Below are 72,089 nucleotides of genomic sequence, written 5' to 3'. Positions count from 1 at the left end.
CCCTTTGTAATTTAAGCATATGCCAGTGATGTGGCAGTCGGAGCTGTGTTACTACAAAAGAATAAGAGTGGAGTCCTACAACCTTGTGCCTACACCTCTAAGAAATTCACGGAAGCTGAAAGGAGATGGACAGTCTCGGAGAAGGGGGCCTTTGCAATTAGGTGGAGGCTATTATACTGGCGACACTATTTAGAAGGGAGCAAGGTGCCTTTTGAAGTATGGACAGATCACAAAAATTTAGAGGCACTAAAAACTCCCTGCAAATTGTCCACAAGGCAAGTGCGATGGGCACAGTACTGTTTTAACTTTACTTTAAAGTACATACCGGGAAGAAAAAACTTCCTAGCTGATGTGCTATCCCTACTGCCACAGTACAAAAGTGAATACAAAGAGGTCTACGAGGCAATTATCCCCAGTTCACAAACTGCAGCACAACTCACACCTCACAGAACCCCTAATCCTGATGACCCTGGAGTGAAGAAGATAAAACAAGAGCTCCTTAGCGATCAATGGTTCAAAGATAATCAAACCTCCCTAACATGCAGGGATGGTTTGGCATACATGGGGAAAAATTGTATCTACCTGAAACCCTCCATCTGAATGCTCTCAGACACAGCCATGATGTAAAACAGGCTGGACAGTTTGGATATTTAAAAACTCTACACCTCATCTGCTGGCAATTTTGGTGCCCAGGGCTAAAATGAGATGTGGAAAACTATGTCAAGAGTTGTACCGTATGTGCCACCCTAAAAAGAATACCAGGGAAAACCTCTGGGCTACTGCAGTCGGTAGCCGACCCTTCCATAGAAATAGCTATGGACTTTATTGTAGACTTACCCAACAGTAGAGGACATACTGTCATCTAGACTGTGATATATCTGTTTTCGAAGCAGGCTCACTTTATCGGTACCGAAATTCTTGGGGCCTTTCCCCATTGTGAGAATCATCAACCCAGTCACAGTAAAATTGAAACTCCCCAGACTTTTGGGAACAATTCATCTGGTATTCCATTGTAGCTTACTGAAAACTGTTCCAGCCCTGTACTTTAAGACCTCCCCCTGAGAAAGCACCTGGATCCCTCATAATAGTGGGTCAGACTTATGAAGTGAAATATATTCTTGACTCTAGAATCTTTAAGGGAAAGTTGCAGTACCTAGTACAATGGAAGGGATACTCGTTGTCTGAAGCCACTTGGGTGAAATCTAGCAAAGTGAAAGCTGACAGACTTATCAAAAAGTTTTATGAGAAACACTCCAACAAACCAAAAGTCAGCTCCTAAGTTGTGTTTGTTTATGTTAAGGAATTTGTTGTGCAGAGGTCTCCTTGTGCTACCAAAGAGTTGCACAGACAAGGAAGGGTACTGAGAGCAGTAAGAGTCACACAAGAGTACACTGAGTTGTAAAAGCAAAAAGTAGTTTACTTTTGAGGTGGTGTAAGAACAAAAATGAACAGTCAAAAATAAACAGTCCAGGTCATACACAATAGCAACAGTCCAAGGAGTAATCCAAAATACAAAGTCTTACCAGTCCAGAGGTCAATACACAGTTCAGGTAACAGAGCAAAAACAGTAACAGTAGAGAGCAGTGAATTCAGGGAGAGAAAGAAGCTACGTTCCTAGCTTTCTCTTCTGGCCATGAGAACACTTACACACCCATTGGCCAATTAACATCTTAAAGACATAACATCTTGGTTAATATATTTTCAACCCAACATTGTAGGCTAACATCATATGCCTAACAGTTTACATCACAGGATCTGTTCTTTTGTAAGGGAGGGCCGCATGTCAATGCTGCATAAATTGACATGTTTTTGCACTGACAATATAAGAGACAGCCTGTTACTTTAATTGCTTCACTTTGGGGGAAAAAGTCAGCCAGATGTTTTGAGAAGATAAAAAAGCCCGCATTCAGAATGGGAAGTGAAACTTCATATGTAAAACTAATTGGATAATGTGATTTATGATGTGTAGATAAGGGCAGAGATTGTATGTGTGTTACAATGGGTTTAGGGGGAGGAGATTTCAGATTCTGGCATCCCTCCATGACTGCCGATGTTTCGTTTCATTATTAAGACTTTTTAGATAAACAATGCCTGCATTTTTTTTTGAACTGTCTCATTTATGGGAACCATGACACCTTTATTAATTTCCAACAATCAAATTGGATGTACCTACTCCCTTTCACAGAAGTTGTTTACAATAATGCAGTCCACTCCAGCACAGGCTACACTCCTTTTCAAATAGTCACTGGTCAAAGTTTCAACCCTATGCCAGAACTAATCCCAACCGAACCGGAAATCCCATTGCTGAAAGAATGGATGGCACAATTGCAAATCACCTGGCCAATCATTAGGAAAGCTTTAAACAAAGCTAGGCAAACATACAAAGCACAGGCAGACAAGAAGAGAGTTGAACCTACACCATTCAGGTTACAGGAGATGGTATATCTATCCACAAAATACCACAAAATACCTTGGATTATGCCATTTCCAAGGAGAGGGAATAAACATGGGGGTTTATTGCTTTCACTTCCTTTTCTTAGATGTAACTTTTTGTTTATTCCACCCGCCTGCTATCCATCACAATAAGATCAATGAGAGGCATTTTCCCTCTCATTCTATGGGTAACTCCATTTATATCTCATTCCTAAATCCCTATCTGTATATTCCCAAATCTCACACCCCTCTTTCTGGATTCTGCCATTCCCAAGGAGGAAAAGAGAAAATGTTAATTGGATATCCCTATCTATTAGGTGCAAGGTTGTTTATTCAGCCTGCCTGGAGGCCGTCATCAACAACCAGGGGAAGAGCCTTTGAACTGAGAAGAACAAAGAAAGAGGGGGAAAGAGATTCTGGTTTGTATCTCCAATTAGAATCTGAAAGGAAGAAAGTAAATACTGCTAAGCTTGTAAGCCGCCCTGAGTCTTCGGAGAAGGGCGGGATATAAATGTAATAAAAAATAAAAAAAATGTCATAAAGGCATGGAAGATCCCTCTTCCCATGGAAGGTTTTGACACCTGAACCTTAATTGATCTGGGACTGACCAAATGGACTGAGGGGAGGGGTTTTTACTCCAGGACACTTTAAAAGTATCAATCTGCAACACAGTTTCCAGATGCTGTCTAGATTTTCCACTGACAATCATGTTTTAGTAAAAGTTCCTGCTTGGACAATCCTGTCTCCAAGAGTTCTTCTTTCCTAAGATGTGTATTGGGGTGGGTCCTGACATTAGACAGGATCTGCATTAAGAGTCAACCTGGAAGGGAAAACCTTACCAGGGGACTTTGCAAAAAATACATTGTCTAACAATGAAACAAGATGTCAAATGCTCGTCCTGAAATGAGTGGAACAACAGTTCTTGCAGCAGGGACGAGAGACGACCGAGCCGGCTGGATGAATCCCCTCTTAAGGTTTTTGTCTATATACCGCCGGAGCTCCTGCATCTCCCGCAGTGCCATGGCATACATACAGGGTTTTGGCAGTTTCACTCCTGGCTCCAGCACAGTCCATGGGCCGATGGGGTGGTAGCACGTCGCACTCCCGTTCGTTGAATACGTCTGTTAGGTCGGCATACTCCCGAGGTATCCAGATCTCCAGTCTGGCTTCAACCCCACAATCCTTCTCTGGCTCCCCTGTCCTCCCCGGTCCTATATAAGAGTGCTCTGAGGGGGGCTGGGGTCCTGTCCCCAAGTGGAGGTGACGGCATTCCCCTCCCACCAGATTGTGGGACCCCACTTATCCAGCCACGTGAGGCCCAAGATGACCGCGTCCGTCATGGATGGTACTACCACAAACCGGAGGGTCTCCCAATGTGTACCCAGTTCCAGCCTGACTGGTACTGTTAAATGCATAATTGGTGCCCCGCCCAGAAGAGACCCATCCACCTGTTGAAATCTGAGGGAGGCGGCTAACCGTTTAAGTGCAACCCCAACCTCCGATGCCACTGCCTGGCTGATAAGTTAACGTGTGCTCCCTGAATCGATTAGCGCCTTATACTCCCTCCTTTCCCCCGTCTGTGGGTTTACCAGGGACACCGGCAGAACAAAGAGGCACACCGGAGGACTTACCATCGGGTCCTCATCTTGGTCTTGTTCCTTGGAACTGTCATTGGATTCAGGCTCCCCGTCTGCAGGCAACTCCGGGCGCAAAGGGGCTGAAACCCTGGGTGCCTCGGTAGCCACTTGATGTGCTGCGCTGGAGCGCTCTGCAGTCCTCCTGAGAGTCGGGACCCACGTTGCCTGAGAGGCAGGTGCTGCCCGGGATGGTGGTAACGAGCACTCCACCGCCCGGTGTCCTGGCTGATCACACTGGAAGCACCGGAATGACGTCCATGGTGCCTGCACGGGGGTCCTCGGTGCCGCTGTCATGGGTCTCCGCTCCTCCGCTCTCATCCCCTCGGTAATCCTCCGACCTCCAGAACCCGCCTCCGGCCTCCCCGTACGTCTTGTAACCCGATGTCCAGTTCCACGGCCACCCGGAACCAGTCCTGTAACTGAGCAGGTATACCACGCACCACACAGGCTCCACGGAGAGCCCCGTCAAGCCTGGCCTTAAAATGGTGCACCAAGAGACGCTCCGGCCATGAACGTAACTTGCCAGCTATCATGCAGAAGTTGCTTACGTACTCCACCGCTGGCCTACCCCACTGACGGACGTTGAGGACCTCGGCTTTGGCACGATGCACCCACGAAACATCCTCGAACCAGACCCGTAGGGCATCCAGGAAAAGCCCGACATCACCCAGCTCGCGGGCATGCTCACTATAAAGGTCCGCAGCCCAGGTCGCAGTCTCCCCTGTAGGCAAGCGGTTACCGCCACCACCATTGCCCACTGGGACGTGTAGGCTTGGGCGTACCCAACCAGGTGATTGATAACTTGTCCAAGGAACATGGCCAGGTGGTCGGGGTGGACATCGTATGTCACTGCCTGGGGTGGTGGGCCCCACACCACGCCCGAGCCCCAGTAGCCGACCTGTGGGCCGGGACCTCGGGTACCCCCAGGTGGCCTTGGTGCTTGCCGCCTAGGACCCCTATCCGGCGTTGGCCATGGCTCCAGACCACTCGGCACCGATGTCGTTGAGGGTTGTGCTGCAAAAACCCCTGGGTGGGATGTGCTCATTCCGGATGGCCCCTTGAACCTCGGGCTGGCCAGCCTAAAGCGGGACATTCCTGTCTGCAAGGAGGGGGTGCCTGTGAGAGACCACCATCCCGTGTCGGGCTCAGGGCCTGTGGCTACCCAAGAGCCAGGTTCCTGGCCGCCAACGTCTCCAAATCTGTCCCGTAAGATGTCCAAGGTCTGACTGCCAGGGGCGGTGGAGTAGCTCCATTTCTCACCGTCATCTTCCATTAACCGACGCTCTCTCCATCCTGTCAGAGCCCCGCTGGGCCAGCCCGTCTGTCCCTGGTCATGGCCCATGAGCCCCAGGGCGGGCCTCAGCCACCACTCTCCTCCATGGGCCTGGTTGCTGGTTCCCTGGGACTCTGCCACAGAGGCCACTGGTGGCAACTCCCGCACCTTGGGCCTTACCGCTGGCTGGGCCTTCTCCACCTCCACCTCTTCAAGGGGCTTCGTCGCAGCCCCAGCACCAGCACCCTCCTCCACCGCAGCCTCTAAAGCAGCCCCTTGCGTTCCTTCTACCATGTCCCTTGCACGAATGAGGCACACAGCAGGAAGGCCAAACGGCTGGAGTTGTTACTTTGTGAATGCTGACTTACTGTCAAATGCTCATCCTGAAGTGACTGGAACAACAGTTCTTGCAGCAGGAACGAGAGACGACCCACAAAGGAAATGTGATTTATTTTCTCAATACAGCAATCCAAAGCAAGAAAAAAGTCAGCGTTGGCTGCCCGGTGCATCCAACACTGCTTATATACACAACACTTATCACCACGCCTTTCAATTATCACCCCTCCCTTCAAACCAGCATCCGCCCACCTCCCTATAAGTATCCTGTTCCCTCCTGCGCATTCCTTCCTTTGATTCAGCTGCTTGGCGTCTCACAGCCTGTCCTTCTGTGCCAGGTACCTCCCCCCTCAACCCATTTCCTACCCAGGAAGCCCCCCCTCTCCCCAGCCATGCCCCTATGGCCCTGGTCCCATCACAGTCCGTCATTGTCCTTTCACTCCAGCTCAGCCAGAAGGCCCCAGCAGTCCACCACGCACATGCCTGGTGTGTGTGCGCCTTCCCCCCTCTGTCCGTCCAGCGGCAGTCCCCCTCCCTCTGCCCAGGACATCTGTCCGTTGGCAAGGAGGGGGCTCCCGGGCCATCGCCTGTATGTCAGGAGAGAAGCACGGCACCGGCTGTGCCAGCAGAGCCATTCTGTGCAGTCGCGGCAATGGCGGCAGGCTGTGCGTCCTGCTGGGCTTGGGAGCATCAGCGCGGCAGAAGCACGGCACCGGCTGTGCCGGCAGGGCCATTCCGCGCAGGTGCGGCAACAGCGGCGAGCTCAGCGTCCTGCTGGGCTTGTCGGTGTGGCCTCCAGAGCATTGGCGCAGCCCCCAGGGGTGAGCGTGAAGGCCGTTCACTTTGGCGGGGCTGGGAGCCGGTGGGTTGCTTGTGGGCACCAGCAACCACCGGGCCACCTCCCCAACTGCCAGAGCCACTGGTCAGCTGGGTGAGAGGAGCATGATGGCAGGAGGGGTGTGGTGTACTGCCCCTCGTGGATTGTCGAGCCTGCGGGGCTTGACACAAGGCAAGAGGAAAGCTCCATGAAAAGGGAATTTTGCCCCCACCAACGGTCAGAAGCTGAAATCATATTCCTCCAGGGAAGAGGTGGTGGAGACGCATGACCGCAAACTGCAGTGGTTGATGGGCATTGGAAGGAAAAGCGAGTGGGAAAAGGCATCGAGGGAAGTGACCCTGAGGCGGGGCGGCCACCAACCTGAATGGAGGCAAGAGATGGAGAGCTACCTGCACATCAGTGAAGAGGAGTGGATCCTAGAGAGAGCTATTGACCTGATGAAGAAAACCCTTAGCTCACTAAGAGAGAAGAAAGCTGAGTACCGCAGCCGCATCAGCCCCTGTGGCCGCAACTGGAGAGACAGTGGGGGGATCCAGTACCTGCAACACCGGGGCCATTCGCTGGAACAGGAGTTGCTGCCTCAGTAGTACCCACCCCAGAACCACAGACAGGGATCAGGATGAGGGGCAATACCACCTGCTGCACAGACAACGATCCACTCAAAGACTTCCACCCCTGGAAGAAAAATTAAGGGGGGAGCCACCACTCTTGGGGGTTTTCCTAACCCAAGTCCTCAACTATATGGAAGAATACAGATGGGACATCCCCAGTGACAAAGCCCACATCTGTATTGTACAATCCACCCTGGACGGACCGGCTGCGGACTGGGTGGTGAACCTGCATGACTCCAATGCCCCAGAACTCAATGACCTCAACTGATTCATGTCATCCTTGAGGAGGCGGTTTGAGGTTCCTTTGGCTGATTGTAAGGCCCGGGAGAGAATCAAAATGGTGAGGCAGGGCAGACGACCAGTGGCTGAATATACCCAAGAATTCCGAGCCATTGCCAGCAAGCTGAACTGGCCAGAAGATATCCTCCTTAGCCATTTCAAAGACGGGCTAAACTACAACCAGTATGACACTTGCCTGCCTCGAGGAGGCCCACACCATCTCAATGACTGGTATGTCCTGGCAGAGGAGGCGGAGATAGACTTACTGAAGAGGCACCACCGGGTGAAACCATGGGTCCACCCGCCACCCGAGCAAACACGTGAGGGGGAAAAGCCACTGTCCACAGCTAAAAAATCAACAGGCCGTTTCAAATGTGGGAGAGATGGTTACCGCACCACAGAATACCGTTCAAAAGCCCCCCAGCGTAAATCAGAAGCATCACCCTCCAAGAAACTAGGGAAGCCCCAAGGCAACCCAAAAGAATCTTCCATGAAGGGGACAGAGGCTGTAGAGTCCACAACCCCTGCCAAGAACTGGGATTGGATTCTGACCTACACCACAGGGGTGGTGGACACCTCGGAAGACAGCTCAGAGGGAGAACCATTGGTAAGTGGATCCATTCCACCCATCCTTAAGACAGTGACTATATTAGCTTCGTCTATGCCTGAAGCTGTCAAAGTAAAAGCCCTAATAGACTCTCGTTTTACCTGCTGCCTTATCAGCCCGATGCTGGTGGGGAGATTGAGAATCCCAGTGAGGAGACTAAAAAACCCAATCTCTTTTAGCCAATTAGATGGGTCAATAGCAGGGGGGGGCAGCTACCCTAGCCACCTTACCAATTCAACTGTCCCTGGGGACTCATGAGGAAGACATAATGTTTGTAGTGGCCCCAGGCATGGAATGCCCAATGATTTTAGGACTGGAATGGCTAAAGAAATGGAACCCCGGGATAAATTGGAGGACAGCAGAACTCAACTTCCCAGAGGGGGAGCATAGGAGCTTAAAACCCCAAAGTATCCCCCCAACCGAAAGAGAGGAGTCAGCATCGGTGGGGGAAGAGATGGAGTTACCAGAAATACCAGAGGAATACATGGACCTTGCTGAACTTTTCAGTGAGGAACGGGGAGATGAGCTTCCCCCCCACTGCCCCACAGACTGCGCTATATAGTTCAAAACCAGGCAAAACTCCCAAAGCCGAGGATGTATGCCATGAGCCCAAAGGAGACAGCGAAGATCGAAAGATTCATAAAGAAAAACTTAGAAAGAGGATTTATTGAGCCTGCCAAACCGAAAGTGGTCGCCCCAGTTCTGTTCAGAGAAAAGAAGGATGGTTCTTTTCATTTGGTTGTGGATTACTGAGCTCTGTCTGTATCCCCTACCCCTAATGAAGCATATGCTATCCCACCTATCAAAAGGAAGGATTTTTACCAAACTAGAGAAGCATATTACCACATTAGGATTAAGCAAGGAGATGAATGTAAGACTGCATTCAACTGCCCAATGGGTTGCTATCAGTTCAAAGTACTGCCATTTGGACTGCAAGGGGCCCCCACAGTCTTTATGCAATTAATTAATGAAGTGCTAAGAAAGCACCTATATAAGGGGGTCCTGGTTTACCTAGATGAAATCCTTACCTTCATTGAGACCAAAGGGGAACATATCAAACTAGTCAGAGCAGTCCTGAAAAAGTTGCGGGCTGCCCACCTATATGCTAAACTATCAAAATGTGAATTCCACCAGGAAAGAATAGACTATCTGGGGTATCGCAAATCCATAGAGGGCATCAAAATGGACCCTGAGAAAATCAGGGCAGTATTAGAATGGGCACACACACACCCCGCACACAGAAGCAATTGCAAAGTTTCCTGGGGTTTGCAAATTTCTACCGCCAATTCATCCCTTCATTTGCCCAAATAGCCCTGCCCCTCACATACTTGTTGAAAATGAATTGGGCATCCCCAGTGAAACCCAGCCATCCTCTGAAGTGGACAATGGAATGTCAAGCAGCATTTGAGAGACTAAAGAGACTTTTTTCTGCTGAACCTGTCCTGAGACACCCAGATTCCGATAAACCTTTTGTAATACAGGCAGATGCTAGCGATGTAGTGGTGGGAGCCGTATTATTACAGGAAAATGATGAGGGGGCTTTGCAACCATGTGCATATACAGTACATCCAGGAAACTTACGGAGACAGAACAACATTGGCCCGTGTGGGAAAAGTAGGCTTATTCTGTGAGATGGTCATTACTTACATGGTGCCAGTTCCTGGAAGGAAATAAAATCCCCTTCCAGGCCTGGACAGACCACAAAAATTTGGAAGCACTAAAAACACCCAGGAAACTCACTCCTAAGCAAGCCCGCTGGTCCCAACATTTTCACCAATTCATTTTCACTCTCAAACACTTACTGAGGGGGAATAATTTCCTGGCGAATACATTATCTTGCATGCCCCAATATAACAGCACACGGGCCACTGACTCTAAACAACTTGTGCCTGAACAACAACTGGAACACCAGTCACCACCAGGGCCCAAGTTAAAATGAAGCCAAAGGTGGATAGCCTAACTGGAATAGAATTCTGAAAATCTTTGGAAAGTGATGAATGGTTCCAGAAAAATAGACATGTGTGCACAATCAAAGATGGGCTACCCTGGGTGGGTGAGAACTTATACATACCTGCCACCTAGAGGATCAATTTCATGATACCAAATCAGCAGGACATTTTGGGTTTGTAGAAACCCTACATTTGACTAGAAGGCAATTTTGGTGACCATCCATGAAAAAGGACATAGAAAGCTACGTGGCCAGCTGCCAAACTTGCGCGATGGCTAAGAGGCTTCAAGGGAATTCACCAGGACTGCTACAATCAGTGGCGAACCCCTCAGCCCCATGGAAAGATATAGTCATGGATTTTATCGTGGAATTACCAGAAAGCAACAGGAACAATGTAATCTGGGTGGTCACAGAGTTGTTTTCCAAACAGGTGCACTTCATCTCTTGCAAAAAGATACCCACTGCATATTTACAAATTGCATGGGGCACCACAATGCATCATATCTGATAGGGGGGGTGCAATTTACATCGGCATTTTGGAAAGTATTTTATCCCTTTTAGGAACCACTCAAGGACTGTCATCTAGTCATCACCCTCAAACGGACGGATCTGCTGAATGTTCAAACTCATTACTTGAGCAATATTTAAGATGCTTTGTTAATTTCCAGCAAACAAATTGAATGGACCTACTACCTTTCACAGAAGTGGCATATAATAATGCAGTCCACTCCAGCACAAGTTACACTCCTATTCAAATAGCTACTGGTCAAAGTCTCAACCCCATGCCAGAACTAACTCCAAACGAACTGGTAATCCCATCACTGAAGGAATGGATTGCACAATTACAAAACATCTCACCAATCATTAGGAAAGCTTTAGAGAAAGCTAGACAAGCATACAAAGCACAAGCAGACAAAAAAAGAGTCGATCCCAAACCATTCAGAGTGGGAGAGATGGTATATTTATCCACAAAATACCTTAAATCCCTACAACCCTGTAAAAAGCTCAGACTAAAATATATTGGACCTTTTCCAATTAAAAAAAATCATAAAACCAGTAACAGTAGAATTAGAACTACCCCAAAATCTTAGTCAGATACACCCAGGTTTTCACTGCAGTTTACTAAAAAGAGAACAACAGCCACCCCTATGAACAACCCCCCCCACCTCCTATCATGGTGGAAGGAGAACAGCACTTTGAGGTAAAATAAATCCTGGATTCTAGGAAACACCATGAAGCAATTCAATACTTAGTAGATTGGAAACACCTTCCCTCCTCAGAAAATGAGTGGATCAATAAATATCACATCAGAGCACCCAAGTTGCTTAAGAAGTTTCATACAGAATATGCTAACAAACTGGGCTAACATTTATGTTTTGTTTCCTCTACAGGTGGACCTCTCTTTTTTTTAAAGGAGGGCAGCATGTCAGAATTTATTTTTATTTCATTTCTATCACCCTCTCTGTGTAAAACCCAAATCTCACCCCCTTACTGAATTCTGCCATTCCCAAGGAGGGAAAGAGAAGACAGCATTGTTAATTGTCCATCTCTATCCCTTAGATGCAATGTTTGTTTATTCAGCCTGCCTGGAGGCCATCACAAAAGACCAGGGAAGAAACCCTCTGAACTATGAAGAACAAAGAAAGGGTGGTGGGATTTTGGGTTGTATCTCCGAAAGGAATGTGAATGGGAGGAAGTAGTAATGTTGCAAATGTACTGGTGTTTCCCTTTTCCCACAAGGGGTTTTGACACCTGAAACTTGACTGATCCGGGACTGACCAAATGGACTGAGGGGAGGGTTTTTTTTACTCAGGGACACTTTAAAAGTATTGTGTCAAGTCCGTCCACGCTGGAAACAAGACGACGACAATGTGGCAACCCCTTGAGTCCCCTCGGCCATGTCGGCTGCTACGAAGTCCAGAGCAGAACACAACAACGAGGAAATGCTTTGGGGAACACTGACTTACTGTCAAGTCCGTCCGCACTGGAAACAAAATGACGACAACGTGGCACGGTTGACGGCTAGGATCTCTTTACTTCAGAAATTCCAAGCAGTTACAAAGTCAGCGTTGGGAGCCAGTCGTCCCAATGCGCTTTTTAACACTGAGGGTTATCGGCCCCACCCTCCCCCAGCAGACCAGTATCCGGCTGAGCCTGCTTAAAACCCGCCCCTTCCCATCTCCTCGTGCAATGTCCCGCCCTCTGCTCCCGAGCCCCCATATGGCTTGCAGGTAAGTGTGTACCCTAAATCCCCCTGCCGTGCTCCCTTGGGCCCCTATTGTGCTCCCCTCCACCATCCAGTGTCTCAGTGTTGCAACCCCCCACAGCGCCTTGCCAGCCGGGCTTGGTTCTGGCCCGCTTGGTGCCGCCACCGAGGAGCAGGTAGCTGGGAAGCCCCAGAGCGAGTTGTAGCTGTCTTTCTGATTGCCTGCGGGTGTTTTCGGCAGCTCCGTCAGCGCAGATGCACAACAAGGTCCCAGAGCAGCTGCCCTTCGGGGATGTGACTGTGGGCTCTGTGTGGCTACCCATGGTGGCTGGCAGCCATTCTGCTGCTGGTTGTGCTGCTTCTGGGTGGCTTTCGCCGTGAGGCTTGGGCGGGCGGTGTAAGCGGCATTCCCCCAGCTCCCCTCATGATGTCGAGCCCTCGGGGCTTGACAGGCGGCCCCTCCTACCAGAGCTCCACCAGGAAGGCAAGAAGGAGATGTTACATAGGCACCAGTGTGTGCAACGGGTTCTACTCTAACCCCCCCCCCGGGTTTACCTGGGTGTCTACGGTGGAAGGCCCTGACTAGCCGTGGTGCTTGAACGTCCCGCTCCACCACCCACAATGCCTCGGTTGCCAGATACCCCCTCCATAATAACAGGTACTGTACTCTTCCCCTCCGCACTCTGGAGTTCAAAATGTCCTGTATTTTGTAGTGTCCATTACGAACAGGACCGGGGGGCCCTTTCCCCAACCCTACAGGAACGGATGCTGGTTTCAACAGGCTTCCATGAAATACAGGGTGTACCCTGACAAGGAACTTGGGTAATCTGAGCCATACTGTTACCGGGTTGATGACTTGGGTGACCTGGAATGGTCCTATGAACTTGGGGCCAAATTTCCTGCTTGGTATCTGCAGATGTAAATATTTGGTAGAAAGATATACCCAGTCCCCGACCCCTGGGGTGTGAAAGGGTTGGCGCTTCCTGTCTGCTTGTTCCTTAGAAACGCCAGCCATTTTCTTTAGCGCCTCTCTAGTTGCTTTCCACACCCCCTCCATTTGCACCATCCACTCCCTGGGTTGACAGGGGGAAGCCGTCCCCTGGCCACACTCCGGGATGGGGGAGAAATCATAGCCCGACACCACCATGAAAGGCGGAAAGCTACTGTGTACTGCGTTATTGTGGGCGACCTCCACGAATGCCAGCAGGTCCGCCCAGTCTGTCTGTTGATATGAGACGTAACTGCGCAGATACCGCTCCACTGCGGCATTGGCCCGCTCAGCTGCTCCGTTTGTGCAAGGATGATACCCAGAACTCAACCCCTGGGTTGATCCAATGAACTGGAGGAACTCCCGCCAAAACCTAGCGGTAAATTGCACCCCCCGGTCCAAGATAATATGCCTGGGTACGCCATGTAGGCGATAAACGTGCGTTATGAACAACCACGCCAGCCGCCGAGCTATTGGCAGCCCTTTACATGGTATAAAGTGAGCCTGCTTGGAGAACAGGTCTATCACAGTCCATATCACGGTGTACCCTCGGCTCTCTGGTAGGTCCACGATGAAGTCCATGGCTATATCCTGCCATGGTCGACAGGGGTCTGCCACTGCTTGTAAGAGCCCCGCCGGTTTACCGGGCCGAGGTTTACCAGTAGCACACATATGACACATCGTCGATATGTCGCCTCATACCCAGCCACCAGAATTGTCGCTGAGCAAGGTGCAGAGTCTTAACAAACCCAAAGTGGCCGGCCTGTTTGGCGTCATGACACCTGTACAAGACATCCGCTCGAAGGGCTTGCGGTATGTACATCCTGTCCCCGTACCAAGCCAGACCCTCCCGACGAGTCAGGAGGCGCGGATGCTGTTGCAACCAGGTATTCTCTTTGAGAGCATCCTTTAAACGTTGTAACAGGTCATCGGCGGTCTTGAACGTTACGGCATGTATTACGTCTGAACCACAGGGGGGAATAATGGCCTGCACCACCTCCTCCCGCCGGCTGTCGTATTGTGGAAGGCGCAAGAGTACATCCGCTAGAAAATTCCTCCCCCCTGGGACATATTTCAGGGTGAACTTGAACCGCCTGAAGTACAGGGCCCACCAAACATGCTTTGGGGCCAGCTTCCTGGGTGACTGCAAGGCCTCCAGGTTTTTGTGGTCCATCCATACCTCAAAGGGCTTCTCCGCCCCCTCCAAGTGATGACGCCACATTTCCAACGCCCACCGAATGGCATAGGCCTCTTTTTCCCAGATGGCCCAGGCCCATTCGATGGCTGACAGCTTCTTCGATGCATAGGCACAAGGCTGTAGCACCCCTTTGCTGTTTCGCTGTAATAGAATGGCCCCAACCGCCACGTTGCTGGCGTCCGCATAACGACAAATGGTGATGTAGGGTCAGGGTGCAAAAGAACGGGTTCCTAGGTGAACAACTCCTTCAGTGTCTCAAATGCCCGTTGGCAGTCGGTAGTCCATGCCACCTGTAATCCTGGACGCGGTTTCACCTTCAGTCGCTTGGTTTGCAATAAATCCGTTAAGGGCAGTGCGACCGTGGTGAACAATGGTATGAACTGCCGGTACAAGTTAGCAAACCCCAGGAAACTCTGTAGCTGCCGTCGAGTCCCTGGGGCTTGCCACTGCTGTATCGCCTCCACCTTCTTCGGGTCCATCGCGATTCCGGCCGCAGAGATCCGGTAGCCCAGATAGTCCAAACGGGAAGTATGAAACTCACACTTCGTAAGTTTTACGTAGAGCCGTGCTTCTAGGAGTTTCTGCAACACCTGTCACACGAGAGTAACGTGTTGATCCATAGTTTCTGTGTAGATCAATATGTCATCGAGATACACGAGGACCCCCCTGTAGAGGTGCTCATGCAGAACCTGATTTATCAGCTGCATGAACACCGCGGGAGTCCCCTGGAGCCCAAATGGCATCACTCAAAACTGAAAGCTGCCGAGAGGGCAATTGAACGCTGTTTTCCATTCATCGCCTTTCTTTATGCGCACCCGATAGTAGGCTTCTCGGAGATCCAAACGGGTGAACACCCGCCCCTTGGCAAGGTGGGACAACATGTCCTTCATCAGGGGCAGTGGATACAGGTGCTCAACGCACACAGCGTTGACCCCACGATAATCCACGCACAGCCGTAGGCCACTGTCCTTATTCTCCCTGAAGAGAATGGGTCCTGCCATTCGTGAGCGCGCAGGCTGGATAAACCCCCATGCCAGATTCTTGTCTATGTAATGCCGGAGCTCCAGCATCTCTCACGGTGCCATAGCGTACATTCGTGGCTTAGGCAGCTTGACCCTCGGCTCCAGCTCGATCACACAGTCTGTGACCCGATGGGGTGACAGAAGATCACATTCCTGTTCGATGAAGACCTCCAGGAAATCGGCGTATTCTGGCTGGACCTGCATCTCCGATCCAGCCCTACAACCTTCCTTTGCCCTCCCCGCCGGTCTGTTTGTCCTCATGTGTTCATGGTCAGGTGGTTGGGGTCTGACCCCAAGTAGAAGGTGTCGGCAACCCCCCTCCCACTAGATAGTTGGGCCCCACTTGTCCAGCCACGCCAGACCCAGGATCACCTCCTCAGTCATGGAGGGTAGGACAATGAACCGCAACCGTTCCCAGTGCTGCCCCATGTCCAGACGTATGGGTTTTGTTACATGTGTGATGGGTGCTCCTCCCAAGAGGGACCCATCCACCTGCTGGAAGCATATCAGAGTTTCCAGCCGCACCACCTCAACACCCAGCTTGGCCACCACCTGTCGACTGATGAGACACCGCGTGCTACCCGAGTCGATCAAGGCCCTGAACCCCAGTGCCTCACCCGTGCTGGGGTTCGTTAGTGTTACTGGGACCGTGAACGGGCTGATTGGTGCGCTTACCATAGGGTCTTCCTCCGGCCCATCGCCACTCCCGTAGACCTCTACGTCCACTTCCATTGGTCTCTCAGCCTCCGCTTGGATGTTCCTCCTCGGCGTTGTGTCCGAGGCCTGACATGAGGCCTGAGAGTGCTCCACAATGCGCCCGGGGGTTGAACCCCATACCAGGGTTGCTGCCGCCACCGCCCGGGGCACTGCTATGGGGCAGTCAGCTACGCGGTGCCCCGGTTGTTCACACCGGAAACACCGAAGAGTGGGCCGGGGTGTTGGTACAGAGGGCTTCGGCATCGGTGACACCGGGTTTTGCCCCTCCCCTTGCCGCCACTGCGGGACTTGTCGGGGGTCTGCCGAAGGTCTTGCACACCGCCGGCAGGCGTGTAAGCCGACGTCCAGCTCAACCGCAACCCGAAGCCACTCCTGGAGTCTGGGAGGGATTCCTCAGACGATACAGGCCCTCTGGAGGTGTTCGTCCAGCCCGGCCCGGAAGTGGTGGATCAGCATCCACTCCGGCCATGAACTGAGCTTGCCTGCCACATCCCTGAACTCCTGGACAAACGCCGTTGCTGGACGGCCATTTTGCCGAAGCCCGACTATCTCGGCTTCACCCCGCTGTACGTGGGTAACATCCTCAAAGCGAACACGCAATGCCTCGAGGAACAGCCTGATGTCCCCCAGCTCTTTGGCGCGGTCACCGTATAGGTTAGCAACCCATGCTGCGGCCTCCCCTTGCAGTGCCATTGTGACGGCCATCACCATCGCCCACTGGGATGCGTACACGGGGCCGTACTTATCCAGGTGATGGATCACATGACTAAGGAAGAGGGCCAAGCGGTCAGGATGGCCATCGAAGGTCATGGGCAACGGCAGTGGTCCCCACGCTGCTGGTACCCCCCAGAGCCCCGCTGGAGCACCCAGACCCTGCGCCACAGGCCCTGGTTGCTGCCACCCCAGTGTGCCTGCTGGCGGTCCTGGGTGTAACACAGTGCCACCGGGCCCTGGGACACCCGCCCCCACAGACCCCTGACCCGGAGCAGCTGCTGGGGCCGGTAGCGAAGGGGCAGGCCCCTGCTGGGTGCCAGAGCCATGCGGAGCCTGAAAGCAGGGGCTGGCCAGGCAGAAGCGGGTCTGGCTCTTTTGCTCAGGGCCGGGCCTGTCCTGAGACCAATGGCCAGTCTCCAGTTCAGGATCGATGGGGGTCCACGGCCGAGGCTCCCCAAACTGGCCCCTCAGGACATCCATGGTGTAGCTTCCAGGGGCCATGGAGTAGCTCCATTCCTCCCCTCCTTCATCAGTAACATGACGCTCTCTCCACTCCAGCAACGACCCCCTCTGCCTAGGTGGCCACTCCTGGCCAGCCTCCGTCTTTCCCAGTACCGAATTGAGCCACCATTCTCCGGGTTTCTCCTGAGCAGCCGTCCCCTAGGTCCCAGCACCTTCAACCACTGGGCACGAGTCCCGGACCTTGGGCCGGACTACAGGTGGAGCCTCTCCTAACTCCCCCACATCCAGAGGTGCTGTAGCCCCAGCTGGCTCCTCTCCCACCGCTGCAGGCACAACCCCTTGAGTCCCCTCGGCCATGTCGGCTGCTACGAAGTCCAGAGCAGAACACAACAACGAGGAAATGCTTTGGGGAACACTGACTTACTGTCAAGTCCGTCCGCACTGGAAACAAAATGACGACAACGTGGCACGGTTGACGGCTAGGATCTCTTTACTTCAGAAATTCCAAGCAGTTACAAAGTCAGCGTTGGGAGCCAGTCGTCCCAATGCGCTTTTTAACACTGAGGGTTATCGGCCCCACCCTCCCCCAGCAGACCAGTATCCGGCTGAGCCTGCTTAAAACCCGCCCCTTCCCATCTCCTCGTGCAATGTCCCGCCCTCTGCTCCCGAGCCCCCATATGGCTTGCAGGTAAGTGTGTACCCTAAATCCCCCTGCCGTGCTCCCTTGGGCCCCTATTGTGCTCCCCTCCACCATCCAGTGTCTCAGTGTTGCAACCCCCCACAGCGCCCTGCCAGCCGGGCTTGGTTCTGGCCCGCTTGGTGCCGCCGCCGAGGAGCAGGTAGCTGGGAAGCCCCAGAACGAGTTGTAGCTGTCTTTCTGATTGCCTGTGGGTCTTTTCGGCAGCTCCGTCGGCGCAGACGCGCCACAAGGTCCCAGAGCAGCTGCCCTTCGGGGATGTGACTGTGGGCTCTGTGTGGCTACCCATGGTGGCTGGCAGCCGTTCTGCTGCCGGTTGTGCTGCTTCTGGGTGGCTTTCGCCGTGAGGCTTGGGCGGGCAGTGTAAGCGGCGTTCCCCCAGCTCCCCTCGTGATGTCGAGCCCATGGGGCTTGACATATTGATCTGTGAGACAGTTTTCAGATCCTGTCTATCCTATCCACTGTCATCTATGTTTTTAGTAAAAGTTCCTGCTTGGACAAACTTGTGTCCAAGAGTTCTTCTTTCCTAAGATGTGGATTGGAGTGGGTTCTGACAGAGATATTGGACAAAAATATATACTTGACTAGAAATGATGTTGGGAAAACATGTAGATTTTAAACCTGAACTTTTTTTATTATGTATAATGTCAGAAAATATTGATAAGCAAGTATATACTTGATTCTACATGTGATAACAGTGGCAAGAATCATATTTGCACAATATTGGAAAAATGAAGAAATACCACCAGAGGAAGAAATAATTAAAAAATACTAGCATGTGCAAAAATGGACAGACTTACTTTGAGGTTGAAAGAAAAAGAAGAAACAGAATACTATTAAACTTGGGACTTATTTTATCAATGGCTGGAGAATATAATAAAGGATTAGGAATTAAATTTGTATTAGTGAATGATAAACTCATACAACACGTTTGTTGAACCATTACTACTGAATTGTATGGGAAAAAAACAATAATTTTTTTTTAAAAAAAATAAAGAAGTTTGCTTCAAGGTTGGGGGTGGGATCTTAAGTGTAGGAATGGAAATAGGGGGATACAAGAAGGCAAAGTCGCTGCATTTCCATCACTCCCTTTTGTAAAATTAATTTCATTTCATTAATTTCATTTATACCCATTCTTTCTGCTATGTTGTTTTCCATGAAGCCACCTAGTTCCTTTTTTTGGGAGAAAATTTGCCAATGCATTCATTCCTGATCATTGTATAAACAAATATGGTCTTCAAAACACCAGGACAACTGAATGAAATGAAAAGTTCATCTTTCATTTACAAATTCCAATTGCTTATATGAAGGAATTAAACCACTTGGTTATGGATGAACTATTTCTGCTTTGTCACAGCACTTACCTTCTGCTGTTTTAGCTGATGAAGGTTTAGCATATAAAGATAACTTAGTGTCAGCATGTGCCTCCAGTAATCATTACTGAAATGGAGAAAAGGATATTTTGGAGCCTGGATGCCTCCTAGAAATGCCTAATTAACTGGGACAAAATTTTAATCTATAATCTTGCATTAGAAATTAAAACACTTATCAGTTATTTCTTTGCTTTTAGAAAGAAGGCTTGGCATCTCCTCCCATTCAGTTCTCAAGAGTGGAGGGGGATGGGTAAATACAGGTAGTCCTCCACTTACAATAGTTCATTTAGTGACTGTTCAAAGTTACAACAGCGCTGAAAAATAGACTTATGGTCATGTGACAAAATTTGGATGTTTGGCAACTAGTTTGTATTTATGACGGTCACACTGTCCCAGGGTCATGTGATCACCTTTTGCGACCTTCTGACTATCAAAGTCAATGGACAAGTCAGAGTCACTTAACCATGTTACTAACTTAATAACTGCCATGAGTCACATTCTTGACAAATGTGGCTATAAAGGTTGTAAAATGGGGCAAAATTCACTTAACAAATGTCTCGCTTAGCAACAGAAATTTGGGCTCAATTGTGGTCGTAAGTCAAAGACTATCTTTATTTTTCAGGAACTCCTATCCCAAAAATTGCTTGCTTGTAGAATCCTGGACTGTGTCCATTAAGAGACCCAGTTTGGTCTCCTGCTTAAGGTACCAGGCTAAAAGGCCAGACACTGTGGATTGTAATCCCACTTTAGCTATGAAATCCAGTCAGGTGACCTTGTGTCAGTCACTCTTTCAGCCCAACTCACCTCACAGGTTTGCTATTGTGGGGAAAATAGAAGGAGGAAAGGTGTGCAGGATTTGCTCACCCCTTTGCATTAATTGTAAAAATAATAAAGGCAGGATATAAATAAATAAATGTTTGGTGAGATCTGGCCATCCAGAGTCTATTTTTGAAACTCCTATCTATGCCTCCTTCTGCCTAGGGAAAGATGGACTTTAGTCTTAAACCAAAGGTGTTTTTTCATGAGGCAACTGGACTTCCTTGTTTTTCTGTTTTCAAAGAACAACAAGATAGTCCAGTTGCCTTGTGAAAAAGCCCCTTTGGGTAACTATAGCTGGATTACTGAAATTCTCCATTGACCTTAATCTTGAAATATCAGAACACTTTGCTTTGTGTTTTTCCCCCCTAGAAACCAGGAGACTATGACTTTTAGACCTGCCTTAAGCACAAAGTCAGCTATGTGACCTTAGACTAGCTAGTGTCTCTGTGTCCAAGGAAGAAGGCAAATCATTTCTAAAAACCTTTCCAAGAAAACTGCAGGGACTTTTCCAGCTGGTCATCAAGAGTCAACACTAACTCAAAGAGTCAACAAAAAAGCAGGAAAAGCTGAGAATCTATTGCTTTTTATTTTATCTTAATTCATTACAGATCAGCAAAGAACTTTTGTTATTCCCAATTGCACTTCTAATGATCTTTCAACTTATTTCTCTCCTGGATCTTTCTGTGTTCTCCCCCCCACCATATATGCACACACACACACAAAAGGTGACTCTTGCAGTTGCCATTGCCTAATTGCCATCTCTTTGTTGCTCTTCTTTGGAAATACAAACAGATTATGATTCTTTCTTTTATTGATTTTTGCAATAAAAATATTTTTCTGGATTAAGTCCTAAAGTCTCACATCTGTGGGAATATAGGACAGTGTTTAATCATAAAGATGAAAATTCCTAAATTACTAATGCTGAGATCATGTTTATTTACCAAGCACAAAGTTTTAGAGTCAGCCCTACCCTGTCATATTCTGTTTCACATTTTTCGCAATACAAATTTGTTTCAGTCTGATTCTGTACAGGTTAGAAATCTTTTAAAAAGAAGAATGTGTAAATAAAATTATATTTTGTATTTTTCCATAGATTTCACCTATGCTGTTTTAAACATTGTGACTCTTTTTTGTGTCTTACTGTGTGGTAGAAATGCAGAAAATAGGTTGATGCAGGAATGATATTAAGAATCTCATGTTAGATTTTGCACCTCATTATTCAATTTAGGATTTCCTTTCCAGGACTCCCCTACTGTTTCTCTGAGGTACAACAGTAGATCTTGTGCTAATACAATTTCTCAGCTATAGTTCAAGGTTAGTACCATAGTTGGTTTTACTCTCACAGTTGGCATTACAGCATGCTCCACTGGGGTTAGAAGCTAAGTAAGGTCAGTCCTGGTTAATACATGAATGCAAGTCTGCTAGGAAACCTCCATGCTGTATAGTAGAATAAGAAATAAAATATATGCTGGGAAAAAAACCCATTTCTATATTTTTTGCCAAGAAAACTGCATGGAATAGCCCATGAAGAACTGGGAGTTAATTTTAATTCAATACATTGCTTTATTTTTTTTGCACAGCCATCTTTCAGGCTTCACTTTGCAATCTATGCCATCTTTGAGATGACTTAGTTATTTTCATATCCAATAGAACCAATGAGAAGCCACACTCAACTAAGCGAATAGGAACCAAATAGAATTTTAAACTCTTTACCATATTTCATCACTTTCTATAAACTTACTTTGTACATGGGATTCAGAAATACACTTAGTCTTCCATATCTGGCTGTAAATATGAGTCAGGCAAGGAGAAAGATGAGGAAAATGAAAGAACAATAATCAATTTTGACAAACACAAAAATTAAATCTTTTTCAGAATTATGTAAGGGGGCAAACAGCATTTAAGTTGTTTGGGGATAGAAAAGAGCCATCATTCTCCATATTCTCCTTCTCCATACATTCAAGAACTAGTCCACATAGTATTTAAAAAATATCCAATATGTAATTTCAGCATTAAAATATGGAAGGTTTTTTTCCATGACACAATAGTATTGTGCTATAGGATAGGATGGGATTTGCATGAATCATTTGTACTGTCCAAAAGTAGGGTTGATCTAAAATAAACTTCTGTGTACATGAATGCAAAATATATTTGTTTATAAAACTTCTAAAAAGTGATTTTTAAAAGATTCTACAAGGTTAAAGTTAAGATTGTAGAATCTTAAAAGTTTACTAGGCAGTAAGCAAGATTAGCAACCAATAATGCAATAAAACGATATGGTATAGTAGACAGGGTTTATATACATATATTTTGGAGATGGGGGAGGTTAATACTTCACCTATCTGAAGTTCCAGGAAATGTTATGTTTATATCTGCAATAAACTACTTTTTGTTTCATATACCTCAGTTGTTAAAGGTACTGAACCAATAGATGTTGACCCTAGAAAAGGTTTTTTTAGAAAGGTTTGTACAGGGTTTTTTTTTCCTAAAGTAAAGTATTGGGGAAAAAACAACCTAAAAGTAATAGTGCTTAGATAACAAACAGCTGCATTATTTTGCTGTTTTTCTGTAAGATGCCATATTTTTTCACAAGTTTTTAAGCTATTACTAAGATACTGTATAAATTTCAGTTCCCTCAGATTTCAACAGGACATCTCTAAACTGTGGTGGATTCTGAGCTACAAATAGCTTAACAGTGTGGTGCAGCTATCATAATAATAAAAAAAAACAAGCTTTTTAAAGTTCTACAGATATGTAAAATATAAGACTTAAATTCAAAGGGCCTTTTCCTCCTAAGTGACATTCTTTTTTGCCAAATGCCCATGATGTTGCTTTCATCTCTTTCCCAGACAATGACTGAGACAATACTGCACTTCCCCTTTAAAACATATGGGAAAACTCATGCTGTTCATTTAATCAGTGCCGAGGTCAGGTGACTTCTAAATGATGAAGTAAAACCCGTCCAAGTGACACTACTTGAGGGAACTGCTCAGGTCGAATGAGAATCATGTGAGAAGCAAAATTATCAGCTGGGACTCTTTTTCTCATTTCTTTTCATTTCTTTTTTTAAAGCTTTTATTAGTTCTTTTTTCCTTACATACATATGTTAGTTTTTCAACCAGCGTACAGTCTGGGTTCAAAAGCACTAATACATAGTCAAGTCCTAATCTTTGGTTTCCCTTCATGGATTACTGCCTTGTCGTGGCGAAGGGGCTTGCATAATTCAATGAAGCTATGAGCTATGCCGTGCAGGGCCACCCAAAATGGAAAGGTCATAGCAGAGTTCTGACAAAACATGATCCACTGGAGAAGGAAATGGCAACCCACTCCAGTATCTTTGCCATGAAAACCCTATGGACAGTACCAAAAGGCAAAACGATATGACACTGGAAGATGAGCCCCTCAGGTTGCAAGGTGTCCAATATGCTCCTGGGGAAGAGAAAAGAGCTAGTACTAGTAGCGCCAGAAAGAATGAAGCGACTTGGCCAAAGCCGAAAGGACGCACAGCTGAGGATGTGTCTGGTGGTGAAAGGAAAGTCCGATGCTGTAAAGATTTTTTCTCCATAGGAACCTGGAATGTAAGATCCATGAATCAAGGCAAGCTGAACATGGTCAAACAAGAGATGACAAGACTGAACATTGACCTCTTAGGAACCAGCGAACTAAAATGGATAGGAATGGGTGAATTTAATTCAGATGCCCATCAGGTATACTACTGTGGGCAACAGTCCCTCAGAAGAAATGGAGTAGCCTTCATAGTCAATAAAAGAGTAGGATTTCGAAGAGACAGAGGAACTAGAGATCAAGTTGCCAACATACGCTGGATCATGGAAAAAGCTAGGGAGTTCCAGAGAAACATCTACTTCTGCTTCATTGACTATGCTAAAGCCTTTGATTGTGTGGATCATAACAAACTGTGGCAAGTTCTTAAAGAGATGGGAGTACCAGACCATCTTATTTGTCTCTTGAGAAACCTATATGCGGATCAAGAAGCAACAGTGAGAACTGGACATGGAACCACTGATTGGTTCAAAATTGGGAAAGGAGTCCGGCAAGGCTGTATACTGTCGCCTTGCCTATTTAACTTATATGCAGAGCACATCATGAGAAAGGCAGGGCTAGATGAATCAAAAGTTGGAATTAAGATTGCTGGAAGAAATATCAACAACCTAAGATACGCAGATGATACCACTCTAATGGCAGAAAGTAACGAAGAACTAAAGAGCCTCTTGTTGCAGGTGAAGAAGGAGAGTGCAAAAGTTGTGATGAAACTTAACATTAAGAAAACCAAGATCATGGTATATGGCCCTCTCACTTCCTGGCAAATAGATGGTGAAGAAATGGAGGTAGTGACAGATTTTATTTTCCTGGGCTCCAAGATCACCGCAGTTGGGGACTGTAGCCAAGAAATTAAAAGACGCTTGCTCCTGGGGAGGAAAGCCATGGCAAATCTAGACAGCACACTAAAAAGCAGAGACATCACCCTGCCAACAAAAGTGCGTATAGTCAAGGCTATGGTCTTCCCAGTTGCAATGTATGGCAGTGAAAGTTGGACCATAAGAAAGGCTGAGCGCCAAAAAATTGAGGCCTTTGAACTATGGTGCTGGAGAAGACTCCTGCGAGTCCCTTGGACTTCAAGGCGATCAAACCGGTCAGTCCTAGAGGAGATCAACCCTGACTGCTCTTTAGAAGACCAGATCCTGAAGCTAAAACTCAAATACTTTGGCCACCTAATGAGAAGGAAGGACTCACTGGAGAAGAGTCTAATGCTGGGAAAGATTGAGGGCAAGAGAAGAAGGGGACGACAGAAAATGAGGTGGCTGGATGGAGTCACTGAAGCAGTAGGCATGAACTTAAATGGACTCCACAAGATGGTAGAGGACAGGAAAGCCTGGAGGAATGTTGTCCATAGGGTCGCGATCGGTCGGACACGACTTTGCAGCTAACAACAACAATCTTTGGTTCTTTCCTCTAGCCATTTGTAGAATGACTCCCAGATTTGGTAGTATTCTGTTTCTTCTTTATCTTTAAGTCTCATAGTTAATCTGTCCATCTCTGCACATTCCAATATTTTTTAAATTACTTCTTCCTCTGGTGGTATTCCTTCATTTTTCCAGTATTGCGCAAAGGTTATTTTTGCTGCTGTTGTAATGTGTAGAACCAAATATAAACTTTGTTTATTAATCTTTTCTGGCATTATACCTACCGTATATACTTGAGTATAAGCCGACTCGAGTATAAGCCGAGACCCCCAATTTCACCCCCAAAAAACTGGAAAAAGTTGTTGACTCGAGTATAAGCCGATCCGCCATTCTGCAAGCCTCTGCCGCCAGCAGAGGCTCGATCCGCCATTTTGCAAGTCTGAATACACAGGAATACCCTGTGTGGCCGCGGCTCTTGGGGAAGCCCTGGCTGTCCGCTTCCTCGCTCCACGCTGCCATTCGGGGCCCGCGCGTTCCCCGGGCAAATTGCGGCACCCAGCAGGCGAGGAAACACGCCCGCTCCAGTCGCCCCCCCTTCCCTCAGGAGACGCGAAGCAAGTGACCGCCCGGAGCTTACCAAGGACTTGCTTCGGTGCTTCCAGGATCGCGCGCACCTCTCCCAAGCCGCCGCCGTCCGGAGACCTGCCGAAGTTTGGGGAGGTTTGGGGAGGTGCGCGCGCACCTCCCCAAACCTCTCCAAACGTCGGCAGGTCTCTGGACCTCTGTGCCCTGCCTGCCTGCTTCTTTCCGCAGCGGAAAGAAGCAGGCAGGCAGGGCGCGGAGGAACGGAGACCCGGCGACGTTTGGGGAGGTTTGGGCGCCTCCCCAAACCTCCCCAAATGTCGCCGGGTCTCTGTTCCTCTGCGCCCTGCCTGCCTGCTTCTTTCCACAGCGGAAAGAAGCAGGCAGGCAGGGCGCGGAGGAACGGAGACCTGCCGACGTTTGGGGAGGTTTGGGCGCCTCCCCAAACGTCGCCGGGTCTCCGTTCCTCCGCGCCCTGCCTGCCTGCTTCTTTCCGCTGCGGAAAGAAGCAGGCAGGCAGGGTGCGGAGGTCCGGAGACCTGCCGACGTTTGGGGAGGTTTGGGGAGGTGCGCGCGCACCTCCCCAAACCTCCCCAAACTTCGGCAGGTCTCCGGACGGCGGTGGCTTGGGAGAGGTGCGCGCGATCCCAGAAGCACCAAAGCCTCGGCCGCGCACAAGTCCTCGGTAAGTTTTTTTGTTGACTGGAGTATAAGCCGAAGTGGAATTTTTCAGCCCAAAAAGTGGGCTGAAAAATTCAGCTTATACTCAAGTATATACGGTAATTTAAAAAGTTCAGAATTAAATTCTACATGTTCTCCCAACATTTTTTCTAACCAAGCATGTGTTTTCCCAATAAGCCTTTGCTTTACCATATGTCCACCAGATATGATAATATGTGCCTGAATTATGTTTATATTACCAACATCTATCTGACATATTTTTAAACATTTTTGCTAATCTTGCTGGTGGCAGGTGCCATCTATAAAACATTTTATATAAATTTTCTTTATACGTAATTGACATTGTCAATTTATAATTTCTCTCCCATAATTTTGCCATTTTTCTAGTTCTATATTATAACCAAAGTTTTTCGCCCACCTTGTCATTGTTTCTTTAGTTTGTTCACTTTCCATCTCCAAAATTAACAAAAAGTATACATTTTCTTAATTAATTTCTCATCAGAGGTTAACAATACAGTATATTATCAAATACAGTTTCTTCTTTATAAAACCCATACAGTTTCACATCTTTTTCATATCTATTTTGCATTTGTAGCTGTGCCGACCTTGCAAGGTTGATACCCTGATTTTCCAGTTCTTGTTTCAATTTTAATGTCCCATTAGTATTTAAAATATCTCTATATGTCCATTTTTTTTCAAAATCTACCAAATTTGGATGTGAGAAAGCTTCCATAGTTTATAGCCACCCTGGAATTTTTACATATATTTTAGTTTTGATTTTTTCCCCATACTGTTATTAGAGCATTTCTAATATAGTGATTTTGGAAATACTTATGAATTTTATTTTTCCTGTACCACAAAAAAGCATGCCACCCCAATTGTAAGTCATGTCCCTCCAAATATAACAACCTTTTATTCCTGAGAGGTATCCATTGTTTCACCCATGTTAATAGATGCTTGATAATACAAAGCCCACTCGGGTAGCCCCAAACCTCCATTTTCCTTAGTATCTTGCATCGTTTTCATCTTTATTCTTTCCTTGCCAAACAAACTTCAAAATTGATTAATTTAACTCTTGGAAGAATTTTTTTCTCAAGTTTTATTGGAATTGTTTGAATTAAAAATAAAATCTTAGACAATATATTCATTTTAACTGTAGCAATTCTTCCTAGGATTGACAGTTGTAAATTCTTCCACTTTTCCAAGTCTAATTTTATTTGTTTCAATAGCCTTATATAGTTGTCTTCTTTTATCGTTGAGCATTTGGCTGATAAATATATACCCAAATATTTAACCTTTTTCACTATCTGTACCTCTATTGATTCTGACAATTGTGGTTTTTTTTGCTTATCTGTAAGGTTCTTTACTATTATCTTAGTTTTTTCTTTATTTATTTTTAATCCCGCTATTTCTCCATACTGTCCTATCTTTCCCCACAATTTGGGAATCATCTCCAGGGTTCTTCCAAAATAAATACTAAATCATCAGCAAATGCTTGTAATTTATATGTTTCACCCTTTATCCCCAACCCTTTAATTTCTGTATCTTGTCTAATATTTCAATTTAAAACTTCCAAGGTGAAGATGAAGGGGATAGTGGGCATCCTTGCCTTGTGCCTTTTCTTATCTCAAAGCTCTCAGTACAATCTCTTGAAATCGCCTAGTAAGCAGATATTTTGGTACTCCATTTCTATTATTTTTCTATGTAGGTTTTTGTAAAAAATTTCTTGATTGTTGTTTGGTACGTAAATTGCCACTAACAATATTTGCTTTTGGCACAGATGTATTTCTACCATTAGAATTCTTCCTTCTTTATCTGAATATACCAATTTAGAATCTATTGTCTCTTTAATATATAAAGCGACCCCTCTTTTTTCTGTTGCACTGATGCATAATAAATTTTCCCAATTTTTGGGTATTCCAATAATTTATGATGTTGTTTTTTTATATGTGTTTCTTGCAGACAAATTATTATCTAAATTCAATTTCTGTAACTTCCTAAAAACCTTGTTTCTTTTGATTGGGGAATTTAGTCCATTTATATTTACTGAAAAGACTCCATTTTCTTTCTCCATTTCCATTTCCATTTATTTATATTTAGGTCTAGTGGATCTAGTAGTCCTTTGTTCTCTGGCAGGTCCTTCACCTTCACCCTCTTGATTGTCTTTCTCTTTCTGTTCTCCTGTTTGTGCAGTCGCTCCTTGAGTCATCTCTTCTATTTGCTTCTGCTCCTTACTCCTTACTTTGTTTCACTCTTTCATCTAGAATTGCTCTATTCCTTACTTCAAAATCTTCTGCTTTCCAGACTGAGTCCAATTGATATCTTGTATTGTTCCAGTTTATTAAAATGCCTTCCGGCATCAGCCATCTAAAGTTTATACCATTGGCAATCAGCTTTGTAGTCAGGAAGTGATAATGTCTTCGAGTATCTCTTACTCTCTAGGTATCTGCTTTAAAACCACAATTTCTTTATTTTTGTATTGTATTGGCTCATCTCTAACTTTCTGTAGTACTTCATCTCTTGCTGTCCTCTTTATAAACCGTACATGTATTTCTCTTGGCAGTTTATTCCTTCTTCCGTAGCTTGAGTTCATGCAGAATATTTCATCGACCTCTAATTGATTTTCCCCTCTATCTGCCTTTAAAGCCTCCTCCAGGATGTCAATAATCACCTCTGCTATGTTTTCTTCTCTATCCTCAGGAATATTTTTAAATCTTAAATAATGTTCTGCTTTTTCAATCTCTAAAGTCTTAATTGCGTTCTCTAATTTTTCATTTTCTTGTAATAACTTTTCAATCTTTTTTACCATTGTCATCTGATTTTTCTTTGATTTTCTCTATTTTCTGTTGATTTTTAATTATCATTTGATTTTGAGCTTCAAATTTTTCCTTTATATCCAAGATTTCTTCCCTTACTTTCTCAAGTTTACTTTGTATCTCTTTGCGGTTTTTCTGTGTTTCTTCATGATTTCTCTGCAACATCTTTTGATTATGTTGCATCATCTCTTGATGCAGTTTTAATGAAGTCTGTGTTCACTTTGAGCAGTGCTTATTTTTTATTTTTTTTATTGAAAAGTTTTAAAATACATTTTATCTTTAACAATCCCCCCCTCCCCCCACCCCTACCTATCCCTCCCTGCCCCTCCCCCCATTTCCCCCCCGACTTCCCAGAGCTAAGTACAAGGTATAAAAACAAAGAACAATCATAAACATCCATATGCTACCAACAATAAATTCTTAAATCTATCCACTCTCTAGCTCATATAAAATAACTACAAGCAATACAAGCTTATTTTTTCATGTTGCAACATTGCTTCAATAGATCCCTGTGTTGTTGGACTAGATTTTCCTACTGAGGGTGCAGAAGAGGTTTTTTTCATGAGTCTAGTAATATTTGATGAACTCATTTTACAGCTTACAGTCTAAGGCCAAAACAACATCTGTTTAGGTTTAGCCAAATTCAACAAAAGTAACTTTGAAAAGTCTTTTTCCTCACAATCTCACAACAGGGCACTTTTGTTATTTGCAGCTGTCTCCTCCAAGGTCACTGTTGTAAAAACATTTTTTCCATTTCTCACTATTTATTTGTACTGTCGTTTCTTCTTTTGCCACTACAGTAGATCTCCTCCTTAGATTATTTATCAATGTCCGATATTCTTAACAAAGAGTACTTTCCCTTCTTTGTAATTATTCACCGCTTTTAACTTTAATCCTTCTTGGGGTCTTTAGTTTTCAGCCTTTTCCCATCAGGGGATCAACATTTATAATCCTCAATGAGAAGGAAAGAAAATTCTGGCTCACCCAGCTTTGGCACGCAGTTGAGAATCAGCTGCTTTGGGACTTCCGGTGGTGACGCAACGCTGAAGACAGCCATCTCCGGGCTGTCCGCTCCGCAGCTTTGTTGAATCACTGAAAACAGCACCGATCAGCTGTTTTGGTGATTCGGAAGCCCCCTCCCCGGGAGAAGAGGAGGGGGTGAGGCCCCAGGTAGGGGTTGAGCTCTCCGGGGCCGCCTGAGCTTTAAGTTTGGGCGGCTGAAGGATCGAGCCCCCCCGAAGCCTGGGTTTGCTCCGGGCTGCGCAGCGTCTCTGCTCCGTGATTTTTGGAGCAGAGCCAAGCGTTAGCAACCACCCCTGCAAGAAGGAAAGACTCTTGAGTATGAAGATGCAGGCAGAGCGGTACAGGAGGTCAAGGTGAAGTGGACTTTTATCTTTACTCTCTAGCTCAATGGATTTTATGGCTTTAAAGTGAAAGTGCGTAACAAGTGAAAGTGGGGGAAGATGGCGATGAAAGCCTCCAAAGTTCTTCGGAGTGCGGGGGCTTCCCCGGTGCAACAGACTTCGTTGCAAGCTTTGCTTCCTCCTGCACCTGCTCCGGTATTGACACTTAAGGATTTACAGGATGCCTTCGAAAAGCATTCACAATTAATGTCAGATATGATGGAAAAGCTGGAGGAGAAACTGGAGGAGAAGATGGAAGAGAAGTTTAGAGCAATGAGGGCAGACATCTTGTCTACAATTGAAGGTGTGGCTGTATGTGTGCAACGCTTGGATGAAAAAGTGGAGGATCTTAGTCAAAAGAATTCTATATTAGAAGCAAAAGTACTAGAGAATGAAAATATAAGGGATAAAATGGATGGAAACTTGAGCCTCGTCCAGTACCATCAGATGGAGTTTGCTATCAGAATCAGGGGCTTAAAAGAGAATCCTAAAGAAGATTTAAAGCAGCTGTTCTCCGAGGCTTTGGAAGTGGTACTGGGTCAGTCATCAGCTGAAATTGAGGGAAGTATAGATAAAATCTTTCATGTGAACTCATGGATTGCAAGGCAGAGGAAGCTACCTAGAGATGTGGTGGTTTACTTTACAAAGAGAGCAATTAGGGATGAAGTTATTCAAGTTGCTTATGATACTAAGTTTGTAGTTGCTGAGCAAGAAGTTTTGGTCTTAAAAGAGATTCCTCCAAAGATTTTAAGGAGAAGGAAAGATTTTGCCTTTCTAGCACAGGAACTTAAGAAATGTGACATCAAGTTTAGATGGGAGATTCCAGTGGGCATGGTGGTGATGCACGAAGTTAAAAGGCATCGTCTGGTTACAGTGACTCAGGCACGTGATTTTTACAGTAAAGTTTTAAAAGCAACCCCTCTACCACTTCTGGAATCTGTAAAGGGAAATGGCGAGGGAAAGCCTCAAGATGCTGAAGGAATACAGATAGAGGAGAATGGTGCTGGAGGGGATCAAATTACAGTTTTATCGGCAGCTGTTGGAGAGCAGAGGATAACGCGTGCTGCCTTAAGACGAGTGAGACAAGAGCAAGAACAAGATCAGCAGAAAGTTATGGAACCTCCAAAGCGTACTTACAGTGAAGCTGTGGGAGGGGCGCGGCCTAAGGAAGTTAAAGGGGTCCTGGCAGACGTGCTCCAGAAGCTTCGGGATGCCAAGAATGGCGACTAAGTTCCTAACCTGGAATGTTAATGGATTAAATTCACCACAGAAGAGAAAGAAAGTTTTTCAATATTTAAAACAATTTAAGACTGATGTTATTTGTTTGCAAGAAACGCATATTAGGGTTATGGACCAAAAGTATTTGTTGAACTCAAGGCTGGGCACGCAATTTATTGCTTCTGCAATGAATAAGAAAAATGGAGTGGTTATCTATGTCAAGAGTACTCTGACAGCGGAACTAATTGAAGTAGACAAACAAGGAAGATATGTTATGATAGATTTGCTGTTAGAAGGCAAAAAAACGCTTTTAGTTGGACTGTATGCTCCTAATCAACAACAAACTGATTTTTTTAGTTTACTACATACAAAGATTACCCAGTTGGATTATAAATCTTTTATTTTTATGGGAGATTGGAATGGTGTCCTGGATGTACAGCTGGATAAAGTTGGTTTCTTAAAGCGTGCCCCGAGTCATGCTAGATTGCCTAAATCTTTTTTTGAAATGAAGGACGACCTGGAATTGTGAGACATTTGGCGAGATACACACTTACATGAAAAGGATTATACTTTTTTTTCTGATAGACATCAATCTTTTTCTAGGATTGATTTTATATTACTGACTAATGATTTTTTTTTCTAGGACTAAGAAGATAAAGATTTGTGCAAGAACTATATCTGACCATAGTCCAGTCTGGTTAGAGATCAACAAGGACAATAGAGATAGGTGCTCCTGGCGCGTAAATGAGAATTTGTTTAGAAATCAGAGAAATGTGGAAGAATGTAAAAAGCAGATGAAGGATTTTTTTGAAATTAATATGAACAAGGATACCTCTATGGACATGGTTTGGGATGCTAGCAAAGCCTATATGAGAGGGGTGTTAATATATATGAATAATAAATATAGACGTAATTTGGAAGTTAGAAGGAAAGAACTGGAGAATGAAATCAGGGAAAAAGAAAAGGCCCTAATTTTGAATCCATCGGATGCGAAGATTAAGGAGGTCATTAACCTGCTAAGAGGACAATTTGATAAGTTGATGGCTGATCAGGTGGCAACTAACCTACGGTTTGCTAGGCATAATACTTTTTGCAATGCCAATAAACCAGGTAGGTGGTTAGCCTACAGGTTAAGGAAAAAACAAAGGGCTTCTAATATAGATAAAATTGAATACAAAGGAAAGGTTGTGTTTCAACAGGATCTTATCAAGGAAGCCTTTGTGGACTTTTATTCCAAATTATATGTTAAGGAGAAGATTAATGAAACAGATATTGATGTATATTTGAAGAATGCTAGCATCCCGGTTCTTACACAAGAACAAAAGGAGGAGATTAATCAATTGATAACAGAAGAAGAAATTCTTTTAGCAATTAAGGAATTGAAGGTGGACAAAGCGCCAGGTACGGATGGTCTGACAGCGGTCTACTACAAAAATTTACAATTGGAGCTGATAAAGCCATTAAGGGAATTGTTTCAGACAATTCAGAGGGGTGGAAGGGTGCCTCCGTCTTGGAGAACTGCTTTTATTTCTTTGATTCCAAAGGAAGATCAAGATGCTACTCAAGTAAAAAACTACAGACCAATATCACTTTTAAATACAGACTACAAGATATTTGCTAAGGTGTTAGCTAACAGATTGATGAGGGTTTTGCAACAGATGATTCATGGGGATCAAACTGGGTTTATTAGTGGTAGACAAATGAAAAATAATGTGAGGCATATAGTTGATGTGGTGGAGTTTTTGGAAAGGAACAACCAGATCCCTGCGGCACTAATTTTTTTAGATGCTGAAAAAGCTTTTGATCAATTGGATTGGCAATTTCTGATGAAAGTTTTAGATAAAATGAATTTTGGGGATAAATTTTTACAACCAATTAGGGCATTATATCAAAAACAAACTGCCCGAATAATAGTTAACAATAGCCTGACTGAAGTATGCAATATTGAGAAGGGCACAAGACAAGGGTGTTCGTTATCACCTTTATTATTTGTTTTAACATTGGAGATATTATTGATAAAAATACGGAACTCGAAAAAAATTAAGGGTATTCAAATTAGAGATCAGGATTATAGATTGAGGGCGTTTGCAGACGATCTGGTTGTTACAGTGACCCAGCCAGAAAACTCTGTTGTGGACCTGATGGAGATAATAATGCAATATGGGAAGGTTTCTGGATTTAAGGTTAATGTACAAAAAACAAAAATTTTGGCCAAAAATATGACAGCATCGCAAAAGGCCCTTTTAGAAGGATTAACTGGATTTGAGATTGTTAAAAGGGTTAAATATTTGGGGGTGTATTTGTCACCCTCCAATGCAAAGTTATATAAAAATAATTATGAAAAGTTATGGGGAAAAATTCAAAAAGAATTGGAGAGCTGGGAAAAACTGCAATTGTCTTTGCTGGGAAGAATTGCAGCAGTGAAAATGAATGTCCTGCCTAAATTTTTATTTTTATTCGAAATGATACCGGTCCTTAAAAAAGACTCTAATTTGGAAGAATGGCAACAGGGTATCAATAAGTTTGTGTGGGCAGGGAAAAGGCCACGAGTTAAACTTAAGATTATGCAGGATACTCGTGAAAGAGGTGGTCTTAAAATGCCTAATCTTAAATTATATTATGAAGCTGCTTCGTTGTCAGGAATAAGAGATTGGATTAATTTGACACAAGGCAGATTATTAAATCTTGAGGGCCACGACTTGTTATTTGGCTGGCATGCATATTTTTTGTATGATAAGAAGGTAGATAATGTGTTTAAAGTGCATATTTTAAGACAGGCATTGTTGAGAGTTTGGAAGAAGTATAGACATAAGTTAGACTACAAGATGCCGTTGTGGGCAATCCCGAAACATGCAATAGAAAACATAAATGTTGGCTTCAAACATGATGTGACTACGTATAAGGAGATCTTAAGCTTGGAAAGGAACGTCTGGTGTTTGAAGCCGTACAATCTCTTGCGAGATGAGAAGATCGTCCAAACTTGGTTTCAATATACTCAATTACGTGCCAGGTGGAAAGAAGATCAGAAAATTGGTTTCTCAATGACTGATGAAAATTTGATAAAGCAAATTAGAAACCAGGGTCCAGCACATATCAAACGGATTTATCTTGCATTGATAGATATTGACTCAGAAACAGAACTTGTTAAAGACTGTATGATAAAATGGGCCCAGAATATTCAAGAAGTTATTACAATGGACACGTGGGAAAAGATCTGGGTGAGGAACGTAAAATTTACGCAAGCCCAAAACCTAAGAGAGAACTTTTATAAAATGTTTTATAGATGGCATTTAGATCCTAAAAAGCTTGCAAGTATGTATCCGAATTATCAACCTAAATGTTGGAGGTGTGGTGGTGAAGATGCAACGTATTTTCATATATGGTGGACCTGCAAAAAGGTTAAGGCTTTTTGGATAAAAATTTGGTGGAATATGCAGAAGATCTTTAAGCAAAGGATAAAGTTTTGTCCGCAATTGTTTTTATTGGGCATAATTACAGATGCTACTGTTGTGGACATTAAGTTGATGTTGAACTTAATCACAGCAGCAAGACTCTTAATAGGTCAATATTGGAAAAAGGAGGAACTGCCGACTATAGAAGAATGGACTCTAAAGGTTTCTGACCTGGCGGAAATGGCAAAGATTTCGGCTTACTTGAAAGATCATTCGCAAGAACGTTATATTATGGAGTGGAAAAAGTGGATTGATTATATCCAGAACAAATATGGGACTAAAAAGTTTCATTTAGCATTTGAATAAGTTTTCTTTTCTTTTTTCTTTTTTTTCTTTTTATATGTAATATTAGTATTGCTTGTAGTCATTTCATATGAGCTAGAGGGCGATAGAATTAATAGTTTATTGTTGTTAGCATATGGATGTTTATGATTGTTCTTTGTTTTTATACCTTGTACTTAGCTCTGGGAAGTCGGGGGGAGGGGGAATGGGGGGAGGGATAGGGAGGGTTAGGTAGGGGTGGGGGGAGGGGGGATTGTTAAAGATAAAATGTACTGTAAAACTTTTCAATAAAAAAAAGAATCAGCTGCTTTGCAGTGCTTCCCTTCCTGTTGAAAACAACTAGGGCTACCTTGGCTCCCCTGAAAGCCTTTTCTCTGATTTTTCAGAGGGTTCTGCAGTCCGCTCTGATCGGTTGTCCCCTGATCTGAGCTCCTGAAGTATCCCTCCTTCTTTGTTGCCCCTCCAAGGCAACTTTCTGACCCCTTAAGGGTTGCTAGGCAAAGAGAAACCAGACTGGAAAGCTGAGCACTGGCTTTTCCCAGTTGTCCCATCAGCTGCTAAACAGGAAGTCTTTTTTTCATTTCTTCATGGCTTCTTTGTCTGACTTGACAGTGGAGCTTACTTGGCTTGGTATCTGATAAATTAGCAGGATTTTCAACTCTCCCTGCCTAGATTGAATTTAATTTCAATCTACAGATTGAGTGACTGTGAGCCATAAGCCAAGTATATTGGTTAGGATAATACTTTTTCTGTATCAGGGAATGGTAAATTCTTGTGCTTGGATCTATAATCTAAATCATTGCATTTCTCAACATGCAAAGTCTGTGGGAGATGCAATAAGTTGCTGGCTGAGTATGTGTCAGAACCCACCTCTTCCTAGTTCTTAAGAAAGCATCACTCTTGGAGACAGTGTTTTCCAAGCAGGATCTTTTGCTAAGAAATAGGAGATAGCAGGCATAATAGACAGGATCTGAGGCATTCACTTTGTCAACGCTGCTAACATCGAATTTTATTGCTTGACAAGAAATGAAGAAGTAGCCATTTCATATGTTAAACTTGTGTATTGCTTTAAGAGATTGGTAGGGGGAAGAGGAGGATTGTTCCTCAAGGCCATCTTTCATTAAAGAAGATAAGAGCTTGGCGGGTTTTCTAATGGAAGGGAAACTGATTCTTTAAATTAATAGGAGAATATGATTAATGACAAAATTAGAAAGGTGGAGAATTGTGTTTAATATATTGTGCAAGGGGGCGGAGATTTCAGATTCCAGCTTCCTTCGAGCAAGCATTTGCTGGTTTATTAGGCTAATAAAGGACTTTTAAGGTAAACAATGCCTCAGAGTCACTTGAAAAGCCCATACATTGGAAACATGACACCCTTATATCTCAATAAGATTAAAATGCCCCCAAGTAAACTCCACCCCACAGTTCATTTGGTCAGTTCCAGATCAGCCAATCTCCAGGTGGTAAGTCCATCATGGGAAAAGAAAGATAACAATCTGTTTGCAACACAATCATTTCCACAGCTCCTCACACTTCCTTCAGAGAAACAAACCAGATCCTGGAGGGTTGTAATTCTTCCCCCACCCCCTTTTCTAGTTGCCCAGTAAGTTCAGAGAGAATGCCTAGTAAGAAAGCAATTGGTTACATTGTAATGGATAGCAAACAGGTGGAATAAACAAAAGGTTACATTTAATGGAGGAAGTGAAAGCAATAAAGTCCAATGCCTGTCCCCTCTCCCCCTTGGGAATGGCAGAATCCAGGGGAAGATGAGATTTGGGTTTTGCACAGAGGAAACTTGGATGTTGCTTAATTCCTTTTGGAAATTAATTTTGAAATTAATTTTGTAATAAGGTTAAAAAGACAAAGATAAAAAATACAAAATACAAACTAGAAAAAATAAAATAAGCACCAACAGAAAAGTGAGAAAGGAGAAAATATAAATGTATTATATTGTATATAAAAAGCAATGAATTCCCCCTTCATCAAGGCAATAGTTTCAGTGACTTATCGCTTTCTCTAACATTTCAACCAAAACTCATTTCATCCCATATATCAACTTTTATCTATTAGCAAATAATAAATTTTCATCATTCAATCAGCAAAGGTCCATTAGGAGTTACCAAAAATAAACTCTCTATAATCTTAAACAAGTAAATTAATTTCATATTTCTTTCTTTTACAGGCTTACTTTTGTTCCCTAAATATACAAGAAAAATCTTCTTCCCATTTCTTAAATCTATAAACAAATCTATAAAGTCTCATCTTTCAAACTTAATCAAGGAAAATTCCATTAAGAGTTACTGAAAAAATATATCAAAATGTTTAATCCTTTCAAATAATGTCCCATAAAAAAATGATTTTCTCTTTCTCTCCTCTCAGAAACTCCTTCACAAGTTTAACATTTTCCTTCAATTTTAACAGCATAGCCCAAGGGTGTCAAACTGCTGGCCCACAGGCCGGTTTCATCATACTAAAGCCGCGCCCCATTGCCACCAATGCAAAATTCATGATACATCATGACATGTCATGACATGTCATGTCATGTGGCGAGTTTGACACCTGTGCCATAGCTGATCACTTTCTCTAAAAATTACAACAAAAAAAATCTCATCTATAAGCAAATCATTAAAAACTTCATCATTCAGTCTTGGTCAAGAAAATACTGTTAAAAGCTACTAGGAAAAACATCACATATATTTTAACCTTGATTGAATAACCTGACTTTATATTCCTTCTTTTTTGCTTTTGACAATCTTGATGTTTAATCCTTTGAAGTAATGTTCCAAAAGCTGACTTTTTTCATTCTCTTTATATCTTTTCTTAGAAACTCCTTTATATCACATCTGCTGTCAGAATCCATTTATATCCCATTCATAAAACTCTATCTGTATGTTCTAAAATATTACATCCCTCACTGGATTCTGCCATTCCCAAGGAGGAGAAGAAAAGATGTTAATTGGCTATCCTTATCCATTTGTCACAAGGGTGTTTATTTCAGCCTGCCGGGAGGCTGTCATTAGACCAGGGGAAGAACCATTGAACTGAGAAGAACAAATAAAGTGGGGGGGGGAGAGATCTGGTTTGTATCTCAGATTAGAATCTGAAAGGGAGGAAGTAAATGTCGTAAAGGCATGGAAGATTTCTTCTCCCATGGAAGGGTTTGATACCTGAACTTTTTCAATTGATCCGGAACTGACCAAAGGGACTGAAGGGAGGGGTTTTCACTCAGGGACAATTTAAAAGTACCAATCTGTAACACAGTTTCAGATCCTGTCTTGTATTTCCACTGACAATCATGTTTTAGTAAAAGCTCCTTCTTGGACAAATTCTGGTTCCAAGAGTTCTTTCTTTCCTAAGAAGTGAATTGGGGTGGGTCATGACATCTGCTTTATAAGACCAAAATAAGAGTTATCCAAATCACTCTTCTGAACTGAAATCCACACTTCCAGATCACTTTCTGATTATTTTTGTGTTTCTTTTAGCTATTAAAACATCAGCCAGTTTTATTTGTAAGTCACATATAACATCTTTGTCAATATTATTCTTGTAGCCTGTTATTTTTCAAAACACATCCAAAACAACCTATTGTATCTCCTTGTCTAAACTCCTTTTTATAGTAGCAGACAATCTTAAGAGAAAATTCTAAGTATTGTTGCCAAATATCCTTGAATTCTTCCACAGTTAAAACAGAATTTTCTCCATTCTGTTTTAGAGGATCTCTTCTATTTGAATTATAATCTTTAGTTCTTTCTGGTTGCCTCTGGTAACCAGCCTTCAAGGTTTCCTCTTATTGTGTTTTTCATTAATCTGCAACATTTTTCAATGGAAAGATTTCTTACACTAAAATTAATATATTTTAATAGGTGGTTGAACAAACCACAGGAAGGATTCTTATAATTTTCAAAATCTTATTTCCAGTCAATCTATCCCCTTTGTCCATGTATACAAACTTTCTAAAATTTAATTTTCTAATCACTCTTTTGCTGTTTATTTTTCATAAAAATCTTTTATTTTTTACAGGAAACTTCTTTCATTGAGGATTGAAGGACAATCACCCAGTATAAGGAAATTGCCCTCCTGAAGATTCTTATTATCCAAAAAGCAATTAATAAGTCATTCACAGAACTGATTAAGAGAGGAAGTGGCAAACCAAATGTCTGTTTCAAAGCTCCAACTCACAGCTTGGGCAAAGCTGACTATCACAGCTCTCACAGGACATTAAAATCTACCAGAGACAACTGTTTTATGGTGGCATCATAGGCAGCATCTATATGGAACACTATGGGTGATCCCAGGTCCTCCCCTTTAACTGGAGAGGAATTTCAAGGTGCCAAGCTCCTTTTCTGCCGTGGTTGTCAACTTTGTTAAAAGCAAAGCCTTCTTCGTAGAAGGAACCTTTAACCACATGTGGTGGACTTGCGCCATAGTAAAAGACTTCTGGGAAAAGATCTATAATGAATTAAAGAAAGTGTTGAAAAACACATTTATTAAGAAGCCAGAAGCCTTCTTATTGGGTATAGTCAGAAAAGAAATTCCCAAAAAAGATGTTCCTCTCTTTCTGTATGCCACAACAGTGGCGAGAATTTTGATAGCCAAGAATTGGAAGACACAAGAAATACCAACTGTGGAAGAATGACAGATGAAAATGATGGACTATATGGAATTCGCCGAGCTGACCGGGAGAATCCATGACCAGGGAGAAGAGTCGGTGGAAGAAGATTGGAAGAAATTTAAGGACTATTTGAGGAAATATTGTCATATTAATTAGTTTGAAATGGACTTGGAAGTGCTTATAGGTTGCAGTTTTAGAGTTTAATGTTTAGTATTAAGGATAATATGAAAGAATGATTGTTAAATGATAAGAAATTAAATATAGATAGATATTAAATATGATTTAGAATTATGAAATAGAAATTGCTAATGATGATCTACGATGAAATGCGGATAGGGGGGACTTGAGGAAGTCACCTGAAAATGATTAGAAAGATTAAGAATGATGGAAGTTAAGTATTCTTTTTGTATTTTTGTTGATTGTATTGTTTATGTTATGTTTTGTTTTTAGATGTATTTTTTGTTTTAATATATGTTTTTATAAAAGCAATTTAAAAAAGCAAAGCCTTCTTCAGTTTTGCATTGCTTCCCCAAAAGCGGAGGTTACTTGTTTCCTTAGGGCTTTGAGACATGGTCCAGTTGATGCAAACCCTGAAAACTGCAGTGGGCTGGTATAATTTGTTTTAATGATATTTCCTGTGTTCATGGAGTTCTCACTACACAGTGCTTACTCTTAAAGGGCACAGAAGCTCCCAGTTGTCAGGCCCTGCAAGCTAATGAAATTTAGAGAGTAAAAGGGAAGTATTGACAGTCAGATCAGCTAATTACATTTCTTATAAAAGCCACAGGTACACAATTTGAACACCAGCATTTGCCAGTGAATCAAACACAGTAGAAACAGTGAACAGTTTTGCTTGCTGGGTGGATTGCATTTAGCTAGCAATGGAGAAAGCCCAAAGACATATCAAGCAGCATTAAACTGAAAGGAATAAAATATTATTCAGAAATTTCTAATGAGTCTAAAGGACATTAGAAGAAACCACCTGAAAATCCTAAGTAATAACGACTGTCTCTCTATCTCATCTAAAAGTTGACATGTACAAATGTGACAAGCTGGAAACACTAGCTAACGTAAACCGCAAGAAAAGGAAATGCAGAAATAAGTATAGGAGCCGAACTTTGTTAACAAAAAATTAGATGGTGACAGATAGGATGTGTACAAAGGGGCTTACTGGAACATGGGAGGGACAGTGGTTTTAGGTGGTCCGGATAGTTTATCGGATGATTAGGGAAGGAGTGTTGAGTGCGATAGGGGAGGGGGGAATCTACGTCAGAGATAGGATATAAAAATGTGTGAAACAGCTCTGTAAGGTGTGTCTGAACTCCTTTGTGGGTTTCAGTTCACCAAGCCTTTGCAAATGCTTCTTTTTAAATAAAAACTTTGTTACTGGAATTCTAAGTGAGTTTGTTTGTTTTGGGATATTGAGCCATGTTCCAAACAACTTGGGGGCTCATCCGGGATATCCAAATGGTCCCTGGATCTCAGGGAGTGGCCACCCCTAGGGGGACAGGCGCCACATCAATTTTGATGGTTTTCTGAAAGGTGACCACCCCCAGCCCAGTACCTGTGAAGAACCAGACATTAAATAGTGGATTCCAGGAACAAAGGAAGTCAGGTCAATTTTTTTTGATGCCCCGAGGGTCCTGGAAGACTGGCAAGGCATACATACACTAGGTGTGAATGTCCCAAGGGCCTGAAGGACTGGCAAGGCAAGAAGGTGGGTCAAATACCAATTGCCAGGAAACTCTGTGCACAAACCCAGGTAAGAAAATCAGGGCATTTTCATAGTTACCTGGGCGGCTGGGTGGGTAGACTGGTGTGAATCTGAGACCTCTGAGAGGGTGAATGAGATGCCCCGAGTGCCATAAAGGCTGGCAAGGCAGAGTGAAAGTGGACTCCTTTGACCGGAAAAGGAGGAAGCAGCTTGGTGAAGTGTAAGGGGGTCTCACAAGGTCAACAAAGATAAGAGAACCAGACGGTAACCACTGATGGGTAAGAGACAAACCAAGAAGCCACAAAAGGATCAAAGAGGGGACTCCCAAGATCTGGGAAAAGGAACTAAAGATGAGGGAAAGGGAGAGAATGTATTCATCCCTCCTCACAGTCTCCTGGGGAAGATCCTGGCTGGATGGAATCCTCCTCCTTATAATAGAATGGTAAAAGATTTAGATAAAGACCTGATGATTCAATATTGTTATTTTATTTGGGAACAAAAACAAATAGATGAGGGAACTCGGTGGCCACAGTTAGGTAATTTTAATTACTTCCTTTGAGAGCAAGGTTGGCAGAGTAAACTATATACTTGACGTAAAAGTATTATGATAAAGTATTGCTGTTTTAAATGTTAGCAGGATGGGATGGATTCATCTGGAAAAAAAATTTTTTTAATTTTTATTCCATTTATATCCCGCCCTTCTCCGAAGACTCAGGGCGGCTTACAAGCTTAGCAGTAGCCTTCATTCTATGTATATGCCTGCTTATTAGGGCTTTCACACACACCCCAAGCGGCATTATTACAAAGTCAGCTTAATTGCCCCAAACAATCTGGGTCCTCATTTTACCTACCTCGGAAGGATGGAAGGCTGAGTCAACCTTGAGCCTGGTGGGATGCGAACCTGCACTAATTGCAGGCAGCTGGTGTTACTTAAGGAGGCATTAGCCCACTGCTGATTATAATTATTATTATAATTATTAATTATAATTAATAATTAATACACCTAGGATAAGAGTAAAGGTACCATGACTCAATATTGTTATTTTGAGTGGCCAAGAAATCCTATTAAAAGCACTAGTGCATTTTGCTCAAAATATGGAAGTTTTAAAAATTGGCTATGTCAAGCACTAAACATATAGCTTAATAAAAGAAGTTTATATGCTTGTTGGATCCCAGGCAATATATAGTTCATTTTTTGTTAGAGGAGTGTGGAGGTAGTGTATGTGTCTGTGTTGTGTCTAATAATAATAATTAATAAAAAGGCCTTACTTAAAAAACAAAGAAAGTGATTTGTTGCTAAAAAAAGGAGCCCATTGGCTTTTGAACAGCTGCTTGAAACTATAATAATAGTTATTGGTTTGTCAGAAGAAAGTATGAAATGAAATATCTATATGTGAAAGTGTTTATGCAAGCAGTTTGAATGGAAGTGAATGTGTGGATATGCTGATCCTGTTTCTCTCTCTCTCTCTCTCTCTCTCTCTCTCTCTCTCTCTGTGTGTGTGTGTGTGTGTGTGTGTGTGTGAGTGTGTTAGTTCTCCCTACCCTGACTATGAAAGAAACAGTAAACTGCAGATTTTTTGTTGTTTAAGTGTTTGCATGAGAAGAGTCTCATGGAGGATATGTGAGAGAATTCATGGAAAATGCATGTGAAAAAGAGAGAACTATTTTGTTAGTGGTGAGATTTTCGTGTAATTTCTTCTTCTTTTCCTGACTCTACCCCCCCCCCGCTGGCTGTGTTGCTTTAAGAGCAGGAGAGACAGAAAGAAAAGGGGGGGGGTCTGATCTTTTTAACTGTTTTTTTTCTCTGCTTAGAATTCTGGTTTGAGGAAGGTGGGGTGGATGTGAAATTTAATACCCATTTTTATAGTAAGAAATAAGGTGGTTTTTTAAAAAAAAAAGAAATATGAGAAGAACTTGAATACATTTATATATCCATCAACCAAAACTGAATTGTTTTGCTTAGATCTGTAAGCTGAGCTTTCCCTCCCCCTTTGGATAGCGGCGTCTGCCTACCGGCCTGGAGATTGTTTATGGTCAGGCCTTGTCATCCGGGACTTCCAGATGGTTATCGAAGTTGCTGCAGGCTCTCTCCAGTTCCTACAGTCTTCCTTTGCTGCTTTCTTCACCGTGAACACTCCCCGCTTGTCGGAGGGGCGGCGGCGACGATCGAACGATCCGGGGACTTGGTTTGGAGCTGGGACTCATATCAGCTGGCAGGCACTACTTTCGGCGGTGCAGTGCCCTCCCTCTCCCCCCAAATGGCAGCGGTGGCTTCCTGGCCTGGAAATCGGCCAGGGCTTGTTCTACAGGTTCCCTCTACTGTTTTCTCGCCGTGGACACCCCCCGCTTGTCGGAGGGGTGGCGGCAACGATCGATCGATCTGGGGATTCGGTTTGGAGCTGGGACTCATATCAGCTGGCAGGTGCTGTTTCGGCGGCACGGAGCCCTCCCTCCCCCCGAATGGTGGCGGTGGCTTCCCGGCCTGGAAATTGGCCGTGGTTTTGTCCTACCACCGTGGATTTGCTGGTAGATGCCTGGATTTGGGTATCAAAATGCCTTCTTCTTGCCGTTGTACTGTGTTTGTAGGGGGGATGTCTTTGCCCCCCCGTAATGGCGGTAATGGCCGACGGCCTGAAGATCAGCCGGGGCTTGGCCCTTCTCCTTGTGCTGGTTGGCAGGCACTACTGTGGCCCAAAGATCGGCCATGGTTACGCTTTAATGCCCGGTTGGGGGCTAGTGCTTCCCATTAATATTCCGGATTGGACCTGGGACTGGACCGTGGTGGGAGGACGGTCTTGGATTGATCATCAACTGCCCCACTGGTGTGAGAGACCAGCTGGGGTAGGTTTACCCCGGGATTCTTCACTCTGTACATGACAGGCTGGATTCCTCAGCCGTAGTGAGAGGACGGTTGGGGTTTCTTTTTCTGAGCCCCACCTCAGGTGAGACCTGAGCTGGACTAATGGACTGTGATACACCTACCGGACTTTATGTTATCAATACCATCGATCCACCCATTATTAACATCAGCCCTATGCGGACATTTCTTACTATTGTATGGTTCCCTTGCACTACTCTGGAGCCAATTTGTATGCCCTCAGGAGGGTTTCTTCCTCCTGGGTTTGACCTGCCGCCCTTTCCTGCACTCCCCTTAATGACAGGCCCAATTGTTGGGACCCCGAGAGGTGGTTGGGGTTAGATAGGGGCCTCGAGCGGAGACGTATTAAGAGGCCTCTGATTTACTTTTTAGCCGGTTATTTTAAAAGGATAGGGAGAGCGAGGGTGGGGAGGGAATTACTAACTGGCACTCAGTCCGGGCCGGTTTGGGGTCCCGGCAGGATGGGGTTTGGGTTAGAGGTGGCTGGTTCTGGATGTGTTGGGGTGGGGCTTCAAATCCCCACAACAATAGGGAATGGCAGCAGGTGTGTTCACGGAGGGCCGTATCGACATCCGGGATCACGCCCCCGCTGCTTTCGAGCGGTGACGCACTCCAACCCTCCGGTTAGCACCCTTTTGCCCGGGGGTGAGGGTGATCAGGCCCCTGAGCTCAGGCTGGTTTACCTTAATGCCAGATCCATTGTTAATAAGGCTCCCCTCGTTCATGACTTGATCAAGGAGGAACGCACGGATCTGGCATGCATTACGGAAACCTGGTTGGGCTCAGAGGGAGGGGTCCCTCTGATCGAGTTATGCCCCCCAGTTTTCCGTGTACTACACCAGCCACGGGCTCAGGGTAGGGGCGGTGGGGTGGCGGTGGTTATCAGGGAGACTTTATGTCCGCGGGAGACCACCATTGTCCAGATTGGCGGGAGTGAGTCCCTCCTCCTGAGATGTGGTTCTCGGGTTCAGATGAGCTTGTTGATAACATACTTGGTGCCCAGCTGTGTGGTAACAGCTCTGCCCGAGATGCTCAACACCCTCTCAGGGTTGGCGGTGGAGTTCCCCAGGCTCATAGTGCTGGGTGACTTCAACCTGCCTTCCCTGGGAGGGTCATCGGAGTTAGCCCGGGAGTTCATGGTTTCCATGTTGGCCATGGTCCTGACCCAGGTAATTCAAGGCCCGACTCATCTGGGGGGTCACACTCTCGACCTGGTGTTCCTGTCTGGACAGTGGTTGGATGATTTGGGAGGGGGTTCACGGGTCGTTGCTCCCCTGTCATGGTCCGACCATCATCTCCTGCGGCTGGTCTTCCGTTATGCCACCCCCCGCAGCTGGGCAGTGGAACCAACTAGATGGTTCTGCCCCAGGCGCCTAATGGACCCTGAACGGTTCCAGATGGCGCTTGGGTCTATATCCATCGCCCTCACTCACAGCCCAGTTGATGCCTTGGTTAATGCCTGGGAAAAGGCGGCCACTGAGGCACTCAACTGTGTCGTACCCTTGCGACCTCTGACCCAGCGCAGATCCCGTTGGGCTCCATGGTTTTCTGCGGAGTTCTAGAGAGCGGTTGGAGGTCCAGCCATTCCGAATCTGACCAATTGCAGCTAAGAACCTTTATAAGGTCTTATCTTGCTGCGATGAGGACGGTGACGGCTAATTACTTCGCTGCCCTCATCGCGTCCGCAGATAATCACCCGGCCACCCTGCTTAGGGTGACTCGCTCCCTTCTTAACCAGGAGGTGAGGGGAAATCCCTTACAGGGACGGGCCGAGGAGTTTAGTCATCATCTGACGGACAAAATCGCTCAGATCCGGGCCAGCTTGGACTCTGACTGGGCGGAGTCTGATGCAGAGGAATCGGACGGTCTTGAGCATGTTATCTGGACTGAGTTCGATCCTGTTTCCCCTGATGATGTGGACAGGATCATGGGGAGGCTGAGCTCCACCACTTGTTTGTTGGATCCGTGCCCCTCCTGGCTGGTTTATGCGGCCCGGGAGGGGACACGAGGCTGGTGCCAGGCAGTAATAACTGCTTCTTTGAAGGAGGGTGTCTTCCCTGCTGACTTGAAGGAGGCAGTGGTGAGACCCCTCCTCAAAAAGCCTGCCCTGGACCCGGCTGTTTTAAATAACTATCGTCCAGTCTCCAACCTTTGCTTTCTGGCGAAGGTTGTTGAGAGTGTGGTGGCGCATCAGCTTCCTCTGTTCCTGGAGGAAACTGATTATCTGGACCCGTACCAATTGGGTTTCAGGCCCGGGCACAGCACGGAGATGGCATGGGTCGCGCTGGTGAATGATGTCTGGCAGGCTTGGGACAGGGGTTGTTCCTCTGTCCTTGTCCTATTAGATCTCTCAGCGGCTTTTGATACCATCGACCATGGTATCCTACTGCGGTGTCTCAGGGGGTTGGGAGTGGGAGGTACCGTTTTACGGTGGTTCTCCTCCTATCTCCTGGGCCGCTCGCAGTCGGTGTTGATGGGAGGGCAGAGATCCACCCCGAGGCCTCTCGTTTGTGGAGTTCCTCAGGGGTCGGTTCTCTTGCCCCTCCTGTTCAACATCTATATGAAGCCGCTGGGTGAGATCATTCGTGCTTTCGGGGTGGGGTATCATCAGTATGCTGATGATACCCAACTTTTTTTCTCCACCCCGAACCAACCCAGCGATGCCCTCGCTTTGATGTCCCGTTGCCTGGAGGCAGTCCAGGTCTGGATGGGGAGAAACAGGCTTCGTCTCAATCCTGCCAAGACTGAGTGGCTGTGCATATAGGCATCTCGGGTTAACCAGAGTATTCCACCTTTAATGATGGGGGGGTGAGGTGTTACCCCCTGTTGATAGGGCTCACAACTTGGGCATCCTCCTGGATTCACGGCTCAATTTTGAAGACCATATAGGAGCCATGACCAGGGGGGCTTTTGCCCAGGTTCGCCTGGTGCGCCAGTTGCGACCCTACCTGGACCGAGATGCCCTACGCACAGTCACTCATGCGCTCATGACCTCCCGTTTAGACTACTGCAATGCTCTCTACATGGGGCTGCCCTTGAGGACCACTCAGAGGCTTCAGCTGGTGCAGAATGCAGCCGCGCGAGTTGTGATGGGGGTTTCCTGATACTCCCATGTAACACTTCTACTCCGCAAGCTGCATTGGCTTCCAGTTGCCCTCCGGATGAGATTCAAGGTGCTGGTGATGACCTGTAAAGCCCTAAATGGTTTGGGTCCGGGATATCTGATGGAACACCTGCTGCCAGCATCAAGTTCCCTTCGTCCAGTGCACTCCCACAGGGAGGGAATTCTCAGGGTACCACCGGTAAAAGACTGCCGACTGATAACACCCAGGGGGAGGGCCTTCTCTGTGGGTGCACCTGCCCTCTGGAACCAGCTGCCCGTGGAGCTTAGGACTTCCCCCGACCTTCGTTCATTTCGCCGGGACCTAAAGACTTGGCTCTTTGAGCTCTCCGGCCCAGGCTGAGAATTTTTAACTGGGGTTTTTATTTTTTAGGGATTTATTTTAATCTTTTTTTTAATTGTTTTTAACTTTTGTATTGATTTGGTTTTAAGTACCCTGTAAACTGCTCTGAGTCCTTCGGGCAAGGGCGGTATATAAATCCAATAAAATAAATAAATAAATAAATAAAATGTTTTAACCTACTTAATGGAAATTTGTTTCCATCTGAATGGAATCTGATTAAATTGGAATTTGACTAAATTTATATTAAGAGCAAAGAGTTGATACTAGAGTTTGATTCAAAACTATTTCAGCAACTCAGAATATCTTATTAAGCTTGTTTATTTGTTTATTTATTTTTGTAGAGTTGCTTTTTGTTGTTGTATTTATTTTTATTTTTTTATGTCTGTGTGCAGGACACACTGATAGAAAATAATACCTAAGAGAATTGAAGGACTTGTAATTCAACCCTTGTTTAAAACGCAGGAGTTGAGAAAAATTTTAGGATTATATATGAGCTATGTTGTTTTAAGTAAAGATTTGTGTGCAAACAAACTCAAGCAGAGTTTGATGAGCGCTTCTATGTTGGCTCTTTACTAGGCAATTTGTTTGTAAATACAGACAAAGGAATGGCTAGGGGAAAGGGGGGTTGTCTTTTCTCAGCAAGCAAGCATTGCTAGCCCAGACACCTCCATTAGAGTTTGCTGTCCACAAGTTTCAGCTTGGTGACTGGGTCCTGATAGAAAGCTGGTGTGAAGAAAAACTTACTTCAGCCTGGGGTCCCTACAAAGTCCTCCTAACAACTGAAACAGCAGTTCAAAAGAAATAAAAAGGGTGGAGCCAAAAGAGTGGATGTGGTCATTGTGAGGTGAAGAAATAATAGCCTGTTGTTTGTGACTTTGTTTGTGATTTTTCTCATTGCAGGAGTAGCAGCTTTCTGGCTTTTTCAATCTGAGTGGTGGCCTAAGTTATTCCATCCAAGGGCTCCAGAAGAAGCTGTGGACCTCCGTGGTTTACACACTTCTACATAATGTGTTGGTTCTGTGATTGCAATTGTGTCACTGAATGTTGTTGTTCCTATCACTATTGTGATTGTCGACAGTCTGTCCCTGTGAAAAAACTTGTGACACAGTAATAGTGGAGGATTGGTTAAAAATATGTAAAGGTCTAACATCAACAGACTCTTTAGCCCACATACCCAATTATAGGAGAAATTGAAATTTAGGCAGCAGAAACACAACCTGAGTTAAATTCAATTATATTGGGAGATAGTGATATTCAATTCTATGGGATATAGAATGGATAGATTTAAGGTGTATACAAGCTAATCAAACATAAGAAGACTGGTACAGAGATTAATAGAAACTGCCATTACTAAAAAAATGCCTTTAGGAGAACCCCCACCATATAAAAATGAGGAAATGATGTGTCTGAGGGATAATGAGGAGGAAGAACAACAAGAAAGTGAGATACTGGAAAATTCCAGAGAGGTAGAACAAGAACTATCACAATGGATGTGAACCCCTTTATAACTGGGATCACTATAGTTTAGGCTTGCTTGCCAACATATAAATATAAAATGTAACACATACATGCAAAATGTATTTTTGAATTGTTTATAAATTTCTGAAAGGATAAAGAAAAAAAGGAATAAAATATTATTCAGAATTTTCTAATGAGTCTAAAGGACATTAGAAGAAGCCACCTGAAAATCCTAAGTAATAACGACTATCTTTCTATCTCCTCTAAAAGTTGACAAGTACAAATGTGACAAGCTGAAAACGCTAGCTAACCTAAACCGCAAGAAAGGGAAATACAGAAATAAGTATAGGAGCCGAGCTTTGTTAACAAAATTTTTTATTTTTTTATTTTAATTCCATTTATATCCCGCCCTTCTCCGAAGACTCAGGGCGGCTTACAAGCTTAGCAGTAGCCTTCATTCTATGTATATGCCTGCTTATTAGGGCTTTCACACACACCCCCAAGCGGCATTATTACAAAGTCAGCTTAATTGCCCCCAACAGTCTGGGTCCTCATTTTACCTACCTCGGAAGGATGGAAGGCTGAGTCAACCTTGAGCCTGGTTGGATGCGAACCTGCACTAATTGCAGGCAGCTGGTGTTACTTAAGGAGGCATTAGCCCACTGCTCCACCAAGGCTCTAGATGGTGATAGATAGGATGTGTACAAAGGGGCTTCCCGGAACATGGGAGGGACAGTGGTTTTAGGATAGTTTATCGGATGATTAGGGAAGGGGCGTTGAGTGTGATAGGGGAGGGGGGAATCCGCGTCAGTGATAGGATATAAAAATGTGTGAAACAGCTCTGTAAGGTGTGACTGAAATCCTTTATGGGTTTCAGTTCACCAAGCCTTTGCAAACACTTCTTTTTAAATAAAAACTTTGTTACTGGAATTCTAAGTGAGTTTGTTTGTTTTGGGATATTGAGCCACATTCCAAACAAAACCGTAGTTGGAATTCAAGCACAATGATTACAAAGGAAATGCTCTTTTATTAAGAACAATGAAATAAGAGATCATCATCTAGGAATCTGGCCAATAAACTATAGTGCTGTAGCACACATTTCCAAATTCTAATAGCTGAAAACAGTACACTTATAGCTTTTTCTGAATGCTATAAATGCTGAGAAATGGGCCATATAGTCTTTCAAAAGTATCACTATTAATATAGAGACTGGACAATTTATGTTTCTACATTTATTTAGAGGTAGAGAAATTCTCAGCTCCTTAGAAGAGGCTAGAGGTAAAATTCCAATAGTCCTTCAGCATCACCAGGTCACTGCTACTTAATTCACTTTTATGTGTTACTTATGTGAAAGAAATCACTCACGAATTTCTTTCCAAGTGAAATAATGTGATCTGACAAAATGGAATACATTATGTCAGGAATAGGTATAAAATTCAGAGTCTGCTGGCTTCCCACTTGAAATTGCAGATAAAAATCAGTGTCTCTTTGGCAGATGTTAGTGGGTGGTTGCATAGGGATTTTGTGTAGAAAAAAGAGTTTTGGAGAGAGCCTCAGAAAAGATGTTTTCAACTAGACAGAATGCTATGCAAAATGTGCTTTATTGAGAGAAATATGGCTAAATACGGCTAAATTTCCTTTTAGAATAATGTTGCTTTACTTACTAGGTTACGAGAGTCTCCTGAGAAGATCTTGCTAATTGTACTTTCTACTTCTTTGTAGAAGTATCTTTCTTTGGGAAGCAGGTAGTGAAAAAAAGCCAAGATGGGACTATAACCAAACAATTGTAACCCACTGCCTTTTTAATATATTATGTATGCTGTATGTAAAACATGGGTGAAACTTCAATTGTGCGGAAGCAGCCAGCATCTTGAATTTTTTATCCCCTCTGTTCTCTCTGTTTTGGGGGAGTCTTAAGATTTGGAAAGAGCCAATTGGAGGGTATCTAATATTGGATTCCCCTTCATGGATTACTGCCTTGTCAGGGTGAAGGGGCTTGCATAATTCAATGAAACTATGAGCTATGCCGTGCAGGGCCACCCAAGATGGAGAGGTCATAGCAGAGAGTTCTGACAAAATGTGATCCACTGGAGAAGGAAATGGCAACCCACTCCAGTATCTTTGCCATGAAAACCCCATGGACAGTACCAAAAGGAAAAAAAGATATGACACTGGAAGATGAGGCCCTCAGGTCGGAAGGCATCCAATATGCTACTGGGGAAGAGCAGAGGGCTAGTAATAGTAGCGCCAGAAAGAATGAAGCAACTGGGCCAAAGCTGAAAGGATGCGCAGCTGTGGATGTATCTGGTGGTGAAAGGAAAGTCCGATGCTGTAAAGATTTTTTCTCCATAGGAACCTGGAATGTAAGATCCATGAATCAAGGCAAGCTGAACGTGGTCAAACAAGAGATGGCAAGACTGAACATTGACCTCTTAGGAACCAGCAAACTAAAATGGACAGGAATGGGTGAATTTAATCAGATGACCATCAGGTATACTACTGCGGGCAAGAGTCCCTCAGAAGAAATGGAGTAGCCTTCATAGTCAATAAAAGAGTAGGAAAAGCAATACTGGGACACAATCCCCAAAATGACAGGATGATCTCAGATCGAATCCAAGGCAAACCATTCAATATCACAGTAGTCCAAGTCTATGCCCCAACCACCAGTGCTGAAGAGGATGAATTTGACCGGTTCTATGAAGTCCTACAGCACCTTATAGAACTAATACCAAAAAATGATCTCCTTATCATCATGGGGGATTGGAATGCTAAAGTAGGAAGCCAAACAATAACCGGAATAACAGGCAAGTTTGGCCTTGGAATACAAAATGAAGCAGGGCACAGGCTGATAGAATTCTTTCAAGAGAGTACCATGGTCATAGCAAACACTCTTTTCCAACAATCCAAGAGATGGCTCTACACATGGACATCACCAGATGATCAACACAGAAATCAGATTGACTATGTGCCCTGCAGCCAAAGATGGAGAAGCTCTATATAGTTAGTAAAACCAAGACCAGGAGCTGACTGTGGCTCAGACCATGACCTTCTTGTTGCAAAATTTAGGCTTAAACTGAAGAAAGTAGGGAAAAGCACTAGGCCAGTTAGATATGAATTAAATCATATCCTTGACGAATATAAAGTAGAGGTGAAAAATAGATTTAAGGAATTAGATCTGATAGCCAGAGTGCCTGAAGAACTATGGAAGGAGGTTCAGAACATTGTACAAGAAGTAGCAACTAAAACCATCCCAAAGAAAAAGAAATGTAAGAAAGCAAAATGGCTGTCTGAGGAAGCTTTGCAAATAGCTGAGGACAGGAGGGAAGGGAAAGGCAAGGGAGAAAAAGAAAGATACACCCAATTGAATGCAGAATTTCAGAGAATAGCTAGAAGAGATAAGAATGCCTTCTTAAATGAACAGTGCAAAAAAATAGAATAAAATAATAGAATAGGGAGGACTAGAGATCTCTTCAAGAAAATTGGAGAGATGAAGGGAACGTTTCATGCAAAAATGGGCATGATAAAGGACCAAAATGGCAGGGATCTAACAGAGGCAGAAGAGATTAAGAAGAGGTGGCAAAATTACACAGAAGAACTATACAAGAACAAGGTTAAAATCCCTGATAACCCTGATGAGGTGGTCACTGACCTCGAGCCAGACATCCTAGAATGTGAAGTGAATGGGCCTTAGGAAAGCTGAGCAACAACAAAGCTAGTGGAGGTGACAGTATTCCAGCTGAGCTATTCAAAATCTTAAAAGACGATGCAGTAAAAGTGCTACACTCCATTTGCCAGCAAATTTGGAAAACTCAACAGTGGCCACAGAATTGGAAAAGATCAATTTACATTCCAATTCCAAAGAAATGCAGTGCCAAAGAATGTTCAAACTATCACACCATTGCACTCATTTCTCATGCTAGTAAAGTTATGCTTAAAATCCTACAAGCTAGACTCCAGAAATATGTGGATCGAGAACTACCAGAAGTAGAGGCAGGATTTCGAAGAGGCAGAGGAACTAGAGATCAAATTGCCAACATACGCTGAATCATTGAGAAAGCTAGGGAGTTCCAGAAAAACATCTACTTCTGCTTCATTGACTATGCTAAAGTATTTGATTGTGTGGATCACAACAAACTGTGGCAAGTTCTTAAAGAGATGGGAGTACCAGACCATTTTATTTGTCTCCTGAGAAACCTATATGTGGGTCAAGAAGCAACAGTGAGAACTGGACATGGAACCACTGATAGGTTCAAAATTGGGAAAGGAGTCCAGCAAGGCTTCATACTGTCACCCTGCCTTTTTAACTTATCTGCAGAGCACATCATGAGAAAGGCATAGCTAGATGAATCAAAAGTTGGAATTAAGATTGCCAGGAGAAATATCAACAACCTAAGATATGCAGATGATACCACTCTAATGGCAGAAAGTGAAGAGGAACTAAAGAGCCTCTTGTTGTGAGTGAAGAAGGAGAGTTCAAAAGTTGGGTTGAAACTAAACATTAAGAAAACCAAGATCATGGCATCCGGCCCTCTCAATTCCTGGCAAATAGATGGGGAAGAAATGGAGGTAGTGACAGATTTTATTTTCCTGGGCTCCAAGATCACCGCAGATGTGGACTGCAGCCAAGAAATTAAAAAATGCTTGCTCCTGGGGAGGAAAGCCATAGCAAATCTAGAGAGCACACTAAAAAGCAGAGACATCACCCTGCCAACAAAAGTGCGTGTAGTTAAGGTTATGGTCTTTCCAGTTGCAATGTATAGCTGTGAAAGTTGGACCAGTTTCTTGGACTGAAAAGTGATCAAACCGGTCAGTCTTAGAGGAGATCAACCCTGACTGCTCTTTAGAAGGCCAGATCCTGAAGCTGAAACTCAAGTACTTTGGAAGGAAGGACTCACTGGAGAAGAGCCTAATGCTGGGAAAGGTTGAGGGCAATAGAAGAAGGGGATGACAGAGAATGAGGTGGCTGGATAGAGTCATTTCTCCCCCTCCCTCCCTCTTTCTTTCTCTCTCCTTCTCTCTCTCCCTCTCTCTTTCTCTCTTGCTCCTTCCCTCTCCCTCTTTTTCTCCCTTTCTCTATTTCTCTCTTTCTCTCCCTCTCTCTTTCCCTTTTTCTCACTCCCTGCCTCCCTTTCTCTCTTCCCCTTTCTCCCACTCCCTCTATTTCTCTCTCCCTTTTTCTCTCTCTTTCTGTCCCTCTCTTTTTCTTCTTCTCTCTATTTCTCTCCCTCTCTCCCTCCCTCTCTCCCATTGTCCCTTCCTTCTTTCATTCCTTTCTTCCTTCCCTCCCTTTGTCCTTTCCTCCTTCCCTCCCTCCCTCCCATTGTCATTTCCTTCCTTCCTTCCTTCCTTCCTTCCTTCCTTCCTAATCCATTTTTACAAAGATGCCCACTTAACTCTTTATGAAGCACCAGAGGAAAGTTGGGGAAGATCTATCAATGATACTCAGAGGTTGCCAGCTTATTTAATAAGCTTTATTCCACCAACAGAAACACCTCACATTCGCTAACTGTTGATCCATGTGTGTCAACAATGCTGCTGTGGTCTGCGGGGCAGGAAGTCACCCTTCACACGGGAGGGAGGGAAGACACGCCAAAGTGCCCTTCAACCCGCTACCTTCTGCAGACATGGCTGGAGTCCCAGGTGGGGGGAAATCCGGGGCTGATGCACACTTGGGGAAGCACACGGCAGCAAATCACAACCAGCTGCTCTTGGTGTACGGAGGCACAAAGCTGGCCATAAAGGTCTCAGAGTGGTTGACCATCCCAGACCACAGCTGCACTTCCACCTTTCCCAGGGTGGCCCTCGCAGTCAGAGTGCAGTGCAGGGAAGATGTACCAAAGCTCATCCCAGAGCCTCCCGCTGCTGGAAGCCTGCGGTGGTAGCATAAAGGGGCTTGCAAAAAGGAGGGCGGGTGGTGGCGGCTGCTCATGGCACCAGCCAAGGGAAAGCAGGGCAAGACCGCTATCAAGCCCTGGGCTCAACAATCAACTGGGGGGGGAATCCACACAGCAACCCGGCTACCTGGCCTGCCAGCCGCTCATTACTCTGCCAATAAGCTGGGAGGCTGAGACTCCAGATTTGAGCCACTGACCAGAGGAGAGCATGGATGATCAGCTGGGAGGCTGGGACTCCAGATCCAACACCGCTGGCCAGCTGGAAGTCCTGGCGGTTGGCCCCGACACCACCAAACAGCCAGGAGCATCAGCAACCTTCTCTCAGGGCTTCCAGTCAGCTGGGAGTAATTTTGAGCAGGAGCAGCTGTCAAGCCCTGGGCTCCCAGCTTACTGGCAGCCCCGAGAGAAGGTTGCCAACGCTCCCAACTATTTGGTGGTGGTGGGGCCACCCGCCGGGACTTCCAGCTGGCCAACGGCATTGGATCCGGAGTCCCAGCCTCCCAGCTGATCAGCAGTGCTTTCCTCTGGTCAGCGGCTCAAATCCGAGGCCGCCGGTCAGCTGGAAGTCCCAGTGGGCGGGCCTGACACCGCCAAAGAGCTGGGAGCATCAGCAACCTTCTCTCGGGGTCAACTGGGAGAGCCGGTGCTTTTGAGCAGGAGCAGCTGTCAAGCCGTGGGCTCCCAGCTGACTGGCAGCCCTGAGAGAAGGTTGCCAATGCTCCTGGCTGTTCAGGGGCATGGGGGCTGCCCGCCGGGACTTCCAGCTGGTCGGTGGTATCGGATCCAGAGTCCCAGCCTCCTAGCTGATCAGCGGCGCTCTCCTCTGGTCAGTGGATCAAATCCGGAGTCTCAGCCTCCCAGCTGATTGGTGGAGCAATGAGCGGCTGGCAGGCCAGGTAGCCGGGTTGCTGCACGGATCCCCGCACCTTGGTTGATTGTTGAGCCCAGGGCTTGACAGCTGCTCCTTCTCAAAAGGCAGGGTTTGCCGGCCAGTGAGGTGCTCCCACGGGGCTCTCCCAGGGCTGGCGTCCAAACGGGGACCAGCGTCCCCCTCTCTGTGCTAGAGCGGCACACATGGAGGTGGCCAAGGGCAAGCAGGGCAAGGCCGCTTTTCCCTGAAAGGCAGTGTTCAGCAGCCGGTAAGGCGCTTGTGCAGGGCTTTCCTGGTGCTGGTGGGCTGAATGGGGACCAGCCTCCCCCTCTCCGCACTAGAGCACACCCACGAAAGTGGCCAAGGGCAAGCAGGGCATGGCTGCTCCTGCTCGAAAGGCAGGGTTCAGTGGCTGACAAGGCACTCATGCAGGGCTCTCCTGGGGCTGGCGGGCAATGGGGGAGGAGCAGGCCGATCGCCTTACCAGTATCTGGGACTCCGATGTGCCTTCCCGGCCATATGTACCCTAAAGAAGCACCGATCAGAAGTCAATGTGGTTGCTGCACAATGAGTCCCTAGGGAGGGCGGGGCCTCACTCTGCGCCTGCATGCACCCTCTGTAGGGTTCCTGCAGGCCGCTGCCAAGCAGCATGCTTTCTGGCAGCAAGTGAGCTGGGAAGGAATGGAGCAGGGGGGAGGCAGGGCGGGAGGAAGGCGACACCGTGTACCACCAGCCAGGTGCTCCTGTACCACCAGTGGTACACGTACCACCAGTTGAAAAGCCCTGGGTTACAACATTTATTCAGCAATTGCCTAGGCCACACCCCAATCAGGGCAGCCCAGCTCAAGGGGGCAGCCAGGCAGTCAGACCCAGGGCCAAGCAAAGGAGATGTAGTCTGACTCCCACCTTCTCCCTGCCTCTTTCCAGCCCCACATCCCTCCCCAGGAGAGACTTGCCTCAACATTCCCTCCCCAGCAAGACCAGCAGCCCCCTCCCCTGCTTCCTGCTAATCTGGTCTGGCAGAGGACAAAAGGCCTACAGCAATCCATGGCTGTGAGGAATTAAAGGCAGCAAAACCTGATGGGGGGAGGGGGATAAACACAGCAGCACCATCAGCAACAGCAACAGAGAGGCTTCAAGACAGAGATCTCTACGATCTCTGAAGCTGAGTGGCCAACTGAGAGGAGCAGAGCAGACAGAGCAGCTGAACTGACCAGAAAGCTGAATGGAGGCTTGACCAGAGCAGAGATGAGCACTGAAAGAGAGAAGGAAGCTGGCAGAGAAAACAAGAGGCCAAAGCAGTGAGCAACAGAAGTGAAGGCAACAATCAAGTTTGAGGTCCAATAGGAAGGGAGGAAAGGCCCCTAGTAAAGAACAAAAAGGAATTGGAGCTCAAAACCTTTTTTAAAAAATAGAGAGAAGAAAAAGATAAATAAACTAACATAATAGTAAGAAGGTTAAATAAATAACAATGTAGAAAAATGAACACAAACAGGCAGATAAAAGGATAATAAAAAATAGGCATAATTACCTGGAACAAAGAAGGAAGAAACAAGGCTAACAGCAAAGCACATCCACCAACCAAAAATAGGGATTTTCAAACAACAAATCCATAAAACAGGTGACTGATACTATTGTAGTATACAATACATATTCCATGTATGTGCTTATGCATAAAAAACACCCAAATTATACATACATTAGATATAAACTATATGAATTATTAGAGGAAAAAGTAAGGCACTTAGGCAACTCTAGCAAACCCCAATACAAAAGAAAGCTATACCCAAACCAAACCAAATAATGAACAAATAACTCCCAGAGGATTTGACCCTACTGATAAACCCTTGGAGGAAGACAAATGTAGGTATGTCACACATAGAAGGAAACACGATACTCAAAGAAAGAAGCAGCATACAACTAACAAACCACTTCTGTACAATCCAACCCAACTAGAAACAGCCCCATTAAAACTGAGCAATCGATTTCTCCCTTCAGATGGAAACACATAGACTGACAACCTCTCCCTCAAAGAAAACATGCAGACACCTAGCAAAGAAACAACTTTGAATATCCCTAAAAAAGTCATTTCAACAAACACACCTGAGATAAACAGAAAAGCACCCCACACTACAGGCCCCCCAAATGGAAGGTGATTGTTGTTAGTAGGAGATTCTATCCTCAAAGGAACAGAATCATCCATCTGCAAACCAGACATACAATCCAGGGAAGTATGTTGTCTCCCTGGAGCAAAAATCAAAAATGTGGCTGAGAACCTAACCAAAATAATTAGACCTGCAGATTACTACCCTTTCCTCCTCCACCACATTGGGATGAATGACACAGCTAAGAACCTGAGTACAATAGTGAGAGATTACAAACAAATAGGCAATAAAGTTAAGAAACTAGGAGCACAAGTAGTGTTCTCATCAGTACTCCCAACAAAAGGCCCGCACCCACTGAGGGAAAAAAGAATTTTAAAAATTAACCATTGGCTAAAGGGTTTGTATTGCCAAGAAAACTTTGGTTTCCTGGATCATGGACTGCATTTCCTATGCGAAGGATGCTTGGCAAGGGGTGGGCTGCACCTTACTAAAACAGGGGAAAATGTACTTGGAAAAAAGACTGGTCCAACTCATCAGCACAGCTTTTTTTTTTAATTGAAAAGTTTTAACATACATTTTATCTTTAACAATCCCCCCTCCCCCTCCCATACCCATCCCTCCCTACCCCTCCCCCCTCCCCCCCCCCGACTTCCCAAAGCTAAGTACAGGGTATAAAAACAAAAAAAAAACAATCATAAGCATCCAAATGCTAACAACCACAAACTCTAAAATCTATCACTCTCTAGCTCATATAGGATAACTACAAACACTATTACTATTAAATATATAAAAAAAAAGAAAAAAGAAAAGAAAGGAAGACTTATTCAAATGCTACATGAAACTTTTTAGTCCCGTATTTGTTCTGGATATACTCAATCCATTTTCTCCACTCCATAATGTAACGTTCTTGCGAGTGATCTTTCAAATAAGCCGATATCTTTGCCATCTCTGCCAGGTCTGAAACCTTTAAAGTCCATTCTTCTATAGTCGGCAGTTCCTCCTTCTTCCAATACTGACCTATTAAGAGTCTTGCTGCCATAATTAAATTCAACATCAACTTAGTGTCCACAACAGTAGCTTCTGTAATTATACCCAACAGAAAGAATTGCGGACAAAACTTTATCTTTTGCTTGAAGATCTTCTGCATATTCCACCAAATTTTTATCCAAAAGGCCTTAACCTTTTTGCATATGTGAAAATATGTTGCATCTTCGTCACCACACCTCCAGCATTTTGGCTGATAGTTCGGATACATACTTGCAAGCTTTTTAGGATCTAAATGCCATCTATAAAACATTTTATAAAAGTTCTCTCTTAAATTTTGAGCTTGTGTAAATTTTACGTTCCTCACCCAGAACTTTTCCCACGTGTCCATTGTAATAACTTCTTGGATATTTTGGGCCCATTTTATCATGCAATCTTTAACAAGTTCTGTTTCTGAATCAATTTCTATCAATGCAAGATATATCCGTTTGATATGTGCAGGACCCTGATTTCTAATTTGCTTTATCAGATTTTCATCAATCATTGTAAAACCAATTTTCAGATCTTCTTTCCACCTGGCCCGTAGCTGAATATATTGAAACCAAGTTTGAATAATCTTCTCATCTCGCAAGAGATCGTACGGTTTCAGACACCAGACATTTCTTTCCAGACTTAAAATCTCCTTATACGTAGTCACATCATGTTTAAAACCAACATTTATATTTTCTATTGCGTGTTTTGGAATTGCCCACAATGGTATCTTACAATCTAACTTATGTCTATACTTCTTCCAGACTCTCAACAATGCCTGTCTTAAGATATGCACTTTGAACACATTATCTACCTTCTTATCATACAACAAATATGCATGCCAGCCAAATAACAAGTCGTGGCCCTCAAGATTTAATAATCTCTCTTGCGTCAAATTAATCCAATCACTTATTCCTGCTAACGCAGCAGCTTCATAATATAATTTAAGATTGGGCATTTTAAGGCCACCTCTTTCACGAGTATCCTGCATAATCTTAAGTTTAACTCGTGGCCTTTTCCCTGCCCAGACAAATTTATTGATACCTCGCTGCCATTCCTCCAGATTAGAGTCTTTCTTAAGAACCGGTATCATTTGAAATAAAAATAAAAATTTAGGCAGGACATTCATTTTCACTGCTGCGATTCGCCCCAACAAAGACAATTGCAATTTCTCCCAGCTCTCCATTTCTTTTTGAACTTTTCCCCATAATCTTTCATAATTATTTTTATATAACTTTGTATTAGAGGGTGACAAAAACACCCCCAAGTATTTGACCCTCTTGACAATCTCAAATCCAGTTAATCCTTCTAAAAAAGCCCTTTGCGATACTGTCATATTTTTGGCCAGAATTTTAGTTTTTTGTACATTAACTTTAAATCCAGAAACCTTCCCATATTGTTTTATTATCTCCATCAGGTCCACAACAGAGTTTTCCGGCTGGGTCACCGTAACAACCAGATCATCTGCGAACGCTCTCAATCTATAATCCTGATCTCTAATTTGTATACCCTTAATTCTTTCCGAGTTCCGTATTTTTACCAATAATATCTCCAATGTTAACACAAATAACAAAGGCGATAACGGACACCCTTGCCTTGTGCCCTTCTCAATATTACAAGCTTCAGTCAAGCTGTTATTAACTATTATTCGGGCAGTTTGTTTTTGATATAATGCCCTAATTGGTTGCAAAAATTTATCCCCAAAATTCATTTTATCTAGAACTTTCATCAAAAATTGCCAATTCAATTGATCAAAAGCTTTTTCAGCATCTAAAAAAATTAGCGCCGCAGAAATCTGGTTGTTCCTTTCCAAAAACTCTAACACATCAACTATATGCCTCACATTATTTTTCATTTGCCTACCACTAATAAACCCAGTTTGATCCCCATGAATCACCTGTTGCAGAACCCTCATCAGTCTATTAGCCAACACCTTAGCAAATATCTTATAATCTGTATTTAAAAGTGATATCGGTCTATAATTTTTAACTTGAGTAGCATCTTGATCTTCCTTCGGTATCAAAGAGATAAAAGCAATTCTCCAAGACGGAGGCACCTTTCCCCCTCTCTAAATTATCTGAAACAGCTCCTTTAACGGCTTTATCAACTCCATTTGTAAATTTTTGTAGTAAACCGCAGTCAAACCATCCGTACCTGGTGCTTTATCCAACTTGAATTCCTTAATTGCTGTAAGAATTTCTTCTTCTGTTATCAATTGGTTAATCTCCTCTTTTTATGCCTGCGTAAGAACCGGGATGCTAGCATTCTCCAAGTATACATCAATATCTTTTTCATTAATCTTCTCCTTAGCATATAATTTAGAATAAAAGTCCAGAAAGGCCTCCTTAATAAGATCCTGTTGAAACACAACCTTTCCCTTATGTGCAATTTTATCTATATTAGAAGCCCTTTGCTTTTTCCTTAGTCTATAAGCTAGCCATCTACCTGGCTTGTTAGCATTGCAAAAAGTATTATGCCTAGCAAACCGCAAATTGGTTGCCACTTGGTCAGCCATTAATTTATCAAATTGTCCTCTTAATAGCTTAATAACCTCCTTAGTCTTCACATCCAATGGGTTCAAAATCAAGGCCTTTTCTTTTTCCCTAATTTCATTCTCCAATTCTTTCCTTCTGGCTTCCAAAGTACGTCTGTGTTTATTATTCATATATATCAACACCCCTCTCATATAGGCCTTGCTAGCATCCCAAACCATGTCCATAGAAGTATCCTTATTCATATTAATTTCAAAAAAAATCCTTCATCCGCTGTTTACATTCTTCCACATTTCTCTGATTTCTAAACAAGTTCTCATTTACGCGCCACGAGCGCCTATCTCTATTGTCCTTATTGATCTCTAACCAAACTGGACTATGGTCAGAAATAGCTTTTGCACAGATCTTTACCTTCTTAATCCTAGAAAAAAAAGTCATTGGTCAGCAGAATAAAATCAATTCTGGAAAAAGGTTGATGTCTATCAGAAAAAAAAGTATAATCCTTTTCATGCAGGTGAATGTCACGCCAAATATCTCGCAGTTCCAAATCATCCTTCATTTCAAAAAAAGATTTAGGCAATCTGGCATGACTCGGAGAGCGCTTAAAAAGACCAGCCTTATCCATCTGTACATCCAAAACACCATTCCAATCCCCCATAAAAATAAATGATTTGTAATCCAATCGGGTAAGCTTTGTATGAAGTAAGCTAAAAAAATCAGCTTGCTGTTGATTAGGAGCATACAGTCCAACTAAAAGCGTTTTTTTGCCTTCTAGCAGCAAATCTATCATAAGATATCTACCATGCTTATCTGCTTCAATTAGTTCCGCTGATAAAGTAGTTTTAACATAAACAACCACTTCATTTTTCTTATTCATCGCAGAGGCAACAAATTGCGTGCCCAATCTTGAATTGGATAAATACTTTTGGTCCATAACCCTAATATGCGTTTCTTGCAAACATATAACATCAATCTTAAATTGTTTTAAATATTGAAAACTTTCTTTCTCTTCTGTGGTGAATTTAGTCCATTAACATTCCAGGTTAGAAATTTAGTCACCATGCGTGGCATCCCGAAGCTGCTGGAGCAAATCTTTAATAGCCCCTCTATCTTCTTTGGGCCGTGCTCCTCCCACTGCTTCACTGTAAGTACGCTTTGAGAATTCCATAAACTTCTGTCGGTCTTGCTCTTTTATTTGTTTTGCTCGTTTTAAAGCGGCACGTGTCACCCTCTGCTCTCCAGCAACAGCCGACGAGGTTGTACTTTGATCCCCTCCAGCACCATTCTCCTCTTTCTGTCCACCTTCAGCCTCTTGAGATTTCCCTTCTCCAAATCCCTTTGCAGCTTCCAGAAGTGATAGTGGGGTCGCTTTTAAAACATTATTGTAGAAATCATGCGCCTGTGTCACAGTAACCAAACGGTATCTTTTGCCTTCATGCATCACCACCAATCCAACAGGAATCTCCCATCTAAACTTTATTTCACGTTGCTTAAGTTCTTGCACGAGAAATGCAAAATCCTTCCTTCTCCTTAGAATCTTTGGAGGAATTTCTTTTAAAACCAAAACTTCTTGGTCAGCAATCACAACTTTAGTATCATAAGCGGCTTGAATAACTTCATCTCTGGTTTCTCTCTTTGTAAAATAGACCACCACATCTCTAGGTAACTTTCTCTGTCTAGCAATCCATGAGTTTAAACGAAAAACTTTATCCATGCATCCCTTTATTTCAGATGCTGACTGATCCAATACTGCTTACAACGCCTCAGAAATCAACTGCTTTAGGTCTTCTTTAGGATTCTCTTTTAAGCCTCTGATTCTGATAGCATGCTGCATCTGATGATACTGGACAAGACTCAATTCTCCGTCCATTCTATCCCTTAAATCTTCATTCTCCAGTACCTTTACTTCTAATATAGCATTCTTTTGACTCAGATCCTCCACTTTTTCATCCAAACTTTGCACACATTCAGCCACGCTTTGCACTGTAGACAAAATGTCTACCCTCATCGCACTAAACTTCTCTTCCATCCTCTCCTCCATTACTTTAAACTTCTCGTCTATCCTCTCCTCCAATTTCTCCAATTTCTCCTCCACCTTTGCCAACTTGTCACCCAGCATTTCTGATATTACCTGGGATTGTTTTTCCAGAGCATCTTCTAGCTCTTTCGATGTCAATGCAGCAGGAGGAAGCAAAGCTTGCAACGATGTCTGTTGCACCGGGGAAGTTCCCGCACTCCGAAGAGTTTTTGAGGGAGGTTTAGCCGCCATCTTTTCACTTTCACTTGTTGCGCACTTTCACTTTAGGTTTATAAAGTCCATTAAGCTAGAGAATAAGAATAAAAGTCCTCTTCACCTTGACCTCCTGTACCGCTCTGCCTGCTCCTTTTTATTCCAAGGTCTTTCCTTCTGGCAGGGGTGGTCGCAAACGCCTGGCTCTGCTCCAAAGATCCCGGAGCAGAGACGCTGAACAGCTGGGAGCAACCCAGGCTACGGGGGAGTTCAATCCTTCAGCCGCCCAAGCTTTAAGCTCAGGCGGCCCTGGAGACCTCAACCCCTACCTGGGGCCTCACCCCCTCCTCTTCTCCCGAGGAGGGGGCTTCAAATCCACCCGAACAGCTGATCGGCGCTGTTTCGGGTGAAAACAACTCAGCTGAGCAGCGGGCAGCCCGAAACGGCTGTCTCCGGCGCCGTGCCGCCACCGGAAGCTCTCATCAGCACAGCTTTAAACTAAAATTGAGGGGGAAGGGTGACCAGTACTTAGAATCTCTAGAGCCCAAAACCAATTCAAACAACAATCAGGAGATGCAGGAAACATACCCATGGACAGGCATAAAAGTCTTAAATGCTTATATATAAATGCTCAAAGCTTGGGGAACAAACAGAGTGAACTAGTAGCAATAGTACATGAGGGAGAGTATGACATAGTTGGCATTACAGAAACCTGGTGGGATGAAACCCATGAATGGAATGGACTGATGGATGGATAAAAATTGTTCAAAAGAAACAGGTCTACAAAAAGAGGAGGGGGAGCACTTTTGGTCCTGTGTGCAGCACAGCAGTTGAGAGGTTTGGGACTCTGTGCCCTCCAGCTGAGTTTCTTCCTGTTAGGGGACCCTAAATGGGCCAGAAGCCACCCTGGAAATGTGGCAATGAAGGAAGTCCCAAGCACCTCGGAGAGATAGCGGTCAACCTGATCGGTCCAGGAGAAGCCTTCCAGAAACCAACAGGAGGAAGGCTAGCCTAATTCCAGAGTCTAGCCGAAGTCAAAAGCACTATTTTAAGCTGATCATAAATAGTGTGCTTGAATCTGGGTAAAACATTGATTTTCTCCATCCTATCTATCCATTTTCCTGAAAGGGAGAAATTCTCAAGAAGCACAAAAAACCTCCGAGAGTGAAGGAGGGAGGTTTTTGCCCCACCCTTTTGCTAATGGAAGTGGCAAATTGAACCTTTCATGGAGGAATAAAATCTGAAAAATGAAACAGTGCTGACATCTGTCAGTGGATAAGGATTATGACAGTCATGGTAAAATCTGGGGAAAAAAACTAATCTCTACTTGTGACCTTCAAAGCTTTAACAATAGAGAGAGCTGTGTAGATAAAGTGAGACTTACAAACCTGAGGGAACAAAAAAAGAGAGAACGTTTTTCAACTCTCCGGCCTATAAGTATTCATTCAACTCTAACTCTAAGGCTATTTCCAGAGGGGGGGAAATCTGGACTTTCGGTCATCATGGAAAATCAGAGATTTATAGGAAATACTTATCAAGAAAAAAAATGAATATTTTTCAAGAGGAGATATAAGATATGTTGTAACTAATTCAAATAACAATGATCTTAGATCACAAACTAGTTCCAAATAACTTTGAAAATATAAATCAACTTATCTCCAATTCAATTTTATACCAAAATACCCTCAGGAAAACACAACAGAGAAGGAACAGACAAAACAGATGACTGAACATAAATTCGAGGATACTTAAAGATGGAATTCTACAAAACAAACAAGTATGATTTAATCCAAGTGGGGAAAAATTACAAGAAATACTAGATTTGGAAAAGACAACTTACATTTCAACACTACAAAACAAAGTTGAGGACAAGAAAAAAGACTGGATAAAATGTACTACAGAGATACCAGGGAAAACACTGGAATTGGAGAGATAAAAAGCGACAAGGGAAGCAGAGAGAAAAAGAAGTGAAAAGATTCCCAATAAAAATGAGTGGGCAAATGCCCCTAACAAAGATACTGATTTACTTTTGATATTTATACCAACATTTACGAACATACGGAAAAACCTTTTGATTCAGCAAAATACATCAATTAAGAAAGACACTGGGCAAAGGAAAAGAAATAGAAAAGGTTTGGAATATATATGCTATTCTAAGAGGGATGAATTCTCTAAATAATATAGTATGCTTTTTTTCTCTTTTGTGTTCTTTTTCTTGATATGAGTAATATAAAAAAGTTGAAATGACTTAAATAAAAGAAATGTTTTAGATACTTAAATGTGACTGAATTTAAGAAAATTATAATCGATAAAAATGTTTTGAATAAGAGTTAAAGGACTAGATAACTAGATGTATTGAATGGAATGTTTAAAGATTAAAGATTAAATATATTCTTAATTATGGTTAAAAAGAATAAGAGGAAATAAATATATTGAGGAAATAAATATATATTAGCCTAGGAGGGATATACATTTTAAGTAGTATGTTATTTCTTATGTTTTTTACTCTTGCTCTCCTTTCTTTTCTTTTCTTTTTCATCGTTTTATCTATTTCTTAAGAAATGTAAAAGTGTGAGATGGCTTATACAGAAAAAATAGAGTTAAATTTGTAAATGTAAATTTAATTATTTTTTGAGAAAATCTTCACCAGTAAGAATATGTAGAATTTGGTGGGAGAAATAAACTAAAATAAGGATTGTAACAGGATCTATGATAAGTCAACCAGGATGACTGAATATAAAAGAAATATTATACTGATATGATTATTATTTTTAGGAATATTGGGAAAAATATATATATTCAATTGTTATTTATCAAAACAATAAGAATTGTATTAACTCAATGTTTGCAAAAGAGGATATTTTGGGGAAAGAGGAAATCAACTAAAATTATTATGTGGAAAATGGATTATAGAAATTAGTTGTTAATGATTGTTTTACAAATGTAACCCAGACAACACACTGTTCATCAATTATCAAGTGATTTATGTTTCTTAAAAAATCAATAAAATATATTACAAAAAAAAGAGAGAAGAAAAAAAGAGGAGGGGGAAATTGCACTTTATGTGAAAGTACACTACATATCTACAGAAATGTACATGATCAAAGATAAAATCCCTCCAGAATGTAGGTGTATATTACAAGCCACGCAACCAATCAGAAGAAATAGATGAACTCTTCGCCAACTCATTAACAAATGTATGTAGGAATGATAGACTTCAACTATCCAGATATCAACTGGGAGACAAACTCTGCAGTGAGCGGGAGATCAAACAGATTCCTAACCAACCTAGCCAACAACTTTGTCACCCAAAAGGTGGAGGAGGGAACTAGACATAAAGCTATACTGGACTTAATTCTTACTAATAGAGAAGAAGTGATATAGGGAGTCAAAGTTGTTGGAATCTTGGGTGAAAGTCACTACTTCATACTGGAATTTAATATAATGCAAACACTAGCAATAGAAAACAACCCAACCAGTGTCTTAACCTTCAAAAGAGCAGACTTTAACAAACTCAGAGAGAACCTAGGAAAGATCCCATGGATGAAAATCCTAAAGGGGAAAACAACCCAAGAAGCGTGATAAACTCTGAAAAATGCAATCATAAAAGCTCATACCAGCACAATACCACTGAAAAAGAAAAATAAGAAATTTAAGAAGAAATCAACATTGCTGCACAAAGATCTCCCTGACAAACTGAAAGGCAAAAAGGACAAGTACAAAAATGGAAAGAGGGGCACATAACTAAGGCCAATTTTCAGCAGACAGCCAGAACATGCAAAGATGAACTCAGGAAAACAAAGGCTCAGAATAAACAAAAACCTGCAACAGAAATCAACAATAATAAAAAAAGTTTCTTCCAACATATTAACAACAAGAAAAAAGTCAAGGAAACTGTAGGTCCGCTAAAGAGAGAAGATGGCAAGGAAATAACAAACAACAGGAAGAAAGCAGAGCTGCTTAACTGCATCAGTCTTCACACAAAAAGAAATTATAGCCCAATATATCAAAAAAACTACTACAAAAGACAAACTAGAAACAAAAATTAAAATAAGCAAGAAAATGGTAAGAGAACACCTATCCGATCTTGATGAATATAAATCACTGGGACACAACAGATTACATCCCAGAGTTCTAAAGGAGCTGGCAGATGTTATCCCAGAACCATTGCACCACATCTTTCATAAATCCTGGAGCACCGGGGAAGTACCTGAGGATTGGAAAAGGGCTGATATGGTTCCCATCTCCAAGAAAGCAAAAAAAATGGACCTAGGAAACTACAGACCAATCAGTTTAACATCAATACCTGGGAAGATCTTAGAAAAGATAATAAAAAACCAGATCTGTGAACAACTAAATGCAAACAAAGTTATAACTAGTAGCCAGCATGGGTTTGTTAAAAATAGATCATGCCAAACCAATCTTATTTCATTCTTTGATAAAGTGACTAAACTAGTAGACCAGCAAAATGCTGCGGACGTAGTATACTTAGATTTCAGTAAAGCATTTGATAAAGTAGGCCACAATCTACTCCTTGATAAGCTAGAAAAAGGTGAAATAGACAACATCACCACCAGATGGATCTGTAGCTGGCTAGTAAATCTTACTCAATAGCCTACATCCACATGGAGAGAAGTAAGCAGTGGGGTACCACAAAGTTCAGTCTTAGGTGCAGTACTCTTCAATATCTTCATCAATGACTTGGATAGGGAATTGAAGGAGAACTCATCACATTTGCAGATGACATCAAACTGGCAGGAGTAAGCAACACCTCAGAAGACAAACGCAGGATCCAAAAAGATCTTGACAAACTTGAACAATGGGCTCTATCCAACAAAATGAGTTTCAGTGTGGAGAAAAGCAAAGTTTTACATTAAGGCAGGAAAAATCAAAGGTACAAGTACAGATTGGGAGAGACCTGGCTTAAAAAAAAAACTGTGAGAGGGAACTTGGAGTCCTAGTGGACAACAACTAGACTATGAGTCAGTAGTATGCGGCAGCAGCCATAAAAGCTGATACAATCCTGGGTTGTATAAACAGAGGCATAGAATCAAGATCATGTGAAGTATTAGTACCGCTTTATAAAACCCTAGTAAGACCACACCTGGTATGCTGCAGCCAATTTTGGTCACCATATCACAAAAAAGATGTTGAGAGTTTGGAAAAAATTCAGAGATGTCAGAATCCATTTATATTTCATTTCTAACTATCTCCTCTAAGCTAAAATCAAATCTCACCTTCTCCTGTATTCTGCTATATTCCCAAGGGGGAGAGGGAACAGGCATGGGGCTTTATTGCTTTCACTTCCTCCATTAAATGTAATTTTTTGTTCATTCGCCTGTCTGCTATCCATTACAATGTAACCAATTGCTTTCTATACTAGGCATTCTCTCTGAACTTACCAGGCAACTAGAAAATGGGGTGTGTGGGGGGGGGGAGAAATACAAACCTCCAGGATCTGGTTTATTTCTCTGAAGAGGTGTGAAGAATGGTGGAAATGATAATGCTGCAATCGGAACCAGACTGATGTTATATTTCTTTTCCCACAATGGACTTGCCACCTGGAGATTGACTGATCTGGAACTGGCCAAATGAACTGTGGGGTGGGGTTTGCTAGGGGGCATTTTAAAAATATCGATCTGTAAGGAAATCCTTCATATCCTGACTGCTATCTCCTATTTCTTAGTAAAAGTTCCTGCTTGGAAAAAAAAGACTCCAGGAGTTCTGCTTTCTTAAGATGTGGGTGAAGTAGGTCCTGACATTAGACAGGATCTGCATTAATGGTCAACCTGGAAGGAAGAACCTTACTAGGGGACTTGCAAAAAATACAATGTTGAATGAAAAGGCAGGGAAGGAAGAAAGCCCTATGGAAAGGGAAACTCCCCCCCCCCCCATGACCAAGAACCCAGCAGCTATCGGGATCTGAAACATCATACTCCTCAGGAGAAGAGGTGGTGGAGATGTGTGACCACAAACCTCTGTGGTCAATGGGCATTGGAAGGAAAAGCGAGTGGGAAAAGGTATCGAGAAAAGTGACCCTGCACATTAGCGAAGAGGATGGGAGTTATGTGCCACACTCAGACTGGATCCTAGAGAAAGATATTGATCTGATTAAAAAAAAAACTTGGCTTGCTAAGGGAGGAGAAACCTGAGCCCCGAAACCACAGCGGTGCCTGGAGTTGCAGCTGGAGAGACATGGGGGGAATCCAGAACCTGTAACTCCTGGGACGTCCGCTGAACCCGTAGCCAGCACCTCAGCAGCCCCCATCCCCTGCCGACCCACAGATGGGGATCAGGATGGGAGGCAATACCGCCAGTGGTGAAGGCACCAATCCATTCAAAGACTCCCACTGCTGGAAGCGAAATTCAGGGAGGAGCCTCCACTCTTGGGGTTTTTCCTAACTCAAGTCCTTGGTTACATGGAAGAATATGGACGGGACATCCCCAGCAACAAAAACCGCATCCGTATCATGCAATCCACCCTGGGTGGTCTGGCCACAGAATGGGTGGTGAACCTGCATGATTCCAACGCCCCAGAGCTCAACGATTTCAACCGTTTCATGTCCTCCTTGAGAAGGTGATTCGAGGATCCCCTGGTTGATCGCAAGGCCTGTGAGAGAATCAAAATGATGAGGCAGGGCAGACACCTGGTGGCTGAATATACAAAACAATTCTGGGCCATTGCCAAAAAGCTGAACTGGCTGGAAGACATCCTCCTTAGCCATTTCAAAGAGAGACTAAACTATGACCTGTATGATGCTTGCCTGCCTCAAGGGGACCCACACCACCTTGATGACTGGTAGGTCCTGGTAGAAGAGGCTGAGATAGACCTACTGAAGAGGCACCACTGAGGAAAACCATGGGGCCGTCCACCTCCTGAGCAGATGCACGAGCCAGCGAAACCACCAGCTATGGCTAAGAAGTCAACAGGCTGTTTCAACTGCGGGAGAGAGGGCCACCACACCATACAATGCTGCTCAAAAGCCCCTCAGCACAAATTGGATCCATCACTGGCCAGGAGATCTGGGAAGTCCCCAACCAAACCAAAAGAGCCCGCCATGAGAGGGATAGAGGCTGTAGAGTCCCCAACCCCTGCCAAGAAATGGGAGGGAACTCTGGCCTACACCGCAGGGGCAGTGGATACCTCAGAGGACTGCTCGGAGGGTGCACCCCTGGTAAGTGGATCCAATCCACCCATCCTCAAGACAGTAACTATATTAGCTCCCTCCATGCCTGAAGCTTTCAAAGTGAAAGCATTAATAGACTCTGGCTGTACCCGCTGCCTCATTAGCCCGATGCTAGTGGGGAACTTGGGCATTCCGGCGAAGAGACTAAAACAACCAATCTCATTTGGACAGTTAGATGGTTTCATAGCAGGAGGAGTGCCATCTACCCTAGCCACCTTACCAGTCCACCTGTCCCTGGGGAACCATGAGGAAGAGATAACTTTTGTAGTGACCCCAGGCATGGATTGCCCAATGATCCTAGGGCTGGAATGGTTAAAAAGGTGGAAATGCTGGGTAAATAGGACAGCAAAACTCAAATTCCCAGAGAAGGATCATGCAAACCTAAAACCACAAAGGTCCCCATAAACCCTAGGAGCAGAGAAAGCATCAGTGGGAGAAGAGAAGGGGTTACCAGAAATACCAGAAGAATACTGGGATCTTGCTGAAATTTTCAGTGAGGAATGGGTGGATGAGCTCCCTCCTCACAGACCCATGGACTGTGCTATAGAAATCAAATCCAGGGCAAAACTCCTGAAGCCCAGGCTGTACTCCATGAGCCCTAAAGTATGGAAAGGTTCATAAATAAAAACTTAGAAAGGGGTCCTATTTAGGGAGAA

This window comes from Vipera berus (assembly GCF_964194415.1).
Source record: "Vipera berus genome assembly, chromosome: 3".
Classification (NCBI taxonomy): Eukaryota; Metazoa; Chordata; class Lepidosauria; order Squamata; family Viperidae; genus Vipera; species Vipera berus.
The sequence above is the reverse complement of the archived record's forward strand: the minus strand, read 5'-3'. Positions refer to the sequence as shown.